This window comes from Arachis ipaensis, chromosome B8, assembly GCF_059453495.1.
Source record: "Arachis ipaensis isolate K30076 ecotype BB chromosome B8, ASM5945349v1, whole genome shotgun sequence".
NCBI lineage: Eukaryota > Viridiplantae > Streptophyta > Magnoliopsida > Fabales > Fabaceae > Arachis > Arachis ipaensis.
Window position 1 is genome coordinate 119,247,941 of NC_142443.1, and position 72,089 is coordinate 119,320,029.

Here is a 72,089-nt window from a genome sequence, read left to right on the forward strand (position 1 = left end):
ATTTTATGGTTAAGTTTTGCACCCGATATAGTGATAAGTTCTTATAGAAATAAAATTGATGAACTACTCCTAAATTTTAGAATTAAACATATTAATTCCAAATAAAATGATTACTCCATAATTTTGTAAAAATATAATTTGGTAGAGAAATTAATTAAACTATTTAAAATTTTAAAAGATTAATTTATCCTTTTGTTTTATAAGAGACTCATTTGCTTAATATTTTAAAAGAGAGAAATTAAACAATCAATTTTCTTTAATTACTCACTAATTTGTGAAGCAAAAATATAAAAGGGACCGTTTAGGTTCTTACTCTTAAGAAAAATCCTCCATCCATTAGACTAGCAACTTTTAAAACAATTTATCTCACCTCTATAATAGGAGGAACCAATGGTCTTTTCCATTTCAACTCTTTGGTTAAGAAGTCCAATTTCTTCTCTTCATTCCACTCACTGAATGTACCCATTCTCAAGTACTTGGTAATTGCATCAACTGTTTCAGAATGTCTAGTAGATTCCTATGATAGATCTAATTTTCAGGGCACATGTGATCATAAAACGAAAAATGAGCAACATATTATTCATACCTGATGAAAATCAAACTTCATTAACATCATTCCAAAGGTAGAAACTCTTCGAATTAAGTCAGCTAGTCGACCATCAGCTAGCGCTGCAGGTCCACATGATTGCTGAGGAAATTGAGAGTTAAAATAAAACTTTGAAAGGACAACTTTGAAGGGTATATATAACTATTTGAGTCCTTACCCCACAGCTTAAGCGTTAAGGAGATAGAATTCACGCATGGTATCAAAGCCTATAACAGAAATTGTTTCTCATTCTTCTATGTATTAATTGAATTTAACATAGGTTACATGTGGTATGTGTATTGTCAAAGCTTAAAACTCAAGAAAAAGACTATTGTGAGATTACATATTAAATATATAACCATTTATGATCATGTACCTCTACCAATAGCTTAAGCTTTTGGGGTAAGATATTTCATTATAGCATGAAAAGTAGCAGTAGGAGAAAGCACCAGAGATTCATAACAGAGGAGCAGAGGTTCCAAAAGCTGATCTGTTGTTTCATAAAAATCAGATGGATTTTGCTCACAAGGATAATCCTCTAAAAGAAACTCTAGCCGACTTTGAGTTCTTTAAAGCTAAACACATGGAACAGAAAATGAATTCGTTCACTACAATATTATAAATTATAAACTAATTATTTCAATTACTTGCTAAAGACAAAACTGAAAATCAACAAGTTTACATAATAATATAGATAAATGCATTAACTTTAAGGTGAAAAATTGCATACAGTTGTCTGCATGTGAAATTGTTAGTTGAAGATTATTAGATGACAATTTCGTCAAATATGTCAAATCATCTAACGGTTCTTATCTGTTAACTTTACATAGAGATAATTGTAGTTTCTACCTAAATTTAATGGATCATCATAAATTAACCTTTTATGGACAATTATAAATCTATTTGTGAAATAAAAGTCAAATAGGAATGTCATTCACCCTTTATTAAGAATTAATCGTGCAACAAGTTCTATGATTAGATAATGATTCATCACAATCACAAACATCCATAATCTTTCAAGCAAGGGAAAAATTAAGCCAAACCATATGAGACAAGAGAGGAATGGTAGCGGATATTTATATTCTCTAGGCCTCAAAAGTGGGAACTTCTTAACTGTAGGGCCAACTTCAACACCCTTAGATTCATAAGCCTGCAGTTGATTATACTCAAACACGGTCTTATCCCACTGCTTTCTGTAATCATTGTCCATATAGAAGTTTCTTAGCATCTCAGACAAAATATCATTGAATATAGTCACGCTCAAATAATTAAAATCAATAAATTAAAATCAATTAAAATCAATAACAATTAACAAATTAAAAAAAAATTACAGTAGCAGGCTGGCAACAGCTAGCACTGAAGAACAACAAATCAATAGCAAGAACAAATTAATAGCAAGAAATAGCAACAACAAATAATAGCAGTAGTGCAATGAAAAACAGAGAAACAATAGCAAGAACAACAAACAATAGCAAGAACAGAGATCGAAAATCAAAAAGCAAAAAATAGCAAGAAGAGACTAAATCAGAAATTGAAGAACCAACCTGACTCTCCATTCTTGATGAGTTGATGATGGAGTGGCAAAGTGCAGGGATGACCACGGAAAGAGAGAGGCGCTACGAGGACGACGGCGTCCTGCACTGCTGATGGAGAGTTGCTATGGCCTGTGTGGAGAACGACGACGTGTTGCTGGCCTGCTGCTGCGTGGAGCCTTGCCAGGGAGGACGACGGAGAGAGAGAGGTGCTACGAGGAAGGGAGGGGAAGAGGAAAGGGTCGCGGGACACGAGCAAGGGTTGGTGCCGTCCGGCGACGTCAATGGCGGAGGAGAGGGAGGAGTTTTAATGCTGTGAGAAATGAGGGGATGAGGATTTTCGGCGCTGAGGATCGGAGAGTGAAGAGGGAGTTAGGGTTACTAGTGCGCCTAGCGCATTTCACTCATTTGGGAGTGAGTGGGGTTGTGTTTGGGGGGAATTTAGATGTTTTAAATTTTAAATTTTTATTGTAGAGGGTAAAGCCTTATTTTTTATTTTTGAATAGATTTTTTTATATTTTTTTTTGTTTCTCATTTATATAAATGGTGAAAGATTTTATTTTATTTTTTAAAATAAAATTTAAAATTTAGAGAATTTAAATCTTTTTAAAAAAGAGAATTGTGAACGGTGTGATTAATTTAAAAATTTTTAAGAGAACTAGTTCTTAATAGTAATTTAGTATAATTATAATATTATAATATATTAAAATTATTTTAAAAATATATCAAATATTTATTTATTAATTTATTAATGAGTTAAAATAATTATTTTAATTTAAAATATAAAATTATTTAATTATTTTATTTTTCATAAAATTAAATTTAAAAATTTTTATTATTTAAATTAATTTTTTTTATTTTTATTATCTTACAATTATTTACATTTTAATTATGTATAATAACTAATTATTAAAAAATTATTTAAAAGTCTTAATTAAATAAGGTTAATTTAAAAGAAATTTAATTTAGTTTATTTTAATATTTTAAAAATAAAATTTTTGAATAAATGATAAGAACCATGGGAGAAAGAAATTACATAGAATATCCTATATAAGAAGTGAAGTTAATGCGTAATGTACGTGTTTAGTATAAAAAAAAGTAGTCAAGACTTTTATTAGTGAAGAGTTTTTAACAATAATAATATATTAACAAATTTGTGGTTTAATTGGAACAAAAAATTTAAGAAAAAGCTTTTGATTTGAATTGTTTGAAATTTTTTAGAATTGACATCTTGCTAGAATACTATAAATTATTAGTTATTAAAAATTAGCTAGTTAATTATTAGTCACAACTTTGGTACTTTAATAATTGGATTTGGATCCTCTAAAATTTGAATTACATTTTAGAGAGTAAAGTGTGATCTCTCACCATTAATTTCATAAGTGGAACCAAAAATAAATATGAAAGAGAAACTATTCAAGAGTAGAAGATCACACTTTACTCTCTAAAGTAAAATTCAAACTTTAGAGGATCCAAATCTTTAATTATTCTCTCGTTTAAAATTGCTTTAGATTAGTGACAAAATTGTGACGAACTACATTAGTGTGTTTGGCAAATTTATTTCAAATTTTTCATGAATTTTCCATGGATTTATATAGAGGTTAGTGATTAGTAGTAACATGAAATAAGGACAGAATAAGGACTAACATTTTTTCTAACAAATTAGTAGCAACATGAAATAAATGAGAAAAGTATATCGGTTGCTAAACGGTCGCTAATTCCTCACTAAATAAGCTTTTGATTAGTGACTCAATTGCGACCAGTTACTTCTAAAATTTTTTCGATCAACTTTGGATTTGTTATAACTCTGCGACGGATTTCCAACAAGATTAGCGAGTAATTTGCTACAAAATAGGTAGGATATAGCTTTTGCTTTGCGACAAGATTGCAGTTGCCAAGTCACTAGCTAAATTAAACTTGCGACAACTTAGCGACAAATGTATTTCGCCCGCTAATCAGCGACTTGAAATCAGCGAACGAAGTGTGTCAGTTGTTAAACAGTCGCAAATTTCTTGCTACTTAAGTCATAGGCACTCAATATCCGTATTTCTACTTTAGCGACTAATTAGCAAGGAACACTTTCCTAGCTGAATGATATATCCGTTGCGACGAGTTAGCGACGACTGTTTTCTGTCGCTACCCTAATTTTTAATTTTACAATATTATGCGACAAATTAGCGAGAAACGAATTGCTCGCTAAAAATAAAAACTTTGGCGACAAATTAGCTAGGAATTTGTCCATCGCAGAATACATTTCAAGTCTTTGTGACAGATTAGCTAGGGACATTGTTCCTCACTAATTAGAGTTTTTCACACAAAGTTTATTTAGCGACGAACTAGTGTGTGAATTATTTCTCGCTACTTTACTTTTATTCGATTGAACTCCTAAGTGACTGATTTGCTAGAACATTGTCACTCGCTAATTAATTTGTGAGAAATTAGCAAGAAAATTTTTCTCGCTCTTTTTTTAGCTATAAAAGTCAATCTGTGAGAAACAAACTTACTCGTAAATCTCTCGCTAATCAGTCATTTTTCTCAAGTTCGGGTATTTTGTGACCGCTTATTAATTTTGTCGTTAGTGCGTCACTAATTCCTCGCAAGTTAGTGACAGATTAGTGACAAAAAATATTTTTCGCAAAAATTCGTCGCTAATTTGTCAAATTCTTGTAGTGAATTAAAGGAAAAACAATAAAGATGCCTTCGATTGGATCAAAGGACTCCAATATGAAAGACTTAAAGGCAGAAGGATAAATTGAACATCGAAAGTAAAGAACACTTGATAAATAAAATTGATTGAAATGTTAAGTTTACAGGAAAAATAAAGTGAAAGAAGAAGAAGATGGAAGGAACCCTACAGAAAATGTAACTCGATCGCAAACTCAGGGATTCGCTGGGATGTGAGAGTGCTAGAGTATTTTTTCTGAGTAAAAGTTTCCACCCTTATTCACTAAGATTTCCTAGTATTTATAGGTTAATCTTACATAACTGCCTATTAATTTACAATTAATTACAATTAAATATGACATTTCAAATTTGAAGTGCAGTCTCTCTTGCTAACCGTTCCCGCCGCAAGATTGTTGATATTCTCCATGATCTCCTCGTGCCATAAAAACCATTAACTTTCCACTTTCACAAGTAATCGATCAGCTCTTTCGAAGGCCTTACTCAATTCTTCGAATCGAATATCCTACTCGATTTGGCTTACTCGATTAACAAAACAATCGAAATTCATATGAGCACCGATTACTTCCAACTTCAAACTCGCGCGCGCGCGTCTTCTCGAGAAACCACACTTAACTCATTTCGATTCAACTCACTTTTATCGAAAATATTTTTTCGATCAACAAATTGCCCACTTGGATTAATGTGGTTGGCGTCGATATTATTATCGAACAATAAAGCACTTAATTCAAAAGACGTCAATTTTCAAACCAACAATAATTGTCATTTAAACTCCCCATTACTACTGATCCACTCGACACGTCTCCCGAGACTTGCGCTTTCTCTCTCTACCACTTCATCTTCTTTACGAAGTTACCTCTATTTGCATCCCTTCCACAGTAACGGCTACAATGATACTTTTAAATTTCACTCTTCCAGCTTTATTCGAATCTCTTGAACTCATCACTCTATGAACTTCCTTCGCATCAAGACTTTCCCACAAAAATCTCCAACCTTCAATTTTCCTTGACAATGGCTGGTTCTTCCTCTCGTGCCACTACTTAAGATAAGGGTAAAGGCCATGCAACATCACTGCCATCTCTGCCAGCTCTTCGCATCCTTAATCAAATCAATGATGAAATCATTGATGACCCCCATCTACAAGTCAATGATACCAGGATTTAATTCCCTTCACAATCAGTGCAGATACACACTACTTCCTTGGGCTGATTGAAACTCTTGAAAGAGCAAACAAAAAGCTTTCTTTCTTCCTTAATGCCGAAGGAGAAGATTTATTGATAAACTAAGCTTTTAACATCTCTCACTTCATCAACCAAAAAATTTTTCGAAACAATCCAAAAATTAAACCTCGAGGGTTTGATTTTACAACTTGGCACCAACGCCTCGAACCCACAAAGGGTGCTTTCTGGAGGGCCCTAGGAATACAAGAACTGTTAAGGCTTTCTCACTTTTCACTCACTACACATCCTTGGATGATTGGAGCAGTGACCTGTTTCTGGAATAGAACTACCAATAACTTCCACCTTCCTTGTAGGATGATCGGAATGTCTCTCTTCGATGTAGCTGCTATTACAAGACTCCCGATAAATTCTCCAGACTGTACCCCTGACATGCAATCTCAGCGTCAATACAATGTCACCTTCAACACCTCATACAGTGACTTCATCGCCCATAATATGGGTGCAGACGGTACATAAATCACAGATAATGAACACGTTGTCTTCTTGTTTTACTGGTTAAACGCAGTTCTATTCTGTTCCCAAAACGTACAGATGTCAAAACTCTTTCTTCCCCTAGCTGCTCTTTTACATGAAGGGAAAATTCTCAACTTGGCCAAGCTGCTTCTAGGACACATTTTTGAAGAACTTATCCTACTTGTCTGTGACCTCCGGGACAACAAAATAATCAACACAGGAGGTCCACTTTGGCTTCTTCAATTATGCTCAATGCCATTTTCGAAAACTACATGATAAAACCTGTAGGGGGCAACACTGATAAACAGCACATCGAGAGTTTTCACTTATTTGATTACAAACCCAATTTTCCAAACGCCCAATCGGACGAAGACAAATTTTGGGCTGTTTTTTCTCTTTTCCATTCTTTCATAAATTTTGATAATGATCAACTCAATTTCACTCCTTTTTTGCGTCGCAACCGCGGTTCTGCCTTGCTCGATCGTTTGCTCTTTCCAAATACTAATGAGGAAAGCGAACTTACAAATCAAACTTGGGCACACCTATTGGCTGTTCAAGTGATACCAATAGGGCTGCCACAATATAAGAAGGAAAGGTTTAAGATAACCTTGTACGCTCCTCATTTGATTGCAAGATAATTGGGATTCTCTCAGGCTATCCCAACTCCTCAACCTCGACACAGTGATCCATTTTGTCAAATTACTCTGACATCTCAGGAAGACTTCAACACTTGTCTCTTAAAAAATAAAAAACGAAGAGACCGCTTCAACTTCTTGATTTATGAATGCAGTTCATTTATCACCAAATCTTGTCTTGAATGCTGGACTGCTTATTACTCAAGGTATACCCGTACCTTAGAAGAAATTCAGCAAACTACTATTCGAGCAGCTGTTACTGAAAGTTCTCCAAAAAGAACACACAAAAGGAAAGCTGAAGCTGCTCGGCCACCACCACATAAGATCAGAAGGACTCCTACTAAAACTTCTCGCAGAGTAATTCTTCTATTCATAACTCTACTTTCAAATTCGAAATATCCTTCGAATATTACTATTATACAATTTTGAAACATAATTGATCCTGGACTTTTAACAGCTAATTTTGCAATCATCAAGCGAAAGCGCTGATGAGAGTGAACCAACCAACAAGAATTCTCTCGTTGCTTCCTCTCAATCGGGAGATGCAGTCGATTCTGATCCTGGCCCTCAACTAATACTAAGATCCAAAATTCCTCAGGTAACACCTCCATCACCATACACCTCTTACTTAGTTCAAAAATACATCTTAAACTCATAATTGAGTACCTTTTATATTAGCCTATTAATGTTGCCCAGGCAGCTTCTTTCACTGTAGCTCCCTATCAGCTAATCCCTCAACAACAAAATGATCCAGAGCACTCTACATCACATGATTCAATTCAATTCACAGGATCCCTGCAATCAATTTCTGTTGCTCGTCCACCTCCTCTTCACACAACACAAGTGATTGATCTGACAGAAAATCCTCTGCAGCATTCTCCAAAAGAGACCCACAGACTTGAATCAACTTCACCAAACAATCAAGCTGCCCTAATTGAAGAGAACCAAACAGTCCCAGACTCCGATTCTGCTTCTAAGGCCACCGACACCACTAATTCAGATTCCTCTCGATCCAAGGTTTTAGAGACCCCTTCAGAATTACAACCTGATCCTTCACTCCAGACCCCTTCGGGACCAAGAGCAGGGACATCGAATGTTCCTACCACTCCAACTAGTACTACCTTGGATGACCTGATTTCTATTTTGAATAAAGTTATCCAAGAAAACAAGGTGCCAGTTCCTGTACCAGCAATCTCAAGGCCTGCCACATCAAAGCCTCCAATCGAATTAGAACCTGACACTCGGGAACAACTTCGATCACTCATCAAACTCTTGGATCATCCACCTACTACATGGGTTAATGACCCAATCCTCAACAAACTCTTGGAAGACTGTTTGAATTCTTCTTTCGAATTCCCAACCAACACACCATATTCTGCTTCAATCCAAGAATTCAGACAACTTCTTAATGATAGCGTTGCATCTCAGTTTCAACTCCAAGAAACTGAAAATGAAGAAGCCATAGCCAAATCTAAAATAGAAAATTGTCTTGCAACTGCTCAACCAATCCAAACCTCTCATAAGGAGTTTGATCTGAGAATTTTCCATGCTATTTTTGTTCAGGCTTTCCATGATTAGGAAGAAGCGAGACTCGAAGCAGAATTGGCTCGAATTCAGGAATAACTTACCACCATACACCAAAATCGAGCCACCATAGCCAAACCTCTGGCTGCAACCCAACAAGAGCAACATCTCCTTATCCAGAAACTTATCTTAATCGACACTGAGTGAAGAGGATATGAAAAGCAACTCGAGAAAATCCAGGCTGACAAGTTCAAGCAGATTGAAATGCTTACAATTCTGGAAAACAAAAGGACAAAGCTACACTCTTATTTGGCAAAACTATGGGCATCTTGAATTCTTTTTTATTAATTATTATTAATTTTTTTTTTGCAATATCTTTTGTCTTTTCTGAACTTTATATATGTTGAACTTTTATACTTGCCAACAATAGAAAAGTTTCAAGTATTTCCCATTAATCGAGTTAATCACTTTCCCTGACTCGATATCTTTAACCTGATAGGCATTTCCAGAAAATACCCCTATCACTTGAAAGGGACCTTCCCAGTTATGGGACCATTGATAAACCCCTATTTTATGATTCATCTTGTGCTCAAATTGAATGTTTTTATCAATTCTTCACCCACTTATTCATATGAATTGCATGGTTTTACTTTTCCTTCCTTATTATGTGGTAAGTGTGAAAACATATTTTCTATGCTTTAAAAGTATTAATTTTAATTATCCTTTATTACCATTCGATGCCGTGATTTGTGTGTTAAGTATTTTCAGGCTTCATAGGGCAGGGATGGCTTAGAGGGCAGAAAGGAAACATACAAAAATGGAAGGAAAGCACAAAAATAGAGTTTTAAAGAAAAGGCAGCGACGCGTACGCATGGACGACGCGGACGCGTGCCTAGCGCAAAACACAAGCGACGTGGACGCGTGGACGACGCGGACGCATGCCTTGAGCAGAACACAAATGACACAGACACGTGACTGACGCGTTCGCGTGACAAGAAAAACTCCCAGATGACGCGAACGCGTGACCCACGCGCACGCGTGACAGAGGCCACGTGCAGGAATCTGCAGAAAATGCCCTCAGTGATTTCTGGGCCCCTTTTTTGGCCCAGATCCAAGCCAGAAACATAGAATATAAGCCAGAGAATAGAGGAATCAAAAAGAGAGACGACGAGAACAATTAATCATACATTCCTTATTCAATTTTAGGTTTTAGATGTAGCTTTTAGAGAGAGAGGCTCTCTCCTCTCTCTTAGGTTTTAGGATTAGGATTCCTTTTATTTTATGGTTATTACTTCAATGCCAGGATCAATATTCCTAAATTTAATTTATATTTTTCTTCTACTTTTAATTACTCTAATACTTTTATTTGTCAATTATTTATGTCCCCAAATTGGTTTATGAACCTTTTCATGTTAAGATTTGAATATTCTATTTAATATAATTCGAGGTATTTCAGAGTAATGATTTTTCTATTCTATTCATGATGCTTTCAATTTAATTTAGATTTATTTTCCCTTTTGGCTTTGGTTAAGTAATTGGTAACACTTGAGTTATCAAACTCAGCAGTTGATTGGAAATTAGGATTGTGGATTAATTTGCATCTCTCTAAAGCTAGTCTTTCCTTAGGAGTTGACTAGGACTTGAGGAATCAAATTTATCAGTCCACTTGACTTTCCTTTATTTAGTAAAGATTAACTAAGTGGGAGCAATGGACAACTCTCATCACAATTGATAAAGATAACTAGGATAGGATTTCCGGTTCTTATACCTTGCCAAGAGATTTTCTAATTATTAATTTATTTTTCTTGTCACTTAATTTACTTGTTCCCTATTTCAAAAACCCAAAAATTATACAATTTTCCATAACCAATAATAAATCATACTGCCCTGCAATTCCTTGAGAGACGACCCGAGGTTTAAATACTTCGGTTATTTATTTTTATTGGGTTTGCTTAAGTGACAAACAAGTTTTTGTATGGAAGGATTATTGCTTGGTTTAGAAACTATACTTGCAACGAGAATTTATTGTGAATTCTAAACCATCAATCTTCAGTTCATCAAAATGGTTACCAAAAGGCTGAGGAGGATATGAGATTCATGAGATTTGACTGGCACGCAGTCAAGAGGACAATAGCCCTTAATCCTACTATCCCATGGGTCATGGGCAAATCCACAGTAGCCCCAAAAAGAATAAAGATTATCTACCTGAATGATGAGGCTCGACTTTGGCAGCAGATTCTGAGTAACTACGTGATGCCGAGCACTCATGAGACAGAGGTGCCAGCTGCTATGATTACCCTCATCTGGTGTGTGATGGAGGGAAAGGACTTATATCTTCCCCGCTTTATCCGGTATTACATGGCCAGAGTCCATGTCAGAGGCACCCTCCCTTTTCCATACTTGATTACTCAGCTAGGCCGCCGAGCTGAGGTGCCCTGAGAGATTGCTGATGAAAAGCCAACCGCAGCAGACTGCAAGAAGATCATCCCTCACAGCAGGAAGTTTCAGGCTTTAGGCTACCGACCTCCATTTCTCACTGCCTCTGCTGAGGCAGCTACATCTTCTGCTGCCCCTTCTGCATCCACTGCCCCACCAGCCACCACTGCACCCTCCCCTACTCCCGAGCCCATTTATCACCTCGTGCACCGACTCTTCACACGATTGGATCATATGGAGCATCGCAACAAGTGACGCTATGAGCACTTAAAGTTGATGATCCGATCCGGCAGCGACATCCCCTCCGATCCTGATACACCATCGGAGCTATCTGATGCGGAGGTGGACAATCATGAGGAGGAGGTACGTGCAGAGGCTGAGCAGGGAGGACCTGAGCAGGCTGCACCACACCATGAGGAGCCCCATCAGATACAGCCGGCTGATCCAGAGATCCCTCTACAAGCAAAGCCTCCACTTCAGCAGGCAGACCCTCCGACACTCATACAGACTGCAGAGCCTCAGACCACCACAGAGACACCTACAGTACATCCTTTCGGAGATGACACTTCTTCACACCCAGTTTGAGTGAGCATCGAGTACGATGCTATTATTTAAGTGTGGGGAGGTCGCCATCTCTGGCGAACTTTATTTTGGTGAACCACTTTTCAGACTCTCTTTTATCCTATTTTGCTTATTTTTTAATTTTATTTTATCTTATCTTATTTACCTTCCAGTACTTGCATATTTTTCTTTTACTGTATTTCTGCATTTTGTACTTTGATTTATATATATTTATCTTAGATATCTAGTTTAGTTACACTTTTAGCTTATTAAGTTGTGATATAGAATATATGGATTAATTAGTTTAGTTTACCCTTTTAGCATACGATAATTTGGATTAATTGGAAATAAAAAGAGTAAACTAGAGACTTTAGTATAACATAATCACAACAATCCACACACTATATATATATATAGCAACAAATGTGAGTTAGTTAACAATATTTCTCCAAGGAAGAATACTAAATTTTTTAGAGCCATCCTAAGATTCACATTGAGAATAATGGGAACTCTTGATTGCTACTTGCATGACGTACATAACTGATATATGGTTTTTGAGCCAAAGAAGACACAACCCGTGAGTTTTTGAGCTTAATTGTATGGTTGCATTTAACCATAAATTTCATTCCTGTGTGTTTCGCACTTCTTTTCTATGCTTGTAATCTTTACTTTGTTTTAATCTATATGTCCAATATAGAATGTAAATACATACATGCATATGATTGAGGCTGTTATTTGAATTTTTCCTCACTTATTCCAAATAAGCCTATCTCCTACATCACCTTTGTTAGCCCCTTGAGCCTTTTAATCCTCTCTTGTTCTATAACCACATCACTAGCCTTAAGCAGAAAAATAAATTAAAAATCCCAAGTTGAATCCTTGTTTAGCTTAAGACAGAGATTAGGTATCAACTAAGTGTGGGAAAACGTGGGAACATGGGTTGATAGGAAAGGATTAAATTAATAAAATAATCAGGATTTTGGGAGCATACTCATATGAAACCAAAATAAATGAAAATGCTATGTGCATTGAAAATGTTATGTTTATGTTTCAAAAAAAATTTTTAAGTAATTAAATAAGGGGACAGATTCGCCCCAATGATAAGTTTAATAAAGGAATCAATGCACATGGAGATAAAAACAAAATAAACTTGGTACATGAGTATGTGACACAAAAGTGGAAAAAATTGGACAAACCAGGATAATTTTAAATTTTTATAGAGAATGTATATGTTAGGTGAGATCTTTGACTAATTAAGGATTCAACTTATAGCTCACTTAGCCTTATATATACCCTTACCTTTACCTTGGCCCCATTACAACCTTGAAAAGACCTCATGATGTTTGTATGCATACATTGTATATTTGTTGATTGGTTAGATGAAGAACAAAGTTTTAGAAAGTAGGAATAGAAAAGAATAAAGTGATTAACTCCAAACACTGAGTGACTAGAGAGTAAACACAAAATCCAGTGAGGGTTCAATAGCTCATCTCCATATATCTAGATTTAATTATTTAATTGTCTTGCAAGTTTGTGAAATATTTTAACCCAACTCAATTGTGAAAGTGCTTTAACGTGATATAGGCTTGGCTATATGATTCCTTGAAAATATGAATCAAATTAACCACATGTAAGCTCTCTCTCTCTCTCTCTCTCTCTCTCTCTCTCTCTCTCTCTCTCTCTCTCTCTCTCTCTCTATATATATATATATATATATATATATATATATATATATATATAGGTGGATGATAATTAGAATTGCATGTTTGATGTAGGTAGCTTGCATTTAGAATAACTTGCATTGCATAAGATTCCACCATTCTAACTTTACCCTTTCTCTTGGATTTAGCATGAGGACATGCTATTGTATAAGTGTGGGGAGGTTGATAAACCCGTATTTTATGATTCATCTTGTGCTCAAATTGAATGTTTTTATCAATTCTTTACCCACTTATTCATATGAATTGCATGGTTTTACTTTTCCTTCCTTATTATGTGGTAAGTGTGAAAACATGTTTCCTATGCTTTAAAAGTATTAATTTTAATTATCCTTTATTACCATTCGATGCCGTGATTTGTGTGTTAAGTATTTTCAGGCTTCATAGGACAGGGATGACTTAGAGGACAGAAAGAAAACATACAAAAATTGAAGGAAAGCACAAAAATAGAGTTTTGAAGAAAAGGCAGTGACGTGTACGCATGGACGACGTGGACGCGTGCCTAGCACAAAACACAAGCGACGCGCATGCGTGGAAGACGCGGACGCGTGCCTTGAGCAGAACGCAAATGACGCGAACGCGTGAGTGACGCATTCGCGTGACAAGAAAAACTTCCAGATGATGCGAACGCGTGATCCACGCGCACGCGTGATGGAGGCCACGTGCAGGAATCTGCAGAAAACGCCCTCAGCAATTTCTGGGCCCCTTTTTTGGCCCAGATCCAAGCCAGAAACGCAGAATATAAGCCAGAGAATGGAGGAATCAAAAAGAGAGACGACGAGAACAATCAATCATACATTCCTTATTCAATTTTAGGTTTTAGATGTAGCTTTTAGAGAGAGAGGCTCTCTTCTCTCTCTTAGGTTTTAGGATTAGGATTCCTTTTATTTTATGGTTATTACTTCAACGTCAGGTTCAATATTCCTAAATTTAATTTATATTTTTCTTCTACCTTTAATTACTCTAATACTTTTATTTGTCAATTATTTATGTCCCCAAATTGGTTTATGAACCTTTTCATGTTAAGATTTGAATATTCTATTTAATATAATTCGAGGTATTTCAAAGTAATGATTTTTCATTTCTATTCATGATGCTTTCAATTTAATTTAGATTTATTTTTCCTTTTGGCTTTGGTTAAGTAATTGGTAACACTTGAGTTATCAAACTCAGCAGTTGATTGGAAATTAGGATTGTGGATTAATTTGCATCTCTCTATAGCTAGTCTTTCCTTAGGAGTTGACTAGGACTTGAGGAATCAAATTTATCAGTCCACTTGACTTTCCTTTATTTAGTAAAGATTAACTAAGTGGGAGCAACGGACAACTCTCATCACAATTGATAAGGATAACTAGGATAGGATTTCCGGTTCTTATACCTTGCCAAGAGATTTTCTAATTGTTAATTTATTTTTCTTGTCACTTAATTTACTTGTTCTCTATTTCAAAAACCCAAAAATTATACAATTTTTCATAACCAATAACAAATCATACTGCCCTGCAATTCCTTGAGAGACGACCCGAGGTTTAAATACTTCGGTTATTTATTTTTATTGGGTTTGCTTAAGTGACAAACAAGTTTTTGTATAGAAGGATTATTGCTTGGTTTAGAAATTATACTTGCAACGAGAATTTATTGTGAATTCTAAACCATCAATCTTCAGTTCATCAACCATTTACCTATAAATTTCGATTTCTTTTCCATCGGTAAAATAACTTTCAAAACTAACTCGCCTATCCTAAAATACTTTTCCTTAATTCGACGATTATAACTTCGAGCAACACTTTCTTTTTGTCGAATCATATTATCAAGTGCTAGGATTCGCTCTGAATCTAACTCGTTTAACTCATCCAACATTGCATTCCAATAATCATCGATCGGTAACTCATTCTGTTTCGATACTCTTAGAGTATTCAAATTAATTTCTAATGGTAACACTGCATCATGGCCATACACCAATTTATAAGGTGAGGTTCCCGTCGAACCTCTTGGTAAATTTCGATAGGCCCATAATACTTGACTTAAAGTCTCACGCCATGTTCGAGGCCTGTTCCCAATATGCTTTTTAATCAAGCATATCAATATCTTATTTGCTGCCTCTACTTGCCCATTAGCATGTGCATAATAAAGAGTTGAAGTAACAATACTAATGTTCCTTGAAGCCGCAAAATTTTTAATTCGCTGGCCAGTAAACATAGTTCCTTGGTCAGTACTTAACGTCTGAGGAATTCCAAATCGATGGATAATATTTTCCTCAACAAAGTTAATCATCTCACTTTGACCAACTTCTACCAAAGGAACTGCTTCAACCCATTTCGTGAAATAATCAATAGCCACTAAAATAAATTTGTGCTGCTTCGATGAAGGGGGTGAATCAACCCAATTAAATCTAAAGCCCAACCTCTAAATGGTCATGGCTTTATTATCGAATGCAGTTCAGCCACTGGAATCTGTTGTATCGAACCATGTTTCTGACATTCTCGACAGGCCTTTGCATAATCGATACAATCTTTTATCATAGATGGCCAATATACATGATTGCGATATAACACCCATCTCATTTTTTTTTCGCCTGATGAGCACCACAAATTCCATTATGAACTTCACCCAAAGCAATACTGTGATCTTCTCAACTCAAACATCTCAATAGACTTCCATCGATCCCTTTTTTGTATAACTCATCGGCCAATAAGACGAAGTTCATTGCTCGTAACTTTACTTTTCTATCAACTACAATATTGGGATCTTTCAAATATTGAGCAATAGGTTTTCTCCAATCAGAATTCTCCCATTCATCCATACACAACACTTCTCTCTCATTTGCTGGTACTAAAATTTGATGGATACTAGATAACTTCTTAATAGTTTCTGGACCAATCCGATACCTCGAAGCAATTTGGGCTAGCTCATTAGCAATTTTATTATGAATTCTAGGGATGTGCACCAAAGAAACATTTTGAAAAGACGTTAATAATTCCTAAGCAGTTACTAAATATTTTTGTAACGTCTCATTATTACACTTGAACTCCTTCGACAACTGCTTTAAAACTAACTGTGAATCCCCTAGAATTTGAACTTCTAAAGCTCCTTTGTCGATTAAAATATTGAGACCCAAAATTAAAGCCTCATATTCGGCTACATTATTAGAACAAGGATACTTCAATTCGAACAAGAACTCTGATGGGATACCCTCTGGTGAGATAATGAGGATTCCAACCCCTGCACCATCTTTATGCCTAGATCCATCGAAATACAATTTCCAATAGTTGACTTCTACATCAACTATATTTGCCCCCTGGTCATGCAGATCTTTCGAATTGTCCACAAGAAAATCTGCGATGACCTATCCTTTCACAGCCTTAGCCGGGACATATTGTAAATCAAATTCTATTAATGCCAGCATCCATTTTCCCAAACGTCCCCTCAACATAGAAAAACTTAACATATATTTAACAAGATCGGTTTGTGCCACAACTTTTACCGACTTAGCCACCATATAACACTTTAACTTCATACAAGCATGATATAATGACAAGCATAATTTTTCGATCGGAGAATACCTTGTTTCGATATCAGTTAGAACTCGACTAAGGTAATAAACTGCCCATTCATGCCCATTTTCATCGTCTTGGGTTAACATACACCCTATAGTATTTTCAGATGCTGCTATATATAATTTTAACGGTTCAGATGGACGAACATTCGCCATAATTGGAGCTTTTGATAAATATGACTTAATCGAATCAAATGCCAATTGATATTCTGTGGTCCATTCGAATTTTGAACCATTTTTTAATTTCACCAAAGGCGCGAATACCCTAGTTCGATCTAAAAGATTCGAGATGAATCTCCAAAGGTAATTTACCTTACCCAAAAACGATTGTACTTCTTTCTTCGATTTGGGTGCAAACAATGCTAATATCGCATCTGCTTTTCTTTTATCAATAGCTATTCCCTTCTTATGAACAACAAAATCTAAGAAGTTTCCAGCCGATACCCCAAAAGCACATTTCAAAGGATTCATTTTTAATCATTTCTTCCTCATTGTAAGGAATGCCTTTCTTAAATGGTCTATATGCTGACTCAGAAATCGATTTGACCTTCACATCATCAATATACACTTCTATAAATTTTCCAATAAACTCATGGAAAATAGCATTCATTGCCCGCTGATATGTTTCTCTAGTATTTTTTAAACCAAAAGACATAACCACCCACTCATATGTACCTAATGCCCCAGGACAACGGAAAGCCGTTTTAGCCACATCATCTTCCACAATGAAAATTTGGTTATATCCAGAATAACCATCCATGAAACTAAGAATTTTATTTCCTGCTGCAGAATCAATTAACATATCTGCAATTGGCATAAAATATTCATCCTTTGGGGTGGCATTATTCAAATATCGAAAATCAATACACACCATTAACTTCCCATTTTTCTTCATCACGGGGACAATATTCGATACCCACTCCACATAACGTGCAGTTCGAATAAATTTTGCTTTAATCAAGCGTTCTATTTCTTCTTTAATTTTCATATTGATTTCAGGAGTGAATCGTCTTGGGGTTTGCTTCACAGGTTGAGCATTGGGTTTTAATGCTAATCGATGTTCTATTAATGAACGATCAAGACCAGGCATTTCATGGTAATCCCATGCAAAGCAATCTTTAAACTCATGTAACAAATTGAAAAGGTTAGTTCGAAAAGGATCAACGAGATCTTTAAAAATATATGTAATTCGAACATCATTATGAGTCCCCAAATTAATTTTTTCTAAAGGATCCTGATATTCGAACCCCTTATAATGACCATCCTCTTTAATTGAATACTTTTCAAATCCCAAAGGCTCCAAATCATAAATACAATCGAAAGTAAAATCAATAGAATCATGAGAAACAGAAGAAACTTGACTTTCGATTAAATCATTACTACTTTTACTTTCTACACAACGAGCCTCTGCTATTAAATCGGTAGTTCAACTCACATCATTAGTTCCATTACAAATACTAGGGAAATTATAACTAAATTCGGCTGGAATCGTCGAATCGAACATATTATAATTAGTAATCTTACTAACCCTATCTGATCCAACTTTATCGGAAGAATCATCTTTATTTTCTAAAACTTGAAAATTATTTAAATAATTATGCAATGTTACCATGTAGTTGGAAACTTGCTCGACCTGGTCCATAGTCCAGCCTTCAAAGTCTTCAAAAAAGACAGTCCCAACCAGTCGGTTTGAAACCCACGTCTAGATAACGCAACTTTACCGAAAGGCCTTCTGAAGTCAAAAAACACCCTTCACAATTATAAGGATTTAGAGATCGATCAACATTCAAAGGCTTCAATTTTCAATTATAAATCCTAAAATCAACATGCATTTGCTCGACATATAGACTCGAATCTGCTTTGACAATTTCAGATTCGCCTTCCTTAGTCCATAGAAGCATGCTCTGATGCACTGTTGAGGGTACAACACCTACACCATGAATCCAATCTCTCCCCAGTAAGGCATTATAACTAGCCTTCGATGGCACTACCACAAACACAGAGTGTCTCTCCGAAGACCCTACTTTTACCGTCAAAGTGACCAGCCCCCTCGCTGGTGTAGAGGTTCCACTAAAACCGGTCATAGCAATGTTTGTAAGGACCAGATCGTCAGGATGTTTTCCTACTTTTTCCAACATCCTCTCAGGCAAGAGACTAATTGCTGCTCCACCATCAATCAATACCTTGTTTATTTTGAACTCGTTCAATACAGCAATAATATGAAGGGGACGCAGATGAGACATTTGTCTTTCAGTAGGACGAGGAAAGAAACCTGGCTCATCTTCTATGCGAATGAAAGAAAAAGCCCCTTCATCCTCTTGATCATAATCCTCATCCGGATTACTCTCACATTGTCCAAGGTACTCAGTGGGAATTATCGAGATCGTTCCTACCATGTCATCATCTTCTTCATCAAAATACTCATCATCAGCATCAACATCCTTATGCTTGTCGACCCCAGAGGATTGAGCCACTGCCTTACCCTTTTCCATCTTCGCGGGTGATGGAATTTCCTTAGGGTAAGTCTCACCATCAGAAGGAAAGACAATCCAAAAATGCACAGAAGGCGTTGCCCCCTTGCTTATCTCTTTTCCTGGTTCTATTTAAAGTTTCTTATTCCGATTGAAACTTCTTCCTCCACCTCTACCTCTTGGATAACCTCTGGCCCGACCTCGATAGAAGGCATACAGATTTCAGAAAGGTGCTCGATGCCCCCACTGAGGATTGCGTCGATACCAGTGATCACGCCTTTGGAATTCTTGACAGTTTCTAATCCACTGAACACCTATAGCTTGAGATCAACTTAGATGTGCGGTCACATCATGCTGAGGGATTTTTGAACTAGAACCCTCCACACGTCGAATTGGCTGTCTCTGGTGTGCTTATTCCTCCCTATGAGCCAATTCTTTCTTCATTCTCTCTTTTTCAAAGATTGTTGCCGCTTCAGCATCAAAGACAACATTACACCGTGGACACAGAGATATGTCCCAGTCTTTTATCTTCTGCTGAACCAAAAAGTCCAGCAAACTATCCCCCGTTTTGGGGTATACAGACCTTACCTGTGACTCAAAATCATCAAGAGCCACATCGAAATCATAAGACATGTGATGAGCGGATAATTTATACGCTTTTTGGCATTGTTTTTAGTATGTTTTTAGTAGGATCTAGTTACTTTTAGGGATGTTTTCATTAGTTTTTATGTTAAATTCACATTTCTGAACTTTACTATGAGTTTGTGTATTTTTCTGTGATTTCAGGTATTTTCTGGCTGAAATTGAGGGACTTGAGCAGAAATCAGATTCAGAGGTTGAAAAAGGACTGCTGATGCTGTTGGATTCTGACCTCCCTGCACTCAAAGTGGATTTTCTGGAGCTACAGAACTTGAAATGGCGCGCTTCCAATTGCGTTGGAACGTAGACATTCAGGGCTTTCCAGCAATATATAATAGTCCATACTTTGGCCAAGAATAGACGACGTAAACTGGCGTTCAACGCCAGCCTTCTGCCCAAATCTGGCGTCCAGCGCCAGAAAAGGATCCAAAATCAGAGTTGAACGCCCAAACTGGCACAGAAACTGGCGTTCAACTCCACAAATGGCCTCTGCACGTGCTACACTTAAGCTCAGCCCAAACACACACCAAGTGGGCCCCAAAAGTGGATTTATGCATCAATTACTTACTCATGTAAACCCTAGTGACTAGTTTATTATAAATAGGACCTCTTACTATTGTATTAGGAATCTTTTGATCATCTTAGGATCTTAGGATCATCTGGGAACGCATAGTTCTTAGACCATGGGGGCTGGCCATCTCGGCCATGCCTGGACCTTTCACTTATGTATTTTCAAACGGTAGAGTTTCTACACTCCATAGATTAAGGTGTGGAGCTCTGCTGTTCCTCAAAGATTAATGCAAAGTACTACTGTTTTCTATTCAATTCTTCTTATTTCGCTTCTAAGATATCCATTCGCACCCAAGAACATGATGAAGGTGATGATTATGTGTGACGCTCATCATCCTTCTCCCTTATGAACGCGTGCCTGACAAACACTTCCGTTCTACATGAAATAAGCTAGAATGAATATCTCTTAGATCTCCTAACCAGAATCTTCGTGGCGTAAGCTAGAATGATGGCGGCATTCAAGAGAATCCGGAAAGTCTAAACCTTGTCTGTGGTATTCCGAGTAGGATTCAATGATTGAATGACTGTGACGAGCTCCGAACTCGCGATTGCAGGGCGTTAGTGACAGACGCAAAAGGATAGTAAATCCTATTCCGGCATGATCGAGAACCGACAGATGAATAGCCGTGCCGTGACAGGGTGCGTGAGCATATTATTCACTGAGAGGATAAGATGAAGCCATTGACAAGGGTGATGCCTCCAGACGATTAGCCGTGCCGTGACAGGGCATTGGATCATTTTCCCGTGAGATGACCGAAAGTAGCCATTGACAGTGGTGATGTATCACATAAAGCCAGCCATGGAAAGGAATGAGACTGATTGGATGAAGATAGCAGGAAAGCAGAGGTTCAGAGGAACGAAAAGCATCTCCGTTCTCTTATCTGAAATTCTCACCAATGAATTACATAAGTATCTCTATCCCTATTCTATTATTTAATTTCGAAAACTCCATTATCACTTTATATCTGCCTGACTGAGATTTGCATGGTGACCATAGCTTGCTTCATACCAACAATCTCTGTTGGATTCGACCCTTACTCACGTAAGGTATTACTCGGACGACCCAGTGCACTTGCTGGTTAGTTGTATCGAAGTTGTGACAATTATGAATTAAGATCAAAGCACCAAGCTTTGGAGCCATTACCAGGGATTGTTCGAGCCTGGACATCACAATTTCGTGCACCAAGTTTTTGGCGCCGTTGCCGGGGATTGTTTGAGTTTGGACAACTGACGGCTCATCTTGTTGCTCAGATTAGGTAATTTTCTTTTCGTTTTGTTTTCAAAAAAAATCTTTCAAAAATATTTTCAAAAATCTCTCATCTGTTTTCGAAAAAAATAAAAATGTTTTCAAAAATTTTCTTCAGAATTTTTAAGAATGAATTCTAGTGTTTCATGAAGCATGTAAAGCCTGGCTGGCTGTAAACCCATGTCTAAATTTATTTGGACTGAGGCTTGCAATTTGTTATCAAGAGCAATATACTCTCGTGTTAAAATGCTGAAGCTTGGCTGGCCATTGGCCATGTCTAGTGTTTTGGACTGAAGCTTTCATTGAAAGCTTGGCTGGCTAGTGAGCCATGTCTAATTCCTGGACTGAAGCTTTAGACTAAGAATGCAAGATTCCTGGAATTCATATTAAAAATTTTGGAATCCTTATTTTTTTCTTTTTCATATAATTTTCAAAAAATCCAAAAAAAATTAGAAAATCATAAAAATCAAAAATATTTTTTGTGTTTCTTGTTTGAGTCTTGAGTCATGTCATAAGTTTGGTGTCACTTGCATATGCATCTTGCATTTTTCGAAAATATCATGCATTCATAGTGTTCTTCATGATCTTCAAGTTGTTCTTGGTAAGTCTTCTTGTTTGATCTTGATGTTTTCATCTTTTGTGTCTTTTCTTGTTTTACATGTGCATTTTTCATTTCTTAGAGTCTAAACATGAAAGATTTCTAAGTTTGGTGTCTTACATGTTTTCTTTGCATCAAAAATTTTTCAAAAATATGTTCTTGATGTTCATCTTGACATTCAAAGTGTTCTTGGTGTTCATCTTGACATTCATATCATTCATACATGCATTCATTGTTTTGATTCAAAAATTTCATGCATTGCATCTTTTTAGTGTTTTTCTCTTGCATCATAAAAATTCAAAAAAAAAATATCTTTCCTCTTTTATCTCATCAAATTCGAAAATTTGAGTTGACTTTTTCAAAATTTTTTAAAATCAAATTGTTTTTCATGAGTCAAATCAAATTTTCAATTTGAAAATCTTATCTTTTTCAAAATCTTTTTCAAAAAATCAAATCTTTTTCAAAATTATTAGTTATTTTCGAAAATTCCAAAAATATTTTTCAAAAATCTTTTTCTTATTTTTATACCAAATTTTCGAAAATAACATAAACAATTAATGTTTTGATTCAAAAATTTGAAGTTTGTTACTTGCTTGTTAAGAAAGATTCAAACTTTAAGTTCTAGAATCATATCTTGTGATTCCTTATGAATCAAGTCATTGATTGTGATTTTAAAAATCAAATCTTTTTCAAAACTAATTCCTATCATATCTTTTCAAAATATCTTCTTATCTTATCTTGTTCAAAAATATCTTTTCAAAATATCTTTTCTAACTTCCCAACTTCTTATCTTTTCAAAATTTGTTTCAACTAACTAACTAACTTTTTGTTTGTTTCTTAACTTTTTCAAAACTACCTAACTAACTCTCTCTCTAATTTTCGAAAATATCTTCCCTCTTTTTCAAAAATTTCTTTTTTATTAACTAATTATTTTTATTTTTAAATTCTAAAAATTTTTCGAAAATTTCTAACATTTTTCAAAAACCATTTTTCAAAAATCACTAACTCTTTTTCAAAATAATTTTCGAAAATTATCCCTCTCTCATCCTATTCTATTTATTCATTCATTAACTAACATCTCTTCCTCACATCATCACCAAATTCGAACCCCCTCTTCTATCTGTGTTCGAATTTCTCCTTCTTTTCTTCTACTAACAATAAGGATCCTCTTTACTGTGACATAGAGGATTCCTCTTCTCTTCTTTTTCTCTCCTCTTTCTTATGAGCAGGGACAGAGAAAAAAGCATTCTTGTTGAAGCTGATCCAGAACCTGAAAGGACTCTGAAGAGAAAATTAAGAGAAGCTAAATTACAACAATCCAGAGACAACTTGATTGAAAATTTCGAACAAGTAAAGGAGATGGCAGCCGAACCCAACAACAATGCAAGGAGAATGCTTGGTGACTTCACTGCACCTAATTCCAATTTACATGGAAGAAGCATCTCCATTCCTGCCATTGGAGCAAACAACTTTGAGCTGAAACCTCAGTTAGTTTCTCTGATGCAGCAGAACTGCAAGTTTCATGGACTTCCATCTGAAGATCCTTTTCAGTTCTTAACTGAATTCTTGCAGATATGTGATACTGTTAAGACTAATGGAGTAGATCCTGAAGTCTACAGGCTTATGCTTTTCCCTTTTGCTGTAAGAGACAGAGCTAGATTATGGTTGGATTCTCAACCCAAAGACAGCCTGAACTCTTGGGATAAGCTGGTCACGGCTTTCTTAGCCAAGTACTTTCCTCCTCAAAATCTGAGCAAGCTTAGAGCTGATGTTCAAACCTTCAGACAGAAAGAAGGTGAATCCCTCTATGAAGCTTGGGAAAGATACAAACAGTTGACCAAAAAGTGTCCTTCTGACATGCTTTCAGAATGGACCATCCTGGATATATTCTATGATGGTTTATCTGAGCTATCAAAGATGTCACTGGACACTTCTGCAGGTGGATCCATTCACCTAAAGAAAACGCCTGCAGAAGCTCAAGAACTCATTGATATGGTTGCTAATAACCAGTTCATGTACACTTCTGAAAGGAATCCTGTGAGTAATGGGACGCCTATGAAGAAGGGAGTTCTTGAGGTTGATACTCTTAATGCCATATTGGCTCAGAATAAAATATTGACTCAGCAAGTCAATATGATTTCTTAGAGTCTGCATGGAATGCAAGCTGCATCCAACAGTACTCAAGAGGCATCTTCTGAAGAAGAAGCTTATGATCTTGAGAACCCTGCGATAGCAGAGGTAAATTACTTAGGTGAACCTTATGGAAACACCTATAACTCAACATGGAAAAATCATCCAAATTTCTCATGGAAGGATCAAAAGCCCCAACAAGGCTTTAATAATGGTGGAAGAAACAGGTTTAGCAATAGCAAGCCTTTTCCATCATCCACTCAGCAACAGACAGAGAACTCTGAACAAAATGCTTCTAATTTAGCAAATCTAGTCTCTGATCTATCTAAGGCCACTGTAAGTTTCATGAATGAAACAAGGTCTTCCATTAGAAATTTGGAAGCACAAGTGAGCCAGCTGAGTAAAAGGATCACTGAAATCCCTCCTAGTACTCTCCCAAGTAATACAGAAGAGAACCCAAAAGGAGAGTGCAAGGCCATTGACATAAGTGCCATGGCCGAACCTGTGAGGAGAGGAGAGGACGTGAATCCCAAGGAGGAAGACCTCCTGGGACGTCCAGTGACCAATAAGGAGCTTCCCTCTGAGGAACCAAAGGACTCTGAGGCTCATCTAGAGACCATAGGGATTCCATTAAACCTCCTTATACCCTTCATGAGCTCTGATGAGTATTCCTCTTCTGAAGAGAATGAGGATGTTATTGAAGAGCAAACTGCCAAGTTTCTTGGTGCAATCATGAAGCTGAATGCCAAATTATTTGGCATTGATACTTGGGAAGTTGAACCTCCCTTGTTCATCAATGAACTAAGTGATCTGGATCAACTGACATTGCCTCAGAAGAGACAGGATCCTGGAAAGTTCATAATACCCTGCACCATAGGCACCATGGTCTTTAAGGCTCTGTGTGACCTTGGTTCAGGGATAAACCTCATGCCCCTCTCTGTAATAGAGAAACTGGGAATCTATGGGGTGCAAGCTGCTAAAATCTCACTGGAGATGGCAGACAGCTCAAGAAAACAGGCTTATGGACAAGTAGAAGATGTATTAGTAAAGGTTGAGGGCCTTTACATCCCTGCTGATTTCATAGTCCTGGATACTGGAAAGGAAGAGGATGAATCCATCATCCTAGGAAGACCTTTCCTGGCCACAGCAAGAGCTGTGATCGATGTTGACAGAGGCGAAATAGTCCTCCAATGGAATGAGGACTCCCTTGTGTTTAAAACTCAAGGATCTTCCTCTGCAACCATGAAGAGGAAGCAGGAAAAGCTTATCTCCAAGCAGAGTCAACCAGAGCCCCCACAGTCAAACTCTAAGTTTGGTGTTGGGAGGCCACAATCAAACTCTAAGTTTGGTGTTGAACTCCCATATCCAAACTCTAAGTTTGGTGTTGGAGAGTCTCAACAAAGCTCTGCACATCTGTGAGGCTCTTTGAGAGCCCTCTGTCAAGCTATTGACATTAAAGAAGCTCTTGTTGGGAGGCAACCCAATGTTTATCTAATTCTTATTTTTATTGTTTTTCATGTTTTCTTAGGTTCATGATCATGTGGAGACACAAAATAAATAGAAAAATTGAAAACAGAATCAAAAACAGCAGAAGAAAAATCACACCCTGGAGGAGCATCTGTCTGGCGTTCAGCGCCAGAACAGAGCATGGTTCTGGCGCTGAACGCCCAAAATGGGCAGCTTCTGGGCGCTGAACGCCAGAACAGGCATGGTTCTGGCGTTCAACGCCAAAAATGGCACACAAATGGGCGCTGAACGCCCAAAATGGCCACCAACCTGGCGCTAAACGCCCAGAGTTGGGTACAAAGGCATTTTTACATGCCTAATGGGTGCAGGGATGTAATTCCTTGAACAACTCAGGATCTGTGGACCCCACAGGATCCACTCAGGATCCCCACCTACCTCCACTCACTTCTTCTCACCACTCTCTTTCACACAACCCCATAAACACTCTTCCCCAAAAACCCTTCACCAATCACCTCAATCTCTCTTCCCCATCACCTCTTCACCACTCACATCCATCCACTCTTCCCCATAAACCTACCTCATAAACCACACCTACCTTCAAAATTCAAAACCAATTTCCCACCCAAACCCACCCATATGGCCGAACCAATACCCCCCTCCCTTCCCTATATAAAGACCTCCATTCTTCATCAAATTCACACAACACACCCCTCTACACTACCCTTGGCCGAAACCACATCTCCCTCTCCCCCTCCATATTTCTTCTTCTTCTTCTTCTATTCTTTTGTTTATTGCTCGAGGGCGAGCAATATTCTAAGTTTGGTGTGGTAAAAGCATAGCTTTTTTGTTTTTCCATTACCATTGATGGCACCTAAGACCGGAGAATCCTCTAGAAGAGGAAAAGGGAAGATAAAAGCTTCCACATCCGAGTCATGGAAGATGGAAAGGTTCATCTCCAAAGCCCATCAAGACCACTTCTATGATGTTGTGGCCAAGAAGAAGGTGATCCCTGAGGTCCCTTTTAAACTCAAAAGAAATGAGTATCCGGAGATCCGACATAAAATTCAAAGAAGAGGTTGGGAAGTTCTAACAAATCCCATCCAACAAGTCGGCATCCTAATGGTTCAAGAGTTCTATGCCAATGCATGGATCACCAAGAACCATGATCAAAGTAAGAACCCGGATCCAAAGAACTATGTTACAATGGTTCGGGGGAAATACTTAGATTTTAGTCCGGAGAATGTGAGGTTGGCGTTCAACTTGCCATACATGGAAGAAAACGCACGCCCCTACACAAGGAGAGTCAACTTTGATCAAAGGTTGGACCAAGTCCTTATGGACATATGTGTAGAAGGAGCTCAATGGAAGATTGACTCCAAAGGCAAGCCGGTTCAACTAAGAAGATTGGACCTCAAGCCTATTACTAGAGGATGGTTGGAGTTTATTAAATGCTCAATCATTCCCACTAGCAACCGGTCTGAAGTTACTATAGACTGGGCCATCATGATCCATAGCATCATGATTGGAGAAGAGGTGGAAATTCATGAGATTATACCTCAAGAACTCTACAAGGTGGCTGACAAGTCCTCCACCATGGCAAGGTTAGCCTTTCCTCACCTCATTTGCCATCTATGCAATTCAGCTGGGATTGACATAGAGGGAGATATCCTCATCAAAGAGGACAAGCCCATCACTAAGAAAAAGATGGAGCAAGCAAGAGAGCCCATTCATGGAGCTCAAGAGGCGCAAGAAGCTCATCACCATGGGATTCCGGAAATGCCTCAAATGCACTTTCCTCCACAAAACTATTGGGAGCACATCAACACCTCCCTAGAAGAATTGAGTTCCAATATGGGACAATTAAGGGTGGAACATCAAGAGCACTCCATCATGCTTCATGAAATAAGAGAAGATCAAAAAGCAATGAGGGAGGAGCAACAAAGACAAGGAAGAGACATAGAAGAGCTCAAGGACATCATTGGTTCCTCAAGAAGGAAACGCCACCATCACTAAGGTGGATTCATTCCTTGTTCTTGCTTTCTCTGTTTTTCGTTTTCTATGTTATGTGCTTATCTATGTTTGTGCCTTCATTACATGATCATTAGTAGTTAGTAACTTTGTCTTAAAGATATGAATGTCCTATGAATCCATCACCTCTCTTAAATGAAAAATGTTTTAATTCAAAAGAACAAGAAGTACATGAGTTTCGAATTTATCCTTGAACTTAGCTTAATTACATTGATGTGGTGACAATACTTCTTGTTTTCTGAATGTATGCTTAAACAGTGCATATGTCTTTTGAAGTTGTTGTTTAAGAATGTTAAATATGTTGGCTCTTGAAAGAATGATGACTAGGAGACATGTTATTTGATAATCTGAAAAATCATAAAAATGATTCTTGAAGCAAGAAAAAGCAGCAAAAAAACAAAGCTTGCAGAAAAAAAAATAGAAAGAAAAAGAAAAAGCAAGCAGAAAAAGCCAATAACCCTTAAAACCAAAAGGCAAGGGCAAATAAAAAGGATCCCAAGGCTTTGAGCATCAGTGGATAGGAGGGCCTAAAGGAATAAAATCCTGGTCTAAGCGGCTAAACCAAGCTGTCCCTAACCATGTGCTTGTGGCGTGTAGGTGTCAAGTGAAAACTTGAAACTGAGCGGTTAAAGTCAAGGTCCAAAGCAAAAAAAAACAACAAAGAGTGTGCTTAAGAACCCTGGACACCTCTAATTGGGGACTTTAGCAAAGCGGAGTCACAATCTGAAAAGGTTCACCCAATTATGTGTCTGTGGCATTTATGTATCCGGTGGTAATACTGGAAAACAAAGTGCTTAGGGCCACGGCCAAGACTCATAAAGAAGCTGTGTTCAAGAATCATCATACTGAACTAGGAGAGTCAATAACACTATTCAAAATCTGAAGTTCCTATAGATGCCAATCATTCTAAACTTCAATGGATAAAGTGAGATGCCAAAACTATTCAAGAGGCAAAAAGCTATAAGTCCCGCTCATTTGATTGGAGCTATGTTTCATTGATAGTTTGGAATTTATAGTATATTCTCTTCTTTTTATCCTATTTGATTTTTAGTTGCTTGGGGACAAGCAACAATTTAAGTTTGGTGTTGTGATGAGCGGATAATTTATACGCTTTTTGGCATTGTTTTTAGTATGTTTTTAGTAGGATCTAGTTACTTTTAGGGATATTTTCATTAGTTTTTATGTTAAATTCACATTTCTGGACTTTACTATGAGTTTGTGTATTTTTCTGTGATTTCAGGTATTTTCTGGCTGAAATTGAGGGACTTGAGCAGAAATCAGATTCAGAGGTTGAAAAAGGACTGCTGATGCTGTTGGATTCTGACCTCCCTGCACTCAAAGTGGATTTTCTGGAGCTACAGAACTCGAAATGGCTCGCTTCCAATTGCGTTGGAAAGTAGACATCTAGGGCTTTCCAGCAATATATAATAGTCCATACTTTGGCCAAGAATAGACGACATAAACTGGCGTTCAACGCCAGCCTTCTGCCCAAATCTGGCGTCCAGCGCCAGAAAAGGATCCAAAACCAGAGTTGAACGCCCAAACTGGCACAGAAACTGGCGTTCAACTCCACAAATGGCCTCTGCACGTGCTACACTTAAGCTCAGCCCAAACACACACCAAGTGGGCCCGGGAAGTGGATTTATGCATCAATTACTTACTCATGTAAACCCTAGTGACTAGTTTATTATAAATAGGACCTCTTACTATTGTATTAGGAATCTTTTGATCATCTTAGGATCTTAGGATCATCTGGGAACGCATAGTTCTTAGACCATGGGGGCTGGCCATCTCGGCCATGCCTGGACCTTTCACTTATGTATTTTCAAACGGTAGAGTTTCTACACTCCATAGATTAAGGTGTGGAGCTCTGCTGTTCCTCAAAGATTAATGCAAAGTACTACTGTTTTCTATTCAATTCTTCTTATTTTGCTTCTAAGATATCCATTCACACCCAAGAACATGATGAAGGTGATGATTATGTGTGACGCTCATCATCCTTCTCCCTTATGAACGCGTGCCTGACAAACACTTCCGTTCTACATGAAATAAGCTAGAATGAATATCTCTTAGATCTCCTAACCAGAATCTTCGTGGTGTAAGCTAGAATGATGGCGGCATTCAAGAGAATCCGGAAAGTCTAAACCTTGTCTGTGGTATTCCGAGTAGGATTCAATGATTGAATGACTGTGACGAGCTCCGAACTCGCGATTGCAGGGCGTTAGTGACAGACGCAAAAGGATAGTAAATCCTATTCCGGCATGATCGAGAACCGACAGATGAATAGCCGTGCCGTGACAGGGTGCGTGAGCATATTATTCACTGAGAGGATAAGATGAAGCCATTGACAAGGGTGATGCCTCCAAACGATTAGCCGTGCCGTGACAGGGCATTGGATCATTTTCCCGTGAGATGACCGAAAGTAGCCATTGACAGTGGTGATGTATCACATAAAGCCAGCCATGGAAAGGAATGAGACTGATTGGATGAAGATAGCAGGAAAGTAGAGGTTCAGAGGAACGAAAAGCATCTCCGTTCTCTTATCTGAAATTCTCACCAATGAATTACATAAGTATCTCTATCCCTATTCTATTATTTAATTTCGAAAACTCCATTATCACTTTATATCTGCCTGACTGAGATTTGCAAGGTGACCATAGCTTGCTTCATACCAACAATCTCCGTGGGATTCGACCCTTACTCACGTAAGGTATTACTTGGACGACCCAGTGCACTTGCTGGTTAGTTGTATCGAAGTTGTGACAATTATGAATTAAGATCAAAGCACCAAGCTTTGGAGCCATTACCAGGGATTGTTCGAGCCTGGACATCACAATTTCGTGCACCAACATGCCAACCATATTCACCCCTAAATAAGGCTCGACACAACTGGCATCAACCTCGAAGGGATCTATATCAACCTTCATCTCCTTCTTGCCATCATCAAATTTTAAACGTCCTTCCATGATTGCCTCTTGAATCAAATCCCTGAAACGTACACAGCTGTTAGTCGAATGACTAGTTGCTTGATGAAATTTACAATAAGGCTTTCCTTTTAAATCTTTTATGGAAAGTAAAGTTCTACCCTCAGGCAAAATTAACTGTTTATCTCTAAGCAACACATCGAAAATCTGATTAGATTTTGAGATATCAAAACTATACTTCTTTCCACTTTTAAGTTTTGAATCATTTGACTTTTCATTACTAGGAAGTTTCTTCAGTAAAAAGCAAACATATGGAGGACCTTTCTTAAGTTCAGCCAAATCGACCTCTGTTTCGAAATCGAATTCCTCCTCTGAGGATTCCATAGTTACATATGCAACCTTTTCTTTACGAGTAAACGGTTTACTCTTCGACCTCTGCTCACTCCTATATTTTTCTTTTTCTTTTTTCATAAGTTCGGTCTGTCAAACCTTTTCAGCCAGATGGGCCAGATCGGGAATATGCACATTAAGCAATTTTCTGCGCATATAAAATCCCAACCCCATAGTTGCTATTTTCACTATCTCATTCTCAGGTAATGACACATAGCATCTACTTCTAGCGTTTTTTGAAACGTATTAAATAATCATCAATGGTCTCACCATCTTCACGTTTCAAAGCCACCAAATTGGTAACTGCTACGTTCATTTCACTTCGATAGAACTGAGCATGAAAGACTGTTTCTAACTGACTCCATGTTGTAATCGAATTTGGTCTAAGATTTGAGAACCAAGTAAATGCATTCTTAGTCAATGACGAAGGAAAAAATTTCATTTTTAAATTTTCATCATTAGCTAGATTCCCAATCTCGACCAAATAACGAGCCACATGTTCAGTAGTTGATTCTTCAACTTCACCACAAATTTTGTGGTTATTTTTGGGCTTTTCACCCCCTCTTGGCACTTTTGCCATTTGAACCACTTGGGAAAAACCAAACACAAAATGTGGTTGGTTCATAAAACCAACATTCAATCCAACTCGATTCAGTACTTCTTCTACAATTCTGGTGACTTGATAACGTTCACCACCACGTAATCTGGCTAAACAGTCATCAGCATTTTGGCCTCGGGGAACCACGTGAGAATTTTCTCGATTCGGAATATGGTCTTCATTTTGAAAAATATTTTCCATTCCTTCGTTATTTCCCCTACCATTATACCTCTCACCTTCATCATAATCAACGATTCGAGCAATCCTCTCGACTTGTCTAGCAAGACGCTCGAATCTCGATTCATGATCAGCCATCATGGGATTTAGAATTGTAGTCATTTGCTGAGTCAATAAGTTAACCAAGTCATGGTGATTTTCCTCCATTTGTTGCTGATATACTGCCATCAAATTCGCAGCATTCAAAGTGGAGCCCACATGATAATCACGAGAATACTCGGAATGTTGCAGGTTTCGAACATTATTCGTCCCATTTACATTCCCAAAACGGACAGGCGGCATAAAACCACCCACCGGTGGGGTATAACCAGGAGGAAGACCATACAGGGGTCATCCAGCGGTTAATGGAGGTTGATATGGTGGCACAGGACCATGTGGACGAGTATTACGTCCAACATTTCCAGTTTGAATAGTCGTAACGACTATACTTTCAGTCCCAATTGCACCTTCTGAACGTGAAGACACATCGGCTTGTTACATGGAAATCAGTATGCTATCATTTGTGGATGAACCACCATTCACATTTGATAATTCATCAGCCATGTGAATGATCTTTCCACTTCGTAATCGCATACACTAACAATTACTAGAAAAAGATTTATTTGACACACTTCGATTTAAAATTGTCCCACCTAGCGTGCCAATTTGTTTTGTCGATTTTTAGCAAATCGATGGTGGTTCGATATCTAGTGATCTGGGAGCAAAACCTACTCCTCTGTGCGAGTACCAATTTTCTAGAAGTGCATCAAAAGCGTCTTCGAATAGACCAAATTTGAAAATAAAATAAAGTAAATTTGTAAATTAATAAATAGGACTTAGAAATTAAAGTTTTAAAATCCAAATAGATAATAAAATGGAAAGGTTTGCAATGAAATTAAAGGAAAAACAATAAAGATGCCTTCGATTGGATCAAAGGACTTCAATATGAAAGACTTAAAGGCAGAAGGATAAATTGAACATCGAAAGTAAAGAACACTTGATAAATAAAATTGGTTGAAATATTAAGTTTACAGAAAAAATAAAGTGAAAGAAAGAAGAAGATGGTAGGAACCCTACAGAAAATGTAACTCGATCGCAAACTCAGGGATTCGTTGGGATGTGAGAGTGCTAGAGTGTTTTTTCTGAGTAAAAGTTCCAACCCTTATTCACTAAGATTTCCTAGTATTTATAGGATAATCTTACATAACTGCCCATTAATTTACAATTAATTACAATTAAATATGACATTTTAAATTTGAAGTGCAGTCTCTCTTGGTAACCGTTTCCGCCGCAAGATTGTTGATATTCTTTATGATCTCCTCGTGCCATAAAAGCCATTAACTTCCCAATTTCACAACTAATCGATCAGCTCTTTCGAAGGCCTTACTCAATTCTTCGAATCGAATCTCCTACTCAATTTGGCTTACTTGATTAACAAAACAATCGAAATTCACATCAGCACCGATTACGTCCAACTTCAAACTCGCACGCGCGCGTCTTCTTGAGAAACCACACTTAACTCATTTCGATTCAACTCACTTTTATCGAAAGTACTTTTTCGATCAACAATAATCAATAAAACTCTTATCACTTTTTATAAATACATATAACCATAGAACTTTTACCATAATTTATAAACAATCAAGTATTAGCATAAACCGTAAAATCCATATCCTAATTTATGAACAAGCACATGGACACATAATCAGTAAAACTCCTGCCAGGATATCTAAATTTATACCTAAACCACGAGACTAAAAGATGATTACACTCTTGAGAGTGCGAGTAAGAGTCTAATACATAAGTTAACAAAAAATCTAAAATCCCTACAGTTTATTTAATTTTTTTGTTAACTTATGTGTGAGTTTTTTTCTTTGAACTATTTAATTTATAAAAAATGTAGGCGTTAGTTCGTTTATATGTTAAAATTTAACTAATATCGAATTAATTTTTTTATTAAATTATATCTTAGGCTTTTATCGATAACTTATTTAATTTATAAATAATTTATAGTGTGATGATTTGTATGTTAAAATTTGATTAATGTCAAATTAATTTTTTTGTTAATTAATGTGTTAGAATTTTATCTTTTAATTATTTAATTTATAAATAATTAAAAATTTAGTGATTTATTTATTAAAATTTGATTAAAATCGAATTAATTGTTTTTGTTAATTTATGTGTTAGACTTTTACCTGTGACCTTATTTAACTTATAAATAATTTTTAGACTTTTTGTTATGAAATGTGAGTCTTATTCTCACGGTTATTTTCTTTAATTTTTCTATGTACTCTCTATATTCTTTATGTACTCTCTATTTATTGTCTTTTTTTATTTATCTTTTTATTTAAATATTAACTTGTTATTACTTTTATTATATATAATTATTTTTATTTTGATTTATTTTTCAAATGAACTATAACTCCTATCATAATACTTTATTATAATATATATATATATATTCTCTTTAAGTAAGTTAAAAATAAATCGTCTTAATAAATAAGTCAACAAATTTTCTAAAATACTATATATAATGTCTATTAATTATTTTACAAAAATTATATGATTTATATTATCATTATCTTTTTAAAATTAATAGGATACACATATAATCAATTTTGTATGATTGTATCTATGTAAATAGTTACTCTAATTGTTTTATTTAAATAAATTGCTAAAAAGAAGGTACACGGTGAGAATCGACGTCAGCTGAATCGTGTGATTCCTGTAACTTCTGGATAAGAAAAAAATCCGCTCAAAAGCACCAATCACACAAGATAACATATCGGACATAAACAAACATCAAACATTAACGTTTTCCTGCACCATATTCTATCCCCACACAAAAACAGCCATGGCCTCCCCCACCATGTTTTCATCACCATCTTCCATTCTCTCCTTCTCCTACTCCTCCATCACCTCCACCACACCAACCATCACCTCCACCACACCAAAACCATCTCAACAACCTCTCTTCCCACTACTTGCATCGTCCAAGCAAATATTAACAAAACTAACTGCCGCTGCAGCCATAGCCACCATTATAACCGCCGCACCTGCACCTTCCATTGCATCCTCAGAGCCTTCGTACCGTGTCTACTATGGCACCGCTGCCAGCGCCGCAAACTACGGCGGCTACGGCGGCAACTCTAGTAAGAAGGACTCCGCTGAGTATGTGTACGATGTCCCTGATGGCTGGAAGGAACGTTTGGTCTCTAAAGTTGAGAAAGGTATACACAATTTGTATAATTAATGTGTATAAGAAGTTATTGTACTTTAGTATCTTGATCAATGATTTTAGAATAAGTATTATGAATTTAAAATAAAATATTTATTGTATTTTCTTTAAGAGAGAAAAAGGATATTTTAGAAACAAAAAATTGGATAGCAAAGAAAAGAGAATCCCTTTATATATGTAATAGGTAATACATAATAGATACTAGATATTAAAGATTAGAGTACTAAAACTAACTATAAAAGATTATAACACTAACAAATCTAACAATTAAAGAATTAAAACTAACTTATAACTATGAAATATTGCTTTTGTTAAACATATTTAACCAATGGTTAACTGTGTAGCAATGCTATTAGTGAATAATCTCACATATATTATTAACGATTAGTTAGATTTGTCTAACAAAGACAATCTTTGGTAATTATAAGTTTTAATTCTTTTATGATCAAATTTGTCTATATGATAATTTTTTATGGTCAGTGTAGGTACTTTATTTCATTCATATAAATTTGTTTACTTAACTATCAACTTTTTATCATCAATTTAAATACAAAATTTTGATAAATTATGAGCATGTAGCTGATGAGGACTGTACTTGCTAAATTAAGTATATAACACCCAAGTGGTTGGTTCTATCCGACGAGAATTGTATAACAGTAGAGATTACTTAGAACATTCAATCCACTTGCTAAAATCTTTCTATTCTATGATTCATTAGTCTCAAACGATTATATATAATAGCATAAATTCTTAGGATTCAAGTTTTTAGGATTGTATAAAGTAATGTAGTATAAATTACTTAGAAATTTCTCTTGCTATAACAAACTAATGACACTAAATACACAACTCTAGCAAATTTCTAATTGTTATTTTTTTTTCCCTATCATCAGGCACCAACGGAACAGACAGTGAGTTCTACAACCCAAAGAAGAAATCAGAGAAGGAGTATCTAACTTTCCTCAGCGGGTTTCGCCAGCTTGCACCAAAGGACGCAGTGTTAAACAACTTGGCTCTCTCGGATGTTGATTTGCAGGACCTCATCGCGAATGCGGAGAGCTTGACCTCTGAGGAAGTGAAAGATGATCAGGGACAATTGTATTATGTTTACGAGATTGATGGGGTTGGTACTCATAGCTTGATCTCGGTAACTTGTGCTAAGAACAAGCTATATGCTCATTTTGTCAATGCTCCTACTCCTGATTGGAATAGAGACAAGGACATGCTGAGGCATGTTCATGAGTCTTTTAAGACAGTAGGGTCCTATTAGCAATTTGGTTATATAATTTGATATGAAACCTTTTGAAGTGTTTCATGGCTCTCTGTTTTATTTGAAGAGGATGGTGTCCTGTGATCGCATGCAATTTTGGTATAATGGCCTTTACATGGAAACTCTGAGTTTCAGGAACGGTTTGCCATAATCTTTTGCTATGTCATTATGGGGAATAGAATCTGGTTATCGTTGGAGGTTGGTAGTTAAAATTAAATTTATGCTTATTTTGGTTGCTGAGCAGGGGAAGTTTCCGAATGCTTTTAGATGTGTTCTTGAACAATTTTATTTCCAGTTCCCGAACGAGCATTCAAAATAAATCGTACTTTCGCCTTTTTGGTAAGAGTAATTCTAGAGAGCAAAATTTTTTTCAGCTAGCTCTTTTTAAATTATTTTATTTATCTTAAATTTTAATCCTAGATTTTAAATTGTAAATCTAAATCTTAAAGTTGATTAATATTGACTAACTAAAATTAGTTTTCTATACTTTTTCCTTTGATAAATAAAAAAGTAGTTATTTGATAAATTGCTGCCTTGAATTTTGGCTTTACATATTATACTACTGGAGTCATATGTAGTTTTCTACCCAAATTCATTTATCTCTGTCTATTGGTTAGAATACAAGTTTCGTGAGAGAATCTTCGACCTAAATCTATCTATCTATTTATAATATATAAAACAATTCTATTATACATATAAATCTTTTTGGCATATAAATTCATATAAGTTGGTCTAAATTTAACAAAAACAATCCTCAGTTTAAATTACGTGTAAACACGAACTTTTTCAACTCTTGAATAGTGCAAACGGTTCTTTTTCCTCAATCAAAACCACAACGCTCAAAATTCAAACAATGATTAAAATCTCTCAAAATCGTCGCAAAAAGTGAAGGAAGTTTCAAAGCTGAATTCGAAAAGAATGATGAGAAAATGAAATAAGAAGATGAAGAAGAAGCAACAGTACAAATCCACCGAAAATTCTTAAACAATACACATAAATGTCTTAGTTTTACACCGAAATTTGTTGCAATTACACAAAAATATTTTTTCTAATGCTGCATTTGTTTTCTTCTTTTTTTTTCTTATTTCTTTCTTTCTTTTAGTTGAATAAATGTAAATTCATCCTCTTCTAAATAATTTTGCAGCATTATGTGTTTCTTCTTCTTTGTTTGATTTTTTTATTTTTATTTTTATTAAGAGAGTAAAACAAAAATAAACTTGAGAAGGTAAAATAAAAAAGGAAAGATGAATAAAAAAAAAAGGTGGTGATGATGATGAAAAAAATAGAAGAAGAAGCAGCAGAAGATGAGGAGGAGGAAGAGGAAGAGTTTTGAATTATGCAAGTACAAATCCACCAAGAATTCTTAAACAATACACGTAAATATCTTAGTTTTACACCGAAATTTACTGCAATCCAAAAAATGTTTCCTTTAAAGCTACATTTTTTTCTTCTTTCTTTCTTTTAGTTGAATGAATGTATGTTTATCCTCTTCCAAGTAATTTTGTAGCATTATATATTTTTTCTTTTTCTTTATTTAATTTTTTTAGTTTTTATCCTGTTAAGAGAGTAAAACAAGAATAAACTTCAGAAGGTAAAATAAGAAAGAAAAGGTGAATAAGAAAAAGAAAAAGATGGTGATGATGATGAAAAAAAGAAAATAAAAAACAACAGAAGATGAGGGAGGAGGAAGAATAACAGTTTTGAATTATGCAGAGTACAAATCCACCAAAAATTTTTAAACAATACACATAAATGTCTTAGTTTTATACCGAAATTTGCTGTAAATACACAAAAATATTTTCTTTGATGCAGAATTTCTACATTACATTCAATTCAAACCATCAACGATGAACAATAATTTTCACAAACAAAAACAACATTATTCACCTACTGAATCATAAACTACTAATGAAAACATTAACTAAAATTGAACCACACCTCAACTACTTGATTGGATTCAAAACAATAATCTACTTCGCTCTGGTTCAATTGACAATTTGAACTTGAATAATTCATTATCTTCAACAACGAGATAATTGTTCAAAACTGATTTCAGAGCTTGATTTCTAAAACGTAAAGAACGAAGGAAATTGCCAAAAATGAAGAAAGAGAATGCAGAGAACGAACGAAGAGAAACGCAGAGATGAAAGAGAATGTAGATCGAAAATGCTGAGAAAATTCGAAAAAGAAAACGAAATTCTTTCGAAAAAGACAGTTATATATTCGCGCATTGATTGAAAAGTTGGTTAGATAGTGGCGCGTGAGGTAAATTAGATTAAAGAGACTTGTATATGTAAATAACTTGTATACGGAGAATATTTCTATATAAAAATTGATAGCACTCTTTTATACCATGAATTTTAGCCATCTTATTTTTTTTTAATTGTGCCATATTAACACTTCTAAATGTATGACAACATATGAGAATCAATCAATTATCTTTAAGAAAAAATTTAAAAAACCTCTTACCTATTATTATTCAATTGAAACATAAATTATTAATTAAATAAATAAAAATATATAAATAAAGTGTCATGATAATTATAATTATAAAAAATTTTAGTTACAAATATTCAAATCCCACGTTATTTGACTTATTTATACATTTTGTATAAAACTCTTATCACTACACTATTTAGTCTATTTACAAATTGTGTTACATACAATTCTTATTACTATTATTTTATTTTTTAATTTCTCTTACAAATTGTTAAAAATGGCTACAAATAAAGTTAATTCATAATTTTATATTATATTTTTGATATTTTTATTTGAATTTATTTTTTTCTAATTTTTTTATTTAATTATTTATAAACAATAAAAATAATAAAGATGTAAATTTATACAATTCTAATATAAAAAATTTATGTTTTCTTTTTTTTTAAAATAAATGAATTCAAGTTCCTAAAACCAATAATCTAAAATCCAATTTGTATTATATTTTTGTTGAATAATTATATGAAATTATATATAAATTATCAAATAAATATTTTACAAAATATTTTTAATATAAAATATTTTAAACATTAATATACATATTATTTAATTAATTTCTAAAAAATATTAAAATATATTATATAGTATAATTAATTTACACTCTTCGCACTTTGCGCGGGTCTTAATTATTCTAGGTTTTAGAATACTTCAAGCAACTCTAATACATGATCAAAGATCAAATGTGGGCTTATTATAATTTGACTCTGCCTTGATTGAGCTTGTGCAAACTAGTATAAACTTCTTTTGGGTTTCAGTAATGTTCCCTATTGCATCCTTTTAGTCAAAAGGAAAAGTTGCCTCCCTCTCATTTTTGTTCATTGCCGATCTCTGAATTAGTATTCCTTTCTTCACGCTTGGTTCATGTATAGTTGATTTTCAAGAATATGAAAGTTGATACCACCTAACGTTCGATAAGATTGGACTTTTCACTTTATATCACAAAAAATTGGTTATGTCGGTGACTTTTGGCCATTACACATATTCGACTCGCAAAATGGGATATCACACCTTAAAAATTAGCTATTAAAAAGAGAAGAATCACTCCTCTTAAATATAACATCAAGCATTTTATACTACTGACTGTGAGACTTTAGTCACTCCATAATATTCAAGTCTGGAATGGATACTTAAAACAAAATTCCTTTGGTTGTAGAAACTATAACAAAAATATTTTTTTTTTCCCAGATATAGATTTTTTGTATTTTTTATACTTCCCTAAATGTAAGAACAGCATATATTGTCTGTTTCTCTGTTTCTCTAGTTCTCTCTTGGACAGAATTCAAACAAAGACATGTCACATGTATGATATATCAATTATCACATGCATTGCCATTCCCCTAAACTTTACAAATTAAAATCATTCACAAATTTTGATAAACAAAATTATGCATGGTTTAAGCTAATAATGGACCATAGATTCTTACTTCATATATTCCAAAATTAACTACAATGTTCCAATTCATCTATAAGGGAATCAGATGCAATCCAAAGTGACATATCTTCAGCTTTTCACAAAAAAAAAAGAAAGCAACAGAATCCAAGTGGATAAACTATCTCTACCTTTTGAAAACATGAACCTTAAAAACTGAATCTTCCATGTTAATCAGTTCAAAGACACAAACATCTTCAGCTTGCAATCCATTCTCATGGACAAACAAGGACCAACCACCTGAGAGGCGGCGAGCTGAGTTGCGACAAGGGAGCAACTTTACTTGCCATTGTCTTTCCCCAACCTTAAGCGCCACGTCCTTCACCTTGTCCTCAATGTAACCTTTCAAAGTCGGTACATTCTGCAACATATCAGAACAGAAATTAGGGACTTCAAGAATGTTTCAAGAATAATGCTGAGGCTTTTTTTATTTAATGGTACCACTTGGTATTCTGTGAGGTAACTTGGCTTTATGAACAGTGTGAAGAAAGGGTTATAGGAGATGAATTTCTGAGCTATTTCCTGAGCTTTAAGTTCCTTTGGCCAATTCAAAGATGATGTTCTTCTTCGAATAGAGCTCTCACCTGTTAGAATGCAGAAGAACCAAGTCTCAAGCAGTTAATCCAGTTGAATGAATTTTCGGTTATAATCTGAGAATTTTAATCCCTCATTAATCATGATATTCAAAATGTAAAGCTGATGTATCATGCTATTGCTATACTACTATCACTAATGTCTTAAGGCTTTTGTAAAGGGAAGCACAATTTTATTTATGTTGATCAATATACAAATATGGAATTATAGCTTTTTAGGTCCAAAAATTCCAAAAGTAAATGGTGTCTATTTGGAGATAGGTACTTATGCTTTGAACTATAGATGTATATAGGGTTATCAGTTATGGTAGAAACCAAAATCACTTAATTTTGAACATTTTTAGACCAAAATCATGAATCACAATTTTTATAATTTTTGGCACATATAAAAATGACTACTTTTACCCCAACATAAAAAGAACATGTATGTTTAACCCTATACAAATAGGAAAGATGAATATAAATATATAATCAAACGAAAAGTATAACAAAAATGTTATATGTACTAAAAGTTAGCTACCAAATTAGTCATCATGTATTTTTGTATGAATCATGTATTGTCTAGTTCAATTTTAAATATATGTTTTGTGACTTTACATATATTTTATACCAATAATTAATTTAATGACTGATTTTTGGTATACACTAACATAGTTAAAAATACAAATACCTCTGTGAAATAATACACCACCACCAACATGCAATGAAAAAAACAATAAAAGATGAAAAAAACAATAAAAAGCAATACCTCTGACTTTCATATGAGGCTGAGGAGAAAACAATGTCAATCTTTTTCCAGCGTCATTATTTTTTACAGGGATTTCCTTTAAGATTCCAACTGTTTTCTCATCTCTCTGGTCACATTTGCCCTTTCTATTCACAGTCTCATATTTGGAATAATCTATTTCTAGATCATTTATCTCAAGTATGATTACATCAAACTGAGAAGTTTCTTCATATTTAAACACAACTAAATGTCCTTCATTAAGAGAGTAGTTTTTGGTAAATTCCTTCCATCCTTTTACAAACCAAACTTCATCACTATTCTTTTTTGTCCAATACACTTTCCATAGAGTGCCATCTGGAGGCTTAAGAAACACTGGATTTGAAAGAGCGCTTCCATGTCTCCTTGAAAACTTATTGGGTATTTTCTGTGTGAAAATCTGTTAGTTAGTGTGCCAAAAGTTCTCACACCTTAACCAGAAATAAAAAAACAAACAAAGAAAATAGCCTAAACTATAATTTTCATCTATGTATAAAAAATAAATAAATTCCTGCTTTTAGTTTTTTATTTTTGTTCTGAAGATGGCTATTACATCTGGAATGCTCTCACCTGTTGATAATAATAATAATAATAATAATAATAATAATAATAATAATAATAATAATAATAATAAATAGATGAATAAATTACCTTCCAAATAAAAACTCTCTTGTTAACTATTATATATGATATGATCATAAAATCAATAGCAAATATGTATAGCTCTAATGCAAATAAAACATAAATATGCTTACAATCCTTTGAAGATTAGTTTTGAGTATAGCCTTGAAGAAACGGAAATGCAACATAATGTTGTTCTGGCATTGATGGTGATGAGAAGACATGAATAATGGAGTTTATTTTGGGTACCATGAAGGCATGAACTGAGAAGATGCTACAAGTAAAATAAAGCAAGCAGTTCAATATCTCTCCGGTGAGAGAAACCATAGCAGGTGCCCCATTTATGATCCTACTTGGCTAGATATCTGCTCCCACCACAGTGTCATGAATACCCTAACGGTTGATTTACCAAGGACTAGTGTCAATGTATATAAGCATAAGCATAATTATTTAGGGGGAATAGTTTGGCTCCATTGAAAAAAAAAAAATGGATGATATGCGGTGTTAAATTTAATTTTTTATTGTTTTTTTTTATATTTATTTTTTGTCTCACTTATAGAATTAAGCGTGAGATCACACTTCATTTCTTTAAATATTAAAAAAATTAAAGAGGATCCGTTTCCTTATTTAAGGTGGGTTTAGTTTAGGTTTCGTACATTAAATACATCAATTTTTTGTTTGGTTATTTTTTCTTTTTCTAAACATATAATATTCTTAAATCCAAGTTTACCTAAAGCTAAAAATTTTAACTTTTATATTCAATTTTTTTCATTGTATTAAAATTTATTTCCTATCCACCAATCTTATCTTTTATTATTTATATGATGAATTTGATTATTTTTATTATAGTATTTTTTAATTCTCTCTTTTGCATATTATTATTTTTTATAGAAATTTTATTATTTTTTGTTTATTGTTATTTTTTTTGTATGTATGAAATAATATTTTTTGTTTTGTATTATGATTCTATTAATTCTATTAAAGTACTAAAAAATACTAAAAATACTAAAAAAATAGTATTAAAATTTATTTAAATATTTAAAATAAAATTATAAAATAATTATTTAAATTTATATTTTTTTCAATAATTTTTTATTTAAAAGTAATTTTGAATAATATAATCCAAACAATATTTAGTTTACTATCATCAATTTTTATATAAAAAGTTACCAAATATAAACCACATTAATACTAATTTACTTTTGAACAAAATCAACTTTATAAAATTGTGGTTCGAAACTAGCTACATTATTTTTTATTATTTTAAATGCTAATTATGAATTATATAGTAAAAACGTACACTAGTTTTTATAGATATTATTTTAATTTTATACTCATTTATATTTAAATTAATTATATTTTTTATTATTCAAATTATTAATATAAATGCAATTAAATTTGCATAAATATAAAAGATCAAATATTTTTATTAATTACAATATAATTATTTTTTATAATTATATGATATTTATTAATATTATTTTTCAATAAATACATATAGTATATAATAATATAATAAATATAAACTAATTAGTTAGTTATTAAAATAAAAAATATTTACTTTAATATAAAATAAAATTAAAAAATTTTTATTATAAAAAAATACTAAAAAATTTTGTATACTTATTTAATAATAAATAAATTATAACTTGTTGATTATAATTATTAAAATTTGATTGTTTTTAAAATATTAATAAATATATATGTATATGTTTTAAATTTTAATTTTAAATTTTAATTTTTTTATATTTTTTATTTATGTGATGTTAGTTTTATTGGTTCAACTAGTAATTTATTGGTTGAATTAATAAATCAATAAATCAGTAGTCTAACTTGTTTGAGTTCGATTATGATAATTATAATATTAACATATATCTTTAGAATAAACATATATGATAGTTAAACATATATTATTGTTAAACTCTTTAATTTTAATTTTTTCTTCCTGTTATGGGACATTTAATACTGTTTTTTTTATGCCCAACATTTAATACTGTTAATTAGCATTCATGTCTCCTGGCTAATGATGCTTACTCATATACTCCTAATAATATCCTTACTATTTTCCATGGGAAACAACCTAAATGATTATTAGCAATTATGAATTATGAGAAAAACATATGATTTAACTATATTGGAAACTTGATAAAGGGACAAGGCAGCACACAAAAGCTAATATAAGGGTAGAGGATTATTAAACATAAATTATATTAGTGGAATTGTACTAACACGCCACGTTATTTTTATACGAACATTATTACAACTATTCATAATCTATTTTCAATATATGTGAGCGTTGATCGAAAAAGTATTTTTGATAAAAGTAAGTTGAATCGAAATGAGTTAAGTGTGGTTTCTCGAGAAGATGCGCGCGCGCGAATTTGAAGTTGGAGGTAATCGGTGTTGATGTGGATTTCGATTGTTTTGTTAATCGAGTAAGACAAATCGAGTAGAAGATTCGATTCGAAGAATTGAGTAAGGCCTTCGAAAGAGCTGATCGATTAGTTGTGAAAGTGAGAAGTTAATGACTTTTATTGCACGAGGAGATCATGGGGAATATCTACAATCATACGGCGGGAACAGTTACCAAGAGAGACTGCACTTCAAATTTGAAATGTCATATTTAATTGTAATTAATTATAAATTACTTGGTTCTCGAATCTTAGACCAAATTCGATTACAACATGGAATCAGTTAGAAACAGCCTTTCATGCTCAGTTCTATCGAGGTGAAATGAACGTAGCAGTTACCGATTTAGTGGCTTTGAAACGTGAAGATGGTGAGACCATTGATGATTATTTAATACGTTTCAAAAATGCTAGAAGTAGATGCTATGTGTCATTACCTGAGAATGAGATAGTGAAAATAGCAACTATGGGGTTGAGATTTTATATGCGCAGAAAATTGCTTAATGTGCATATTCCCAATTTGGCTCATCTGGCTGAAAAGGTTCGACATACCGAATTTATGAAAAAAGAGAAAGAAAAATATAGGAGTGAGCAGAGGTCGAAGAGTAAATTGTTTACTCGTAAAGAAAAGGTGGCATATGTAACTATGAAATCCTCAGAAGAGGAATTCGATTTCGAAACAGAAGTCGATTTGGCTAAACTTAAGAAAGGTCCTCCATATGTTTGCTCTTTACTGAAAAAGCTTCCTAGTAATGAAAAGTTGAATGATTTAAAACTTAAAAGTGGAAAGAAGTATAGTTTTGATATCTCAAAATCTGATAAGATTTTCGATGTGTTGCTTAGAGATAAACAATTAGTTTTGCCTGAGCGTAGAACTTTACTTTCCATAAAAGATTTGAAAGGAAAGCCTTACTGTAAATTTCATCAAGCAACTAGTCATTCGACTAACAGCTGTGTACGTTTCAGGGATTTGATTCAAGAGGCAATCATGGAAGGATGTTTGAAATTTGACGATGGCAAGAAGGAGATGAAGGTTGATGCATATCCCTTCGAGGTTGATGCCAGTTGTGTCGAGCCTTACTTAGGAGTGAATATGGTTGGCATGTCTTATGATTTCGATGAGGCTCTTGATGATTTTGAGTCACAGGTAAAGTCTGTATATCCCAGAATGGGAGATAGTTTGCTGGACTTCTTGGTTCAGCAGAAGATAAAAGACTGGGACGTATCTCTGTGTCCACGGTGTAATGCTGTCTTTGATGCTGAAGCGGCAGCAATCTTTGAAAAAGAGAGAATGAAGAAAGAATTGGCTCATAGGGAGGAACAAGCATGCCAGAGACAGCCAATTCGACGTGTGGAGGGTTCTAGTTCGAAAATCCCTCAGCATGATGTGACCGCATCTCTAAGTTGATCTTAAGCTATAGGTGTTCAGTGGATTAGAAACTGTCAAGAATTCCAAAGGCGTGATCACCTATATTGATGCAATCCTCAGTGGGGGCATCGAGCACCTTCCCGAAATTAGTATGCCTTTTATCAGGGTCGAACTAGAGGTTATCCAAGAGGTAGAGGTGGAGGAAGAAGTTTCAATCGGAATAAGAAACTTCCAATAGAATCAGGAAAAGAGATAAGCAAGGAGGCAACGCCTTCTGTGCATTCTCGGATTGTCTTTCCTTCTGATGGAGAGACTTACCCTAAGGAAATTCCATCACCTGCGAAGATGGAAAAGGGTAAGGCAGTGGCTCAATCCTCTGGGGTCGACAAGCATAAAGATATTGATGTTGATGAGGAGTATTTTGATGAAGGAGATGATGACATGGTAGGAACGATCTCGATAATTCCCACTGAGTACCTTGGGGAATGCGAGAGTAATCCGGATGAGGATTATGATCAAGAAGATGAAGGGGCTTTCTCTTTCATTCGCATAGAAGATGAGCCAGGTTTCTTTCCTTGTCCTACTGAAAGACAAATGTCTCATCTGCGTCCCCTTCATATTATTACTGTTTTAAACGGGTTCAAAATAAACAAGGTATTAATTGATGGTGGAGCAGCAATTAGTCTCCTGCCTGAGAGGATGTTGGGAAAAGTAGGAAAGCATCTTGATGATCTGGTCCCTACAAACATTGCTGTGACTGATTTTAGTAGAACCTCTACACCAGCGAGGGGACTAGTCACTTTGACTGTAAAAGTAGGGTCTTCGGAGAGACACTCTGTGTTTGTGGTAGTGCCATCAAAAGCTAGTTATAATGCCTTACTGGGGAGAAATTGGATCCATGGTGTAAGTGTTGTATCCCCCAACAGTGCATTAAAGCATGCTTCTATGGACTAAGGAAGGCAAATCTGAAATTGTCAAAGCAGATTCGAGTCTATATGTCGAGCAGATGCATGTTGATTTTAGAATTTATAATCGAAAATTAAAGCCTTTAAATGTTGATCGATTTCTAAATCCTTATAATTGTGAAGGGTGTTATTTGTTTTCAGAAGGCCTTTCGGTGAAGTTGCGTTATCCAGATGTGGGTTTCGAACCGACTGGTTGTGACTGTCTTTCTTGAAGATTCTGAAGGTTGAACTATGAACCAGGTCGAGTAAGTTTCCGATTACATGGTAATATTGCATAATTATTTAAATAATTTTCAAGTTTTAGAGAATAAAGATGATTCTTCTGATAAAGTTGGATCAGATAGGGTTAGTAAAATTACTAATTATAATATGTTCGATTCGACGCTTCCAGTCGAATTTAGTTATGGTTTCCCTAGTATTTGTAATGGAACTAATGATGTGAGTCGGACTGCCGATTTAATAGCAGAGGCTCACTGTGTAGAAAATAAAAGTAGTACTGATTTAATCAAAAGTCAAGTTTCTTCTGTTTCTCATGATTCTATTAATTTTACTTTCCATTGTATTTATGATTTAGAGCCTTTGGGATTTGAAAAATATTCAATTAGAGAGGATGATCATTATAAAGGGTTCGAATATGAGGATCCTTTAGAAGAAATTAATTTGGGGACTCATGATGACGTTCGAATTACATATATTTGTAAAGATCTTGTTGATTCTTTTCGAACTGATCTTTTTAATTTGTTACATGAGTTTAAAGATTGCTTTGCATGAAATTATCATGAAATGCCTAGTCTCGATCGTTCATTGATAGAACATCGATTAGCATTAAAACCCAATGCTCGACCTATAAAGCAAGCCCCAAGACGTTTCGCTCCTGAAATCAATGTGAAAATTAAAGAAGAAATAGAACGTTTGATTAAATCAAAATTTATTCGAACTGCAAGTTATGTGGAGTGGGTATCGAATATTGTCCCTATGATGAAGAAAAATGGGAAGTTAAGAATGTGCATTGATTTTCGAGATTTGAATAATGCTACTCCAAAAGATGAATATTTTATGCCTATTGCAGATATATTAATCGATTTTGCAGCAGGAAATGAAATTCTTAGTTTCATGGATGGATATTCTGGGTATAACCAGATTTTATTGCAGAAGATGATGTGGCAAAAACTGCTTTCCAATGTCCTGGAGCATTAGGCACATATGAATGGGTGGTTATGCCATTCGGTTTGAAAAATATTCGAGTAACATATCAACGGGCAATGAATGCTATTTTTCATGAGTTTATTGGGAAGTTTATGGATGTATATATCGATGACATAATGGTTAAATCGATTTTCGTAGGTCAACATATCGACCACTTGAGAAAGGCATTCCTTGCTATGAGAAAGAAAGGTTTAAAATGAATCCGTTGAAATGTGCTTTCGGAGTATCGGCTGAAAATTTCTTGGGATTTGTTGTTCATAAAAAAGGAATAGCCATTGATAAAAATAAAGCAGATGCAATATTAGCATTGTCTGTACCAAAATCGAAGAAGGAAGTACAATCATTTTTGGGTAAAGTGAATTATCTTCGAATGTTCATCTCGAATCTTTCAGATCGAACTAGGGTGTTTGCGCCTTTAGTGAAGTTGAAGAATGGTTCAAAATTCGAATGGACCCCAGAACATCAGTTGGCATTTGATTCGATTAAAACTTATTTGTCTAAAGCTCCGATTATGGTGAATGTTCGCCCATTCGAACCTTTGAAATTATACATAGCAGCATCTGAAAATACTATAGGATGTATGTTAGCTCAAGATGATGGAAACGGGCATGAACGGGCAGTTTGTTACCTTAGTCAAGTTTTAACTGATATTGAGACAAGGTATTCCCCAATCGAAAAATTGTGTTTGTCATTATATCATGCGTGTATGAAGTTGAAGTGTTATATGGTGGCTAAAACGGTAAAAGTTATAGCGCAAACCGATCTTATTAAATATATGTTAAGTTTCTCTATGTTGAGGGGGCGTTTGGAAAAATGGATGCGGGCATTAACAGAATTTGATTTACAATATGTCCCGGCTAATGCTGTGAAAGGACAAGTCATTGCAGATTTTCTTGTGGACAATTCGAAAGATCTGAATGACCAGGGGGCAAATATAGTTAATATAGAAGTTAACTATTGGAAATTGTATTTCGATGGATCCAGGCATAAAGATGGTGCAGGGGTTGGAATCCTTATTATCTCACCAGAGGGTATCCCATCAGAGTTCTTGTTCGAATTGAAGTATCCTTGTTCTAATAATGTAGCCGAATATGAGGCTTTGATTTTGGGTCTCAAAATTTTAATCGACAAAGGAGCTTTAGAAGTTCAAATTCTAGGGGATTCACAGTTAGTTTTAAAGCAGTTGTCGAAGGAGTTCAAGTGTAATAATGAGACGTTACAAAAATATTTAATAACTGCTTGGGAATTATTAACGTCTTTTCAAAAAGTTTCTTTGGTGCATATCCCTAGAATTTATAATGAAATTGCTAATGAGCTAGCCCAAATTGCTTCGAGGTATCGGATTGGTCCAGAAACTATTAAGAAGTTATCTAGTATCCATCAAATTTTAGTACCAGCAAATGAGAGAGAAGTATTATGTATGGATGAATGGGAGGATTTTGATTGGAGAAAACCTATTGCTCGATATTTGAAAGATCCCAATATTGTAGTAGATAGAAAAGTAAAGTTGCGAGCAATGAACTTCGTCTTATTGGCCGATGAGTTATACAAAAAAGGGATCGATGGAAGTCTATTGAGATGTTTGAGTCGAGAATATTAGAGTATTGCTTTGGGTGAAGTCCATAATGGAATATGTGGTGCTCATCAGGCAGGAAAGAAAATGAGATGGGTGTTATATTGCAATCATGTATATTGGCCATCTATGATAAAAGATTGTATTGATTATGCAAAGTCATGTCAAGAATGTCAGAAACATGGTTCAATACAATAGATTACAGCGACTGAATTGCATTCGATAATAAAGCCATGGCCATTTAGAGGTTGGGCTTTAGATCTAATTGGGTTGATTCACCCTCCTTCATCAAAGTAGCACAAATTTATCTTAGTGGCTATTGATTATTTCGCGAAACGGGTTGAAGCAGTTCCTTTGATAGAAGTTGGTCAAAGTGAGATAATTGACTTTATTGAAGAAAATATTATCCATCGATTTGGAATTCCTCAGACGTTAAGTACTGACCAAGGAACTATGTTTACAGGCCAGCGAATTAAAAATTTTGCGGCTTCAAGGAACATTAGTATGGTTACTTCAACTCCTTATTATGCACAGACTAATGGGCAAGTAGAGACAGCAAATAAGATATTGATAGGCTTGATTAAAAAGCATATCAGGAACAGGCCTCGAACATGGCATGAGACTTTAAGTCAAGTATTATGGGCCTATTGAAATTCACCAAGAGGTTCGACAGGAACTTCACCTTATAAATTGGTGTATGGCCATGATGCAGTGTTACCATTGGAAATTAATTTGAATACTCTAAGAGTATCGAAACAGAATGAGTTACTAATCGATGATTATTGGAATGCAATGTTGGATGAGTTAAATGAGTTAGATTCAGAGCGAATCCTAGCACTTGATAATGTAATTCGACAAAAATAAAGTGTTGCTCGAAGTTATAATCGTCGAATTAAGGAAAAGTATTTCAAGATAGGCGAGTTAGTTTTGAAAGTCATTTTACCGATGGAAAGGAAATCAAAATTTCTAGGTAAATGGTCCCATAACTGGGAAGGTCCCTTTCAAGTGATAAGGGTATTTTCTGGAAATGCCTATCAGATTAAAGATGTCAAGTCAGGGAAAGTGATTAACTCGATTAATGGGAAATACTTGAAACCTTTCTATTGTTGGCAAGCATAAAATTTCAACATATATAAAGTTCAGAAAAGAAAAAAGATATTGCAAAAAAAATAAATAAAAAGGAGTTCAAGATGCCAATAGTTTTGCCAGATCAGAGCGCAACTTTGTCCTTTTATTTTCCAGAATTGTAAGTATTTCAATCTGCTTGAACTTGTCAGCTTGGATTTTCTCAAGTTACTTTTTATATTCTCCCCGCTTAGTGTCGATTGAGATAAGTTTATGGATAAGGAGATGTTGTTCTTGTTGGGCTGCAGCCAGAGGTTTGGCTATGGTGGCTCGATTTTGGCGTATGGTGGCAAGTTGTTCCTGAATTCGAGCCAATTCTGCTTCGAGACTCGCTTCTTCCTGATCATGGAAAGCCTGAACAGAAATAGCATGGAAAATTCTCAGATCAAATTCCTCACGAGAGGCTTGGATTGGTTGAGTAGTTGCAAGACAATTTTCTATTTTTGATTTGGCTGTGGCTTCTTCATTTTCAGTTTCTTAGAGTTGAAACTGAGATGCAACACTATCATTAAGAAGTTGTCTGAATTTTTGGATTGAAGCAGAATATAGTGTGGTGGTTGGGAATTCAAAAGAAGAATTCAAACAGTCTTCCAAGAGTTTGTTGAGAATTGGGTCATTAACCCATGTGGTAGGTGGATGATCCAAGAGTTTGATGAGTGATCGAAGTTGTTCTCGAGTGTCAGGTTCTAATTCGATTGGAGGCCTTGAGATTGCTGGTACAGGAACTGGCACTTCGTTTTTTCGGATAACTTTATTCAAAACAGAAATCTTGTCATCCAAAGTAGCACTAGTTGGAGTGGTAGGAACATTCGATGTCCCTGGTCTTGGACCCGGAGGGGTCTGGAATGAAGGATCAGGTTATAATTCTGGACGGGTCTCAAAAACCTTGGATCGAGAGGAATCTGAATTAGTGGTGTTAGCGGCCTTAGAAGCAGAATTGGAGTCTGGGACCGTTTGGTTCTCTTCAATTAGGGCAGTTTGATTGTTGGGTGAAGTTGATTCAAGTTTATGGGTCTCTTCTGGAGATTGCTGCAGAGGATTTTCTGTCAGATCAATCACTTGTGTTGTGTGAAGAAAATGTGGATGAGCAGCAGAAATTGATTGCAGGGATCCTGTGAATTGAATTGAATCATGTGATGTAGAGTGCTCTGGATCATTTTGTTGTTGAGGGATTAGTTGATCGAGAGCTCCAGTGAAAGAAGCCGCCTGGGCAACATTAATGGGCTAATATAAAAGGTACACAATTATGAGTTTAAAATTTATTTTTAAACTAAGTAAGAGGTGTATAGTGATGGGTGTGTTACTTGAGGAATTCTGGATCTTAGTATTAGCTGAGGGCCAGGATCAGAATCGGCTGCATCTTCCGATTGAGAGGAAGCAGCGAGAGAATCCTTGTTGGTTGGTTCACTCTCATCAGCACTTTCGTTTGATGATTGCAAAACTAGTTGTTAAAAGTCCAGGATCAATTATGTTTCAAAAATGTATAATAGTAATATTCGAAGGACATTTCGAATTTGAAAGTAGAGTTATGAATAGAAGAATTACTCTGCGAGAAGTTCTAGTAGGAGTCCTCTGATCTTATGTGGTGGTGGCCGAGCAGCTTCAGCTTTCCTTTTGTGTGTTCTTTTTGGAGAACTTTCAGTAATAGCCGCTCGAATAGCAGTTTGCTGAATTTCTTCTAAGATACGGGTATACCTTGAGTAATAAGCAGTCCACCATTCAAGACAGGATTTGGTGATAAATGAACTGCGTTCATAAATTAAGAAGTTAAAGCGGTCTCTTCATTTTTGATTTTTTAAGAGACAAGTGTTGAAGTCTTCCTGAGATGTCAGAGTAATTTGACAAAATGGATCACTGTGTCGAGGTTGAGGAATTGGGATAGCCTGAGAGAATCCCAATCGTCTTGCAATCAAATGAGGAGCGTACAAGGTTATCTTAAACCTTTCCTTCTTATATTGTGGCAACCCTATTGGTATCACTTGAACAGCTAGTAGGTGTGCCCAAGTTCGATTTGCAAGTTCACTTTCCTCATTAGTGTTTGGAAAGAGCAAACAATCGAGCCAGGCAGGACCGCAGTTACGACGCAAAAAAGAAATGAAATTGAGTTGATCATTATCAAAATTTCTGCAAGAATGGAAAAGAGAAAAAACAGCCCAAAATTTGTCTTCGTCCGATTGGACGTTTGGAAAATTAGGTATGTAATCAGACAAGCAAAAATCCTTGATGTGCTGTTTATCAGTGTTGCCCCTACAGGTTTTATCATGTAGTTTTCGAAAATGGCATTGAGCCATAATTGAAGAAACCAAAGTGGACCTCCTGTGTTGATTATTTTGTTGTCCCGGAGGTCACAGACAAGTAGGTTAAGTTCTTAAAAAATGTGTCCTAGAAGAAGCTTGGCCAAGTTGAGAATTTTTCCCTCATGTAAAAGAGCAACTAAGGGAAGGAAGAATTTTGACATCTGTACGCTTCGGGAACAGAATAGAACTGCGTTTAACCAGTAAAACAAGAAGGCAACGTGTTCATTATCTGTGATTTCTGTACCATCTGCACCCATATTATGGGTGATGAAGTCACTGTACGGGGTGTTGAAGGTGACATTGTATTGGCATTGAGATTGCATGTCAGGAGTACAGTCTGTAGATTTTATTGGGAGTCCTGTAATAGCAGCTACATCGAGGAGAGACATTCCGATCATTCCACAAGAAAGGTGGAAGTTATTGATAGTTCTGTTCCAGAAACAGGTCACTGCTCAAATCATCCAAGGATATGTAGTGAGTGAAAAGTGAGAAAGCCTTAACAGTTCTTGTATTCCTAGGGCTCCCCAGGAAGCACCCTTTGTGGGTTTGAGGCGTTGGTACCAAGTTGTAAAATCAAACCCTCAAGGTTTAATTTTTGGATTGTTTCGAAAAGATTTTTGGTTGATGAAGTGAGAGATGTTAAAAGCTTGGTTTATCAATAAATCTTTTCCTTCGGCATTAGGGAAGAAATAAAGCTTTTTGTTTGCCCTTTCAAGAGTTTCAATCGGCCCAAGGAAGCAGTGTGTATCTGCACCGATTGTGAAGGGGATTAGAATTCTAGTATCATTGACTTGTAGATGGGGTCATCAATGATTTCATCATTGATTTGATTAAGGATGCGAAGAGCTGGCGGAGATGGTGGTGCTGTTGCATGGCCTTTATCCTTATCTTGAGTAGTGGCACGAGAGGAAGAACCAGCCATTGTCAAGGAAAATTGAAGGTTGGAGATTTTGTGGGAAAGTCTTGATGCGAAGGAAGTTCAGAGAATGATGAGTTCAAGAGATTCGAATAAAGAAGGAAGGGTGAAATTTAAAAGTATCACTATAGCTGTTACTGTGGAAGGAATGCAAATAGAAGTAACTTCGTGAAAAAGATGAAGCGGTATAAAGAGAAAGCGCAAGTCTCGGAAGACGTGTCGAGTGGATCAGTAGTAATTGGAAGTTTAAATGACAATTATTATTAGTTTGAAAACTGATGTCTTTTGGATTAAGTGCTTTATTGTTCGATAATAATATCGAAGCCAACCACATTAATCCAAGGGGGCAATTTTTTGATCGAAAAAGTATTTTCGATAAAAGTAAGTTGAATCGAAATAAGTTAATTGTGGTTTCTCGAGAAGACGCGCGCACGCGAGTTTGAAGTTGGAGGTAATCGGTGTTGATGTGGATTTCGATTGTTTTGTTAATCTAGTAAGACAAATCGAGTAGAAGATTCGATTCGAAGAATTGAGTAAGGCCTTCGAAAGAGCTGATTGATTAGTTGTGAAAGTGGAAAGTTAATGGCTTTTATTGCACGAGGAGATCATGGGGAATATCTACAATCATGCGACGGGAACGGTTATCAAGAGAGACTGCACTTCAAATTTGAAATGTCATATTTAATTGTAATTAATTATAAATTAATGGGCAGTTATATAAGATTAGCCTATAAATACTAGGAAATCTTAGTGAATAAGGGTTGAAACTTTTACTCAGAAAAAACACTCTAGCACTCTCACATCCCAGCGAATCCCTGAGTTTGCAATCGAGTTACATTTTCTGTAGGGTTCCTTCCACCTTCTTCTTTCTTTTAATTTATTCTTTTTGTAAACTTATCATTTCAATTAATTTTACTTATCAAGTGTTCTTTACTTTCTTTAATTAATTTATTATTCTTCCTTTAAGTATTTTATGTCGAAATCTTTGGATCAAATCGAAGGCATTTTATTGTTTATCTTTAATTTTACTGCAATCCTTTTTATTTGTTATCTATTTGGTTTTCGAAATTTCAATTTCTAAGTTTTAATTATTAATTTACAGATTTACTTTATTTTTATTTTTAAATTTGGTTTAATCGAAGACGCTTTTGATGCACTTCTAGAAAGTTGGTACTTACACAGAGGAGTAGCTTTTGCTCCCAGACCACTAGATATCGAACCACTATCAATTTGTTAAAAATCGACAAAACAGTGAGTGATTAGTTGCTAATATTAATTAGAATTACTGCGCAACATTGACTACTTATTAGTTATTACCCACAACATCATCATCATCAGAATACTAAAAATATCGAATAATTTGAGGAAAAGAACTGGCATCCGGCGATCTAAATCAGAAGAGGAATGACATGGAAGAATCATCAAGACTCAAAGAATGCACTACATACTTGCAACTTCAATTATTGAGGAAACAAAAAATAATAAAACCATGTCCTCAAATAGTGACATTTGAGTCCTATCTTGAGTGATATTCATAGCATAGTCCTACACTATATTATTTTAAGATTCACCAGTCACCACCACCATTGGACACACAATACTCATTAATGGTGCTGGATAGATGCTTTTTGGACAGAATTTTATTTATTTATTTTTGTTCCTTTTGGGCTCGAAGATATTTGAATGGTTAAGCCCATCAGAAAATATACACAAGGTTTTCGGTTTCTATCTTTGGACATGCGTCTTCGGCTACACGTGTTTTTTGGACATGCTAGAATAATAATTAGGTTTAATTACTCTGTTGGTCCTATAATTTCGCAAAATTTTCAATTAGGTCCTTATATTTTTTTTTTCCTTTTAATTGAGTCTTTGCGCCAAATTTTTTTTTTAATTGGGTCCCTACACTTTTTTCTCATTTTATTTAGGTCCCTATACCAATTCTTTTTTTTAGTTGGGTCCCTATAAAATTAAGCCAATTACTACTAAGAATGACTTAATTGAAAAAAAATTTAGTGCAGAGACCCAATTAAAAAAAAAGTATAAACACTAATTAAAAATTTTATGAAACTATAGAGACTAACAGAGTAATTAAACCTAATAATTATCACAATATTGTTTAAATCACAATATGCTTTGCAGGCCAACAAAATTAACCATCTTGCCGTGTGGCTATTGTGGATTTACTAAATAATAATAATCCATTCTGACCCCAAAAACTTAGATATCCATACTACTCGGACTATGATGGCCAGTTAAATACTTAAATCCATTGTATTCTCTCATTTATCCATGGAAGTATAAGTTTTCCATACAATAAAATGACATGTAATCATTCAATAATTTTTCTTCTTCTTCATTTTCGCATTTTACTAATGACTCTTCTTTTCTATCACTTAGTAGAAGGATTTGTGGTTTGCTTTTTATATGTAACAGTGGGTTTACATAAATTTGTTGAAATATATAAGTATGCACTACCCTTTTTTGTATATGAAATAAATGTAAGAATTAAAAATTTCTTCTTCAACAAATTAGTCTTCGAAAGAATTTTTTTTAATCAAATTCATCTTTTAAAAATTTTAAGTTAGGTATATTAGTTCTTTTATTACTGACAGTATCAAAATTTACTGATATGGAATGTTAAGTGATCACACTGACCACAATATATATCTAAAAGTTCTAATTGGCTGCTAATATGATAAATTTATAAAATTAGATCAAATCAATCCTAAACTAAAGAGATTTTGAGACATTAAAATTTCTCAGTTCAGAGTTAATTTGATCTAATTTTATAAACTTATCATGTTAGTAGGTAATTAAGACTATGTGTGTACATTTGTGTTACTTAATGTGGTATATAAGTAATTCTAACACCATTAGTGACGGAATGACTAATATGACCAACTTAAAATTATTGAAAGAAGAATTTAATTAAAAAAAAAAAAAAATCAAAGATCAATTTAAAAAACGAATATTTGTTCTGGAATGAATTTGACTATTTAATAAAAAAGATAATTCAAATGATAATTTGACACATTGGTTGTTCGTATGAGAATAATATCGGACTAGACCGGCCGATTCGATTGGTTAACCAAAACCGGTCATCTAGCCGATCCGATTTACTTGTAAAATTGCTTTGCAAAAAATTAGTTAAAAACCGGTCGAATCAGCGGTTAACCAATGAATCGGCTGAATCGGCCGAGTTTTTTAAATGTCCAGTTCTCTAATCAACACCAAAACAACACCGTTTTGATCCCAACCAAAAAAATAAAAAACCCTCAGCCCAGAATGAGAACACCCCTCCCTCTTCAATCTCTCACAAACGCCCAAAGCCTCAAATTGACCAACCTTAACCCCATCAGAGCAAAATTAACAAAGATTTTCAGCCACCATCAGCCCCACCACTATCGCTGGTTACAACCAATGATTGCCATTCTCGCTTCTCGAAGGTATTCTCTCCTCCTCGCATCAATCAAGCCCGAGGGTGCCGTCAAGCCCAAACCTATCCTCGTCGTCGAGCCCGAGGGTGCCGTCGTTGCCACCGAACATTTCTGTTGCTTGACATCACGAACGTCTACTCAGTCCTATTCTCTTCGCCGTCGCAAATGTGCCTGTTCTCCTCGCCATCGTTCTAGTGCCTCCAGAAGCTTCCTTCCTCCAACAACAAGTTCACTTACAACTGCGACAACCACACCTTCAACTTCCTCGTCGATAATGGCTTTAGTCGGTTCCTCTCTTTTTCTCTCTAGATATATTTTTCTCTTATTCAATTTTGTCTATATATGTATGCATTTTTTTTCAGATGATTGTTAGGGTAGAATTCTCATTGTGTTTGAGTGATTTGAAATGCTGCATTATTGTTTTTTAGCTTACTGTGTTGTTGCAGATGAATCTGCTGGAAAGCAGGTTCCTATTGCGTTTCTGGAGCAAGTGAATGATGATTTTGTTTCCAAATATAGTGCTTCCAATAAGGCCGGTACTAATGCTGCTACCAACAGCCTTAACAAAGAGTTTGGGTAATTTTGTGTTTTCTACTATTGTGAGAATTGAGACTAATTGATTATGGAGGTTGATTTGTTTGAATTTGTATAAATTATGTTGTTTTGTTTTTTTTGGGTGGTGCAGGATGAAATTAAAGGAGCATATGTAATACTACATCGATTACCCTGAGGAGAAAAGCAAGCTTGCCAAGGTTCAGAATCAGGTCTCTGAAGTTAAGGGTGTCATGATGGAGAAATACTGAAAAGGTACATACAGATGCCTTGCATGTTGCGATTTATCATCATTGTCCATACTGGTGTATTAATTTGGTATATTTAAAATTATATATTGAATTTTTATATAATTTTAGTGTATATTTAAATAATCCAGTTCAACCATGGTTTGATTTCGGTTAGACCATTGAATTGGACCGGTTCTCACAACCTTGGTAATTAGGAATAATTTTGGACAAGAGTGTAACTAAGAGATGTTTAGAAGTGAAAATGTACTTATGAATATATTAGAGGTAAAAGAGAAATTTTAAAAAAGTAAAGGGGTAATATAATAACTTTAAGGGAAATGGAATGGATAGAGGTGAAAATTTAGATCGGTAAAAACTATGGTTCTGATAATCGGATTAAACCGGCTAGTTTAATCGGATTTAACATAAACAATTTTGCTTGATAATTAGCAAGAGGTGTAGCTAATTTCAGCCAACGCTGCATACCAAGGCCCATGAAGAAAGAATATCCACAATATACCAAAAAAATATTTAAATTATATCTAAAAATACATCCAAATTACATGAAAAAAAATTCAAATCACATTGAAAAAAGTTAAATCACATTAAATCTATTCTCAAGTGGTTGTGGATGTTTCTTTCCTTGTAAAAGAAACATCCGCATCATAAACCCTAATAAATTTTCTACTTAGGGATGAAAAAACATCCACAACGTACCAAAAAAATTCAAATTATATCGAAAAAAATCCAAATTACATGAAAAATATCCAAATCACATCGAAAAAAATTCAAATCACATAAAATTAATTCTCAAGGGGTTGTGGATGTTTATTTCTTTGTAAAAGAAACATCCGCATTATAAACTCCAATATATTTTCTACTATCCACAATATACCAAAAAAATATCCAAATTATATCAAAAAATATCTAAATTACATAGAAAAACATCCAAATCACATTGAAAAAAAATCCAAATCACATTGGACGGTGCGACACGATGGAGGACGGCGATGTGAGGGCGATTGTGCGTCGTTTTGGAGGACGGTGACGCGAGGGAGGAACAACAGAAAGGAGGACAACAATTGCACCCAGGGTGCCCGGCAACGACATTTTCGACTGTGCTGCGTGGACGACGCGAGTGTGGAAGGCAAGGGAAACGATGTACTCGATGGCACGGGCATGGACGCTGCTAGTTTTTCCCTCGCGGACTAGCGTCGATAGAACGCCAAACAGTAAGCGGCAATGAGGTGGTGGCTGTCTTCCATCGGGAGCTCTCCTGCAATATATGACGACGCAGCAGTTTGGGCTAACTAGTGCAAGGACAAGGCGTGATGCGTAACAACTGTGATAGAGGACACGCGGCGGCGTGGAGGAGAGATGGCTGCATGCGAGGAAGGGGGACTGATGGTGACGCACCGGAGATACGACAGCGGCGTGATGTGCAGGGGGAGATTGATGGGAGGATGAGTATGAGAGAGAAGATGGAAGGTGTGTATACGGAGTGCTTTGTAACTTAGGATTGTAGGATGCGTATATGAAAAGGGGGGCAAAAGTAAATTTTTTGAATTTTAAACTTTGGATTAAAAGGGAGTTGATTGAGTTGGCTTACCTTATTGTTGGTCCCTGTACTTTCCTATCGTAAGTCATTAATTAGATTGGTGAGCTTTAGGTAAGAAGTTAGTTGGCAACAAACCAAAAAACCAATCGAATCGATGCAGTTTTTAATGGTTAATCGGTTTAAAATAATAACTCACAAAATAATATTTTTCTAAACAAAATATATTTTATACATGAATATATTATTTTATTATATTCATTCAATCATGGCTGATCCATAGTTGAACATTTGAACGTCTACCTCTCACTACTAAACATTCACTGATTACGTTAGAATCACTATAAAATTTGGTGATAATTGACGAACTAGACTTTCTGTCGGTAAAGAAATTTTATGAAAATATAATCGCGTTGTAAGTATAGTTTCTAAACTAACAGAGAATCCTTTCGTACAAAAGTTTTGGTTGTCACTTAAGCAAACCCAATAAAAATAATAAACCGAAGTATTTAAACCTCGGGTCGTCTTCTCAAGGAATTGCAGGGCAGTATGATTTATTATTGGTTATGGAAAAAGGTGTATTTTTGGGTTTTTTGAAATAAGGAACAAGTAATTTAAATGACAAGAAAAAAAAATAAATTAATAATAATAAAATCTCTTGGCAAGGTATAAGAATTGGAATTCCTATCCTAGTTATCCTTATCAGGTGTGATGAGAATTGGATTCTGCTCCCACTTAGTTAACCCTTACTAAATAAAGGAAAGTCAAGTGAATTAATTAATTTGGTCCTCAAGTCCTAGTCGACTCCTGTGGAAAGACTAGCTTTAGAGGGATCCAAATCAATCAACAATCCCAATTTTCAATCAACAGCTAAGTTTGATAACTCAAGTGTTACCAATTACTTAACCAAAGCCAAAAGGGAAAAATAAATCTAAATTAAATTGAAAGCATCATAAATAGAATAGAAAAATTATTAATCTGAAATACCTCAAATTATATTAAATAGAATATTCAAATCTTGACATGAAAATGTTCATAAGCTAAATTGGAACATTAACAAGTAAAATCATTGGAGTAAATAAAAATAGAAGAGAAACATTAATTAAAAGAACATTGAACCTGGCATTGAAGTAGTAATCATAAAATAAAATAAAAGGAATCCTAATCCTAAAACTTGAGAGAGAGGAGAGAGCCTCTCTCTCTAAAAGCTATATCTAAAACCTAAAATTATGTATTATGAATATTGTATATCGTCTCTCCTTGATTCCTCCATTATCTGGCTTATATTCTATGTTTCTGACTTGGATTTGGGCAGAAAAAGGGTCCAGAAATCGCTGAGGGCATTTTCTGCAGATTCTTGTACGTGGCGTCTGTCACGCATTCGCGTGGGTCACGCGTTCGCGTGGTTTGGAGTTCTTTCTTGTCACGCGTACGCGTCCGCGTCATTTGCGTTCTGCTCAAGGCACGCGTCCGCGTCAATCACGCGTCCGCGTCAGTCACGCGTTCGCGTCAGTGCCATTTCGCGCTAGGCACGCGTCTGCGTCATCCATGCGTTCGCGTCACTGCCTTTTCTTCAAAACTCCATTTTTGTTCTTTCTTTCCATTTTGTATGTTTCATTTCTATCCTCTAAGCCATTTCTGCCCTATGAGACTTGAAAATACTTAACACACAAATCACGACATCGAATGGTAATAAAGGATAATTAAAATTAATATCTTTAAAGCATAGGAAACATGTTTTCACATATATCATAAAATAAGGAAGGAATAGTAAAACCATGCAATTTACATGAATAAGTGGGTGAAGAATTGATAAAAACACTCAATTTAGGCACAAGATGAATCATAAATAGGGGTTTATCAACCTCCCCACACTTAAACAATAGCATGTCCTCATGCTAAATCCAAGAGAAAGGGTAAAGTTAGAATGGTGGAATCTTATGCAATGCAATATATTCTAAATGCAAACTACCTAAATGAATCATGCAATTCTAATTACTATCCACCTATGTATATATATAGCTTACATGTGGTTAATTTGATTCATATTTTCAAGGAATCATATAGCCAAGCCTATATCATGTTAAAGCACTTTCACAATTGAGTTGGGTTAAAATATCTCACAAACTTGCAAGACAGTTAAATAATTAAGTCTTGATATATGGAGATGAGCTATTGAACCCTCACTGGATTTTGTATTTACTCTCTAGTCACTCAGTGTTTGGGGTTAATCACTCTATTCTTTTCTATTCTTGCTTTCTAAAACTTTGTTTTTCATCTAACCAATCAACAAATATACAATGTATACATACAAACATTATGAGGTCTTTTCAAGGTTGTAATGGGGCCAAGGTAAAGGTAAGGGTATATAAGAGTTAAGTGAGCTATAAGTTGAATCCTTAATTAGTCTAAGATCTTACCTAACATATACATACTCTATAAAAATTTAAAATTATCCTAGTTTGCCCAATTTTTCTCACTTTTGTGTCACATACTCATGTACCAGGTTTATTTTGTTTTTACCTCCATGTGCATTGATTCCTTTATTAAACTTATCATTGGGGCGAATCTATCCCCTTATTTAATTACTTAAATAAATAAAATTATTTTATTTTATTTTATTTTTTTGAAACAAGAACATAACATTTTCAATGCACATGGTATTTTTATTTATTTTGGTTTCATATGAGTATGCTCCCAAAATCCTGATTATTTTATTAATTTAATCCTTTCCTATTAACCCATGTTCCCACGTTTCCCCACACTTAGTGAAACACAATCTCTATCTTAAGCTAACCAAGGATTCAACTTGGGATTTTCAATTTGTTTTTCTGCTTAAGGCTAGTAATGTGGTTATAGAACAAAAAAAGAGGTTAAAAGGTTCAAGGGGGCTAACAAAGGTGATGTAGGAGGTAGGCTTATTTGGGATAAGTGAGGAAAATTCAAATGATGGCCTCAATCATATGTGGGTATGTATCTACATTCTATATTGGACATATAGATTAAAACAAAGTAAAGATTACAAGCATAGAAAAGAAGTGCGAAACACACAAGAATAAAATTTATGGTTGAATGTAACCATACAATTAAGCTAAAAAACTCACGGGTTGTGTGTTCTTTGTCTAAAAAACCATATATCAGTTATGTATGTCATGCAAGTAGAAATCAAGAGTTCCCATTATTCTCAATGTGAATCTTAGGATGGCTCTTAAAAACTTAGTGTTCTTCCTTGAAGAAATGTTGTCAACTAACTCACATTTGTTGCTATATATATATATATACAGTGTGTGGATTATTGTGATTCTGTTATACTAAAGTTTCTAGTTTACTCTTTTTATTTTCAATTAATCCAAATCATCGTATGCTAAAAAGGGTAAACTAAACTAATTAATCCATATATTCTATATCACAACTTAATAAGCTAAAAGTGCAACTAAACTAGATATCTAAGATAAATATATAAACCCAAGTGTAAAATGCAGAAATATAATAAAAATACAGAAAAATGTGCAAGTACTGGAAGATAAATAAGATAAGGTAAAATAAAATAAAAATAAAAATACAGAAAAATAAACAAAATAGGATAAAAAGAGAGTCTGAAAAGTGGTTTACCAAAATAAAGTTTGCCGGAAATGGCGACCTCCCCACACTTAAATAATAGCATCGTCCTCGATGCTCACTCAAGCTGGGTGTGAAGAAGTGTCATCTCCGGAAAGATGTGCAGTAGGTGTCTCTGTGGTGGTCTGAGGCTCTGCAATCTGGATGAGTGTCGGAGGGTCTGCCTGCTGAAGTGGAGGCTCTGCCTGTAGAGGGATCTCGGGATCAGCCGGCTGCATTTGATGGGGCTCCTCATGGTGTGGTGCAGCCTACTTAGGTCCTCCCTGCTCGGCCTCTGCACGTGCCTCCTCCTCATGATCGTCCGCCTCCGCATCAGATGGCTCAGAAGGGGTGTCAGGCTCGGAGGGGATGTCGCTGCCAGATCGGATCATCAACTTTAAGTGCTCATAGCGTCGCTTGTTGCGACGCTCCATACGATCCAATCGTGCGAAGAGTCGGTGCACGAGGTGATAAATGGCTCTGAGGCAGGTGAGGGTGCAGTGGTGGCTGGGGCAGTGGATGCAGAAGGGGCAGTGACGTTAGGATTTTTGCTGGTAAAGAATTTTATAAGAATAGTCGCGTTGTAGATATAGTTTCTAAACCGACAGAAATCCCTTCGTACAAACGTTTTGGTTGTCACAAGTAACAAACCCCTAAATAAATTGATAACCGAAGTATTTAAACCTTGGGTCATCTTCTCAAGGAACTGTAGGGAAGTATGTTCTTATTATTGGTTATGAAGATTGTAAATTGGGGTTTTGAAAGTAAGGAGCAAGTAATTTGAATGACAAGTAAAATAAATAAATAACTGTAAAACACACTTTTGGTAAGGTATGAGAAATTGGAAGTCCTATCTTAATTATCCTTATCAATGGTGATGAGAATTGAGTCTTACTCCCACTTAGTTAGCCTTTACTAAAGCAAGGGAAGATCAAGTGGATTAATTAGTCTGATCTTCAGGTTCTAGTCAATTCCTAAGAAAGGACTGGAATTATTGAAGTTCAATTCAATTATCAAAGATGACAATTATCAATCACGTTGAGTTTGATAACTTTTGAGTTACTGATTTCTTAACCAAGACCAAAAAGGGGAAGAGTAAATCTACTGGAATAAAAATGTCTTCAGATTAGAAGCAACAGTAACATAAATAAAAGAGAGCAATAATAAACTGAAATACCTCAAATAACATTAATTAAAAGAATCATCTGTAACATAGAAAAGTTCATGAGTCAAATTGAGAACATAATAAAAAGAAATGTTGAACCTGATAGAAAGGGGCAATCATGAAAGCGAGAAAAATCCTAAATCCTAATCCTAAGAGAGAGAGAGAGAGAGAGAGGAGAGAACCTCTCTCTAAAAACTACATCTAAATCATGAAAAGTGAATAATTAGAGACTCTCCTTTGAATGGATGCATTCTCCCACTTCATAACCTCTGATTTGTGCCTTCTGGACTTGGATTTGGGCCAACAAGGGCTTCAGAAATCGCTGGGAGCATTTTCTATAATTTTTGGTGCGTGGCCTCTGTCACGCGTCTGCGTGGGTCACGTGGTCGCGTCATCTGGAGTTTTCCTTATCACGCGTTCGCTTCGGTCATGCGTCCGCGTCATCTGCATTTTGCTCGTGGCGCACAATCGCGTCAGTCACGCGTTCGCGTCGCTGTCTTTTCGCGCCAGGCATGCGGCCGCGTTGCCCACTCGTTCGCGTCGCTGCCAGTTTCTTTAAAAACTCCATTTTGTGCTTTCCTTCCATTTTTGTATGTTTCCTTTCCATCCTTTAAGTCATTCTTGCCTTAGAAGATCTGAAACTACTCAACACACAAATCATGGCATCGAATGGTAATAAATGGTAATTAAAATAATTATTCTTAAAGCATAGGAAACATGTTTTTCACATATATCACATAATAAGAAAGGGAAAATAAAACCATGCAATTACATGAATAAGTGGGTGATGAGCGGATAATTTATACGCTTTTTGGCATTGTTTTTACATAGTTTTCAGCATAATTTAGTTAGTTTTTAGTATATTTTTATTAGTTTTTAAATAAAATTCACATTTCTGGACTTTACTATGAGTTTGTGTGCTTTTCTGTGATTTCAGGTATTTTCTGGCTGAAATTAAGGGACTTGAGCAAAAATCAGATTCAGAGGTTGAAGAAGGACTGCAGATGCTGTTGGATTCTAACCTTCCTGCACTCAAAGTGGATTTTCTGGAGCTACATAACTCTAAATGGTGCGCTCTCAATTGTGTTGGAAAGTAGACATCCAGGGCTTTCCAGCAATATATAATAGTTCATACTTTGCTTGAGTTTAGATGACGTAAACTGGCATTCAAAGCCAGTTCTATGCTGCATTCTGGAGTTAAACGCCAGAAACAGGTTGCAAAGTGGAGTTAAACGCCAGAAACAGGTTACAAACTGGCGTTCAACTCCAAGAGAAGCCTCTATACGTGTAAAGCTCAATGCTCAGCCCAAGAACACACCAAAGTGGGCCCCAGAAGTGGATTTCTGCATCATTTACTTATTTCTGTAAACCCTAGTAACTAGTTTAGCATAAATAGGACTTTTTACTATTGTATTTACATCTTTAGTTTCATCTTTAGATCACGTTTGGGGGCTGGCCATTCGGCCATGCCTGGACCTTATCACTTATGTATTTCCAACGGTAGAGTTTCTACACTCCATAGATTAAGGTGTGGAGCTCTGCTGTTCCTCATGAATTAATACAAAGTACGACTGTTTTTCTATTCAATTCAAGCTTATTCCTATTCTAAGATATCCATTCGCACCCAAGAACATGATGAATGTGATGATTATATGACGCTCATCATCATTCTCACCTATGAACGCGTGCCTGACAAACACTTCTGTTCTACATGCAAACAAGCTAGAATGAGTATCTCTTAGATATCTAATACAGAGGACCGAGTCCGAGATATTAGAATCTTCGTGGTACAAGTTAGAACCCATGGATGGCCATTCTTGAGATCCGAAAAGTCTAAACCTTGTCTGTGGTATTCCGAGTAGGATCTGGGAAGGGATGGCTGTGACGAGCTTCAAACTCGCGAGTGTTGGGCGTAGTGACAGACGCAAAAGGATAGTAAATCCTATTCCAGTATGATCGAGAACCGACAAATGATTAGCCATGCAGTGACAGTGCATTGGACCATTTTCACAGAGAGGATGGGATGTAGCCATTGACAACGGTGATGCCCTACATAAAGCTTGCCATGGAAAGGAGTAGGAATGATTGGATGAAGACAGCAAGAAAGCAAAGGTTCAGAGGAACGAAAGGCATCTCTATACGCTTATCTGAAATTCTCACCAATGAATTACATAAGTATCTCTATCCTAGTTTATATTTCAACTATGTTTTAATTATCAAATCTCCATAACTATCTGAATCCGCCTGACTGAGATTTACATGGTGACCATAGCTTGCTTCAAGCCGACAATCTCCGTGGGATCGACCCTTACTCATGTAAGGTTTATTACTTGGACGACCCAGTGCAATTGCTGGTTAGTTGTGCGGAATTGTGACTAAGTTTGATTCACATTTGAGAGCACCAAGCCATTGGCGCCATTATTGAAGATCACAATTTTGCATACCAAGTTTTTGACGCCGTTGCCGGGGATTGTTCGAGTTTGGACAACTGACGGTTCATCTTATTGCTCAGATTAGGTAATTTTATTTTAATTTTAACCTTTCTTTTTTTTATTATTCTTATTTTCGAAAATTTCAAAAAAATAAATAGATATTTTCAAAAAAAAGATTTATACTTAATTTATGTTCTTCAGAATTTTTAAAAAGGAATTCTAGTGTTTCATGATGATTTGTTGAATCCTGGCTGGCTGTAAGCCATGTCTGATCTTTTGGACCGGGGTTTCAACTCATCATCACAAGAGCTTGCTGATCTTTACCCATTTGGCAGTTACACACATAGTTATTGTATACATGGGAGATATCAATATCTGCTGAAGCTTGGCTGGCCATTGGCCATGTCTAGTGTTTTGGACCGAAGCTTTCACTGAAAGCTTGGCTGGCTAGTGAGCCATGTCTAATTCCTGGACCGGAGTTTTAGACTAACATTGCAAGATTCCTGGAATTCCTATTAAAAATTTTGAAATTCTTGTTTTTCTTTTTCAAATTAATTTTCGAAAAATCCAAAAAAATTATAAAATCATAAAAACCAAAAAAAATTGTTGTGTTTCTTGTTTGAGTCTTGAGTCAAATTTTAAGTTTGGTGTCAATTGCATGTTTATCTCTTTCTTGCATTTTTCAAAAATTCATGCATTGCATTCTTCATGATCTTCAAGTTGTTCTTGATAAATCCTCTTGTTTGATCTTCATATTTTCTTATTTTGTGTCTTTTCTTGTTTTTCATATGCATTCTTATATTCATAGTGTCTAAACATGAAAAATCTCTAAGTTTGGTGTCTTGCATATTTTTCTTTTCTTGAAAATTTTTCAAAATAAGTTCTTGGTGTTCATCTTGACATTCAAAGTGTTCTTGGTGTTCATCTTGACATTCATAGTGTTCTTGCATGCATAATTTGTTTTGATCCAAAATTTTCATGCATTGAGTCTTTTTGATGTTTTTCTCTCTCATCATTAAAAATTCAAAAATCAAAAAATATATTTCTCTTATTTCACTCATAAATTTCGAAAATTTGAGTTGACTTTTTCAAAACTTTTTAAAATTTAGTTGTTTCTTATGAGTCAAGTCAAATTTTCAATTTAAAAATCCTATCTTTTTCAAATCTTTTTCAATAATAAAATTTTTTTCATTTGTCTTTCATATTTTCGAAAATTTCAAATTAATTTTCAAAATATTTTTCTTATTTTATTTCATAATTGTCGAAAATCTTATTAGCATTTAATGTTTTGATTCAAAAAATTTTCAAGTTTGTTACTTGCCTAGTAAGAAAGGTTCAATCTTTAAATTTTAAAATCATATCTTTTAGTTTCTTATTAGTCAAGTAATCAACTTTAATTTCAAAAATCAAATCTTTTTAAACTTCCTTTTCAAATCTTTTTCAAAATGATTTTCAATCACATCTTTTTCAAAATTTAATTTCAAAATCTTTTCTAACTTCTTATCTTTTCAAATTTGATTTTCAAATCTTTTTCAATTAACCACTTTACTTTTTGTTTGATTCTTATCTTTTTCAAAACTACCTAACTAACTCTCTCTAATTTTCGAAAATCTCTTCCCTCTTTTTCAAATTTCCTTTTTAATTAACTAATTGTTTTAATTTCAATTTAATTTGATTTCAATTTTAATTTTCAAATTTTAACTTTAATTTTAAAATATTTTTATTTTATTTTATTTAAATTTTCGAATTCTTCTCTTCCTCACCTCCTTCTATTTATTTATTCATCTACTAACACTTCTCCTCCACCCAAAAATTCGAACCACATCCCTCTCTCTGTGTTCGAATTTTTCCTCTTCTCCTTCTTACATTCTTCTCTTTTTATACTTGCATAAGGAATCTCTATACTGTGACATAGAGGATTTCATATTTTCTTTTGTGTTCTCTTCTTTTTCATATGAGCAGGAACAAGGATAAGAACATTCTTGTTGAAGCCGATCCTGAACCTGAAAGGACTCTGAAGAGAAAGCTAAGGGAAGCTAATGCTCAACTCTCTGCAGAAAATCTGACAGAAATTTTCGAAAAGGAAGGAGACATGGCCGAAAATAATAACAATACAAGGAAGATGCTTGGTGACTTTACTGCACCTAATTCCAATTTACATGGAAGAAGCATCTCAATCCCTACCATTGGAGCAAACAATTTTGAGCTGAAACCTCAATTAGTTTCTCTAATGCAACAGAACTGCAAGTTTTATGGACTTCCATCAGAAAATCCTTTTCAGTTCTTAACTGAATTCTTGCAGATCTGTGATACTGTTAAGACCAATGGGGTTGATTTCGAGGTCTACAGGCTTATGCTTTTCCTGTTTGCTGTAAGAGACAGAGCTAGAATATGGTTGGACTCTCAACCTAAAGATAGCCTGAACTCTTGGGATAAGCTGGTCACGGCTTTCTTAGCCAAGTTCTTTCCTCCTCAAAAGCTTAGCAAGCTTAGAGTGGATGTTCAGACCTTCAAACAGAAAGAAGGTGAATCCCTCTATGAAGCTTGGGAGAGATACAAGGAACTGACCAAAAAGTGTCATTCTGACATGCTTTCAGAATGGACCATCCTAGATATATTCTATGATGGTCTGTCTGAGCTATCAAAGATGTCATTGAACCATTCTGCAGGTGGATCCATTCACCTTAAGAAAATGCCTGTAGAAGCTCAAGAACTCATTGACATGGTTGCGAATAACCAGTTCATGTACACTTTTGAAAGGAATCCTGTGAGTAATGGGACGCCTATGAGGAAGGAAGTTCTTGAAATTGATACTCTGAATGCCATATTGGCTCAGAATAAAATATTGACTCAGCAAGTCAATATGATCTCTCAGAGTCTGAATGGATTGAAGGAATCATCCAACAGTACTAAAGAGGCATCTTCTGAAGAAGAAGCTTATGATCCTGAGAACCCTGCAATAGCAGAGGTGAATTACATGGGTGAACCCTATGGAAACACCTATAATCCCTCATGGAGGAATCATCCAAATTTCTCATGGAAGGATCAACAAAAGCCTCAACAAGGCTTTAATAATGGTGGAAGAAACAGGTTTAGCAATAGCAAGCCTTTTCCATCATCCACTCAGCAACAAACAGAGAATTCTGAGCAGAATCTATCTAGCTTAGCAAATATAGTCTCTGATCTGGAGGCACAAGTGGGCCAGCTGAGTAAAAGAGTCACTGAAACTCCTCCTAGTACTCTCCCAAGCAATATAGAAGAAAATCCAAAGAGAGAGTGCAAGGCCATTGATTTAACCATCATGGCCGAACCTACAAGGGAAGAGGAGGACGTGAATCCTAGTGAGGAAGACCTCCTGGGACGTCCAATGATCAACAAGGAGTTTCCCTCTGAGGAACCAAAGGAATCTGAGACTCATCTAGAGACCATAGAGATTCCATTGAACCTCCTTATGCCATCCATGAGCTCTGATGAGTATTCTTCTTCTGAAGAGAATGAAGATGTCACTGAAGAGCAAGTTGCCAAGTACCTTGGTGCAATCATGAAGCTGAAAGCCAAATTATTTGGTAATGAGACTTGGGAAGATGAACCTCCCTTGCTCATCAATGAACTGAGTGATCTGGATCAACTGACATTGCCTCAAAAGAAACAGGATCCTGGAAAGTTCTTAATACCTTGTACCATAGGCACCATGGCCTTTGAGAAGGCTCTATGTGACCTTGGGTCAGAGATAAACCTCATGCCACTCTCTGTAATGGAGAAACTGGGAATCTTTGAGGTGCAAGCTGCCAGAATCTCATTAGAGATGGTAGACAACTCAAGAAAACAGGCTTATGGACTAGTAGAGGACGTGGTAGTAAAGGTTGAAGGCCTTTACATCCCTGCTGATTTCATAATCCTAGACACTGGAAAGGAAGAGGATGAATCCATCATCCTTGGAAGCCCCCTCCTAGCCACAGCAAGAGCTGTGATTGATGTGGACAGAGGAGAGTTAGTCCTTCAACTGAATGAAGACAACCTTGTGTTTAAAACTCAAGGATCTCCTTCTGTAACCATGGAGAAGAAGCATGAAGAGCTTCTCTCACTGCAGAGTCAACCAAAGTCCCCACAGTCAAACACTAAGTTTGGTGTTGGGAGGCCACAACCAAGCTCTAAGTTTGGTGTTGAACCCCCACATTCAAACTCTAAGTTTGGTGTTGGGAGGTTCCAACCTTGCTCTGATTATCTGTAAGGCTCCATGAGAGCTCACTGTCAAGCTATTGACATTAAAGAAGCGCTTGTTGGGAGGCAACCCAATGTTATCTAATTATATTTATTTTCTATTGTTATTTCGTGTTTTATTAGGTTGATGATCATGTGGAGTCACAAAACTACTGAAAAATAAAAAACAGAATGAAAAAATAGAATGAAAAATAGCACACCCTGGAGGAGAGCAGTCTGGCATTTAAACACCAGAAACAAGCATCTGTCTGGCGTTTAACGCCAGAAACAGGCACCAAGCCGGCGTTTAACTTCAGAAACAAGCATCTACCTGGAATTAAATGCCAGAAACAAACAACAATTGGGTGTTTAACACCAGAAACAGGCAGCAGTCTGGCGTTAAACACCAAGATTGCATAGCAAGGGCATTTTACACACCTAATTGGGGCAGGGATGT

General features: G+C 35.4%; 3 protein-coding genes, 2 non-coding genes and 1 pseudogene across 5 annotated transcripts; 2 read left to right on the top strand and 4 right to left on the bottom strand.

The window, feature by feature from the left end:
- Window positions 1-24,200: 24,200 nt before the first annotated feature.
- Window positions 24,201-24,308, bottom strand: LOC148549417 (small nucleolar RNA R71). Its single transcript, XR_015897496.1, has one exon. It is a non-coding gene; the product is annotated as a small nucleolar RNA R71 (small nucleolar RNA).
- Window positions 24,309-31,610: 7,302 nt separating this feature from the next.
- LOC107611341 (uncharacterized) lies at window positions 31,611-32,501 on the bottom strand. The gene has a single exon (XM_016313278.1). It carries the CDS (start codon window positions 32,499-32,501, stop codon window positions 31,611-31,613), a length of 891 nt encoding a protein of 296 aa, XP_016168764.1.
- A 2,393-nt stretch (window positions 32,502-34,894) lies between these two features.
- On the top strand, window positions 34,895-37,049 carry LOC107614292 (thylakoid lumenal protein (Mog1/PsbP/DUF1795-like photosystem II reaction center PsbP family protein)). Its single transcript, XM_016316510.3, has 2 exons — window positions 34,895-35,428; window positions 36,327-37,049. Exons 1-2 carry the CDS (start codon window positions 35,053-35,055, stop codon window positions 36,701-36,703), a joined length of 753 nt encoding a protein of 250 aa, XP_016171996.1. The 5' UTR covers window positions 34,895-35,052; the 3' UTR covers window positions 36,704-37,049.
- A 3,418-nt stretch (window positions 37,050-40,467) lies between these two features.
- On the bottom strand, window positions 40,468-43,007 carry LOC107612171 (B3 domain-containing transcription factor VRN1-like). Its single transcript, XM_016313987.3, has 4 exons — window positions 42,740-43,007; window positions 41,970-42,372; window positions 41,070-41,212; window positions 40,468-40,989 (listed from the first exon to the last, which is right to left on the bottom strand). Exons 1-4 carry the CDS (start codon window positions 42,827-42,829, stop codon window positions 40,756-40,758), a joined length of 870 nt encoding a protein of 289 aa, XP_016169473.1. The 5' UTR covers window positions 42,830-43,007; the 3' UTR covers window positions 40,468-40,755.
- Window positions 43,008-57,884: 14,877 nt separating this feature from the next.
- On the top strand, window positions 57,885-60,840 carry LOC107611340 (vesicle-associated membrane protein 722-like; annotated as a pseudogene).
- Window positions 60,841-69,917: 9,077 nt separating this feature from the next.
- On the bottom strand, window positions 69,918-70,021 carry LOC148549418 (small nucleolar RNA R71). Its single transcript, XR_015898903.1, has one exon. It is a non-coding gene; the product is annotated as a small nucleolar RNA R71 (small nucleolar RNA).
- Between the last annotated feature and the right edge of the window lie 2,068 nt (window positions 70,022-72,089).

Coding starts and splice junctions, on each gene's coding strand:
- LOC107611341 (XM_016313278.1), bottom strand. CDS start 32,501: ATGCCGCCTGTCCGTTTTGGGAATGTAAATGGGACGAATAATGTTCGA.
- LOC107614292 (XM_016316510.3), top strand. CDS start 35,053: ATGGCCTCCCCCACCATGTTTTCATCACCATCTTCCATTCTCTCCTTC. Junction 35,429..36,326: donor GGTCTCTAAAGTTGAGAAAG/GTATACACAATT, acceptor CCCTATCATCAG/GCACCAACGGAACAGACAGT.
- LOC107612171 (XM_016313987.3), bottom strand. CDS start 42,829: ATGTCTTCTCATCACCATCAATGCCAGAACAACATTATGTTGCATTTC. Junction 42,373..42,739: donor AAACTAATCTTCAAAGGATT/GTAAGCATATTT, acceptor ATTTTCACACAG/AAAATACCCAATAAGTTTTC. Junction 40,990..41,069: donor ACCTCACAGAATACCAAGTG/GTACCATTAAAT, acceptor GATATGTTGCAG/AATGTACCGACTTTGAAAGG.